At 42.8% G+C, this 60948-nt stretch overlaps 1 protein-coding gene across 2 annotated transcripts; it reads left to right on the top strand.

Moving 5' to 3' along the window:
* The first annotated feature begins 22530 nt into the window (after nucleotides 1-22530).
* Nucleotides 22531-59451, top strand: ank1a (ankyrin 1, erythrocytic a). Of its 2 annotated transcripts, XM_034540828.1 has the most exons (43): nucleotides 22531-22731; nucleotides 29428-29529; nucleotides 31866-31964; nucleotides 32689-32787; nucleotides 33078-33176; nucleotides 33367-33552; nucleotides 33768-33866; nucleotides 33952-34050; nucleotides 34155-34253; nucleotides 34550-34747; nucleotides 34837-34935; nucleotides 35151-35249; nucleotides 35368-35466; nucleotides 35789-35986; nucleotides 36106-36204; nucleotides 36313-36411; nucleotides 36512-36709; nucleotides 36837-36935; nucleotides 37953-38051; nucleotides 38811-38909; nucleotides 38998-39090; nucleotides 39216-39288; nucleotides 39456-39476; nucleotides 41436-41556; nucleotides 41735-41813; nucleotides 42985-43100; nucleotides 43181-43405; nucleotides 43497-43651; nucleotides 43936-44147; nucleotides 46145-46349; nucleotides 46583-46679; nucleotides 46823-47051; nucleotides 47138-47266; nucleotides 47398-47517; nucleotides 47616-47700; nucleotides 47854-47928; nucleotides 48232-48363; nucleotides 48553-48714; nucleotides 54337-54982; nucleotides 55229-55577; nucleotides 57578-57661; nucleotides 57968-58120; nucleotides 59365-59451. In XM_034540828.1, the coding sequence occupies exons 1-43, from the start codon at nucleotides 22705-22707 to the stop codon at nucleotides 59434-59436; spliced, it is 5928 nt and encodes a 1975-aa protein (XP_034396719.1). In that variant the 5' UTR covers nucleotides 22531-22704; the 3' UTR covers nucleotides 59437-59451. The 2 variants fall into 2 exon arrangements, with proteins under 2 accessions (XP_034396719.1, XP_034396720.1); XM_034540829.1 differs by lacking the exons at nucleotides 22531-22731; nucleotides 29428-29529; nucleotides 31866-31964; ... (36 more) ...; nucleotides 55229-55577; nucleotides 59365-59451 and adding an exon at nucleotides 55584-56800 and having other exon boundaries at nucleotides 57968-58708.
* Nucleotides 59452-60948: the final 1497 nt, after the last annotated feature.

Here is a 60948-nt window from a genome sequence, read left to right on the forward strand (position 1 = left end):
TTTTTAGTCCTTGAACTGACCTCCAGCCTCCCCATGTGTGCTTCTTTATATGTGCTCAGCTTTGACAACCCTCTTGAGCCCCTCTCACCCATCAAACACCAACTCAAGTGCTCCCTTCCTGTTTCGGAGGGCTTTGCTGAGGGTCGGGGACTTCTCCGCGGTTGGTGTGGGTCTCATTTAGAGGGGGGAACACGTGCTTTGTGAGAACAAAAGTGTGTTTTGCTCAGGCCACAGGTGTGCAGCGTTGGGGAGTTCCTATTGTAGTTGCCTCCTCTTGCTCAAGTACCGCGCAAGCAAAGTTAATATAGATGTTGATTGTGAGGTTTTTCCTCAACTCGCAGTCTGTGCTGTACCACAAAGGGCAGAACTGCAAATAAATAGCCCCCAAATAAATAGGGGTCCCAAGGGTTTGTTGAACGCATTCAACCTTCCTTTTAAAGTCCACCTGATCTTAGCTGGCATGTTTTACCTCAAGGACATGCTCATGTGTGTTGACCAGATATCCATGAACGGAGAAACACACATGGACACTACAGAGATAAAAGAATCGAGATGTCGGAACAAGACAGTCTTCACAAACATGTTTCCCCTCAGACCTTCCAGACGGTTGCTCTGACAACATAAAAAGGATGCTCGACACTTATGTGAACTTCTTCAAGCGAGCACTGCCTGCCAATAGTTTTTTTGTGAGATCATGTTTTCAACATTAGGTTGATTAGCCTACTTTTAGAGCCCATTCACATCTTGAGCCCACACCGTGCATCATGTCTGCATATTCCAAAAGGATTCAAACTTTGGATCTATTTTCCTTACGTGATTGTATACACCCAACAAATCATACATTAATCATCATTAGACTATTCACACCTGCATTATTTGATAGTGGAAGACAATTTTTACAATCCACTTTGCTTATTTTCTGAGCCGTAGTTCTTAATTCTTATGTTTAGAGCTGAAACAATAAATTGATTAGTGTAATTGTTGTATAAATAGGGATGTTAATATTTAACTATTAACCAAAACCAAAAATAAAACTGAAAGGAGAATAGCTGTTCGACCTTAAAGGTCAGTCCACCTTAAGTGAGCCTTAGCCAGAAGTGTCCCTAATTTGAGGGCTAACCCCCTTCACTTTAATCAGAAGCTTGGGTCTTAAGGAGTTGTAGTATTTATTCACCGACAAGCTGTACACTCATTGCACTGCTACATTCACATAAGCAGAACATGGGAATGAATAACAATATAATAATGTCTGATTGAGTTAGTTAGTTAGTTAGTTAGTTAGTTGTTCTCCACGGCTTATTTGGGGCTTGCAGTTGTGAGCTTTGTCTTCTTCACTCACTTTGACTACATGTGCCGTCACTTCGGCTGTGACGTTACTGTCTGTGCCACCGTGTGCTGATGTGAAATTATCATGCAGCGTCGGCACAAATGTAAATGTGACTCTGAAATATGAGACTGACTGGCAGCTGAAAAACTGGCCAATCCATCTATAGTCTCTATCGTTGTGTTTAGTAACTACTGCAGAGATTCTCCTCTTTTGTTCTTCTCTGCGTTGTTTCATCATTTCATCCTTCATTTCATCTTTTTGCTATATTACATCTGTTGTTAGTTGTGGTTCTGTATCAGTGGGCCTATTCTGCCAAGATAACAGTTCTCCATTGGGATGTGCCTTCCTGTTCTCCCTTCATCTCTTTCTCTCCACTCTGTGGTGGGTGCCACTCACCAGTACTTCCCACCAAGCTAGCAGAGAGAGAAGAAGAAGAGCGGGAGGAGGAAGGGACGCAAGATAGAACTATCTGAGAGGAGAGACGGAGGACAGGAATTAAAAAAGGGTTTGAGGAGGATATGACGATGTTGGTGGCGATGGGGAGGCGAGTAAAGCTCCATGAAAGCGGCTTGGGCTGTCCACCATCTCAATGAGCCCCACACTGCTGATAAGGACGATGAAAGGAATAATGATGACAGTGGGGGTGCCAATAGGGTGCTATTTTTAGATGCATTCAGCTAGCCTGCTCTGTATAACTGTGTACTCTGAGAGCGAGTGAACCTTTCTTTACATGGACGTCTTTGTGCATGTGCAGGCATGTGCAGAGCTGCATTAATGCAAGGGTGTTTGCAAAGGTATGTCCAAGGGTGTGTGTGTGTGTGTGTGCGTGTGTGTGTGTGTGTGTGTGTGTGTGTGTGTGTGTGTGAGTGACTGTCTTTGCTCCTGTCCTAGTGTGCACATGGGTGCAGCTTTAAGCCACGTGCCGTTAATGCTGACTACAGAATCGGGGAAGAGCTGCAGTGCACTCTTCATGAACACACTGAAATTGGCTTTTCAACAGCGGCGTTAGCGATCAAAGTGCACGTGTGCTGTGCGTGTCAATACTGCGGATAGATGGAAGTTTAAAAGGACTGCAGGGCTGTGTGTAAAAGAATGGAGAAAGATAAGAGATAAATGTACATAGTCCTATGTTTTGAGACAAATAGAAGAGAGCTATATGTAGTACAGTATGACCTGTTTCCTGTTGTGATTTAACCAATTATGCATTTGTAATTGTTATACCTGAGTAATCATGAACATCATTTATCAACCAGAAATGCCAAACCACGTCGTTCCAGCTTTTAAATTGTGTTACTTGCTACATTTCTCAGAGTAAGGATACTGTTATACATGTTGTTGCTCTGAGCTGTTAAAATAATATAATCATTGGTTGCAGAGGCATTATGTTTTTGGGTGTTCCATCTGTTGTCTTTCCTATGAGTGCCATATCTCAGGAAAACCTGGAGGGAATTTCTTTAAATTTGGTACAAATGGGTTACATCCAAAGTCTCTTAATTGTACCCTTCAAGTGTTTCCCGCACTTGAAGGGTACCCACGTCTTTTCCTCTTCATGCATCACTGGTGGGAGGGACTAAGACGCAAGAAAAACCAAACAAGGAGAGAGGGAAAGAGGAAATGCGTTTTAAGAGAAAAACGTCCTTTTGTAGCATCCTAAAGCAAAAGCAGCTGATCACATCTGGATGAGCTGTCAGTCGGCTTTAACAGCTGTAAAGAGACTTTTGACCGAGTTTGTGTCTGCAAACATGCAATGGACTAATAAGATACAGTCATCATCACTGCCAGTAGAGACTTTCTCTCTGTCGCCTGTTACCTGTTACCTCAACTACATTGAGTATTTATACTTTATGTTACTTATAAGCACAGGAACGATTTCTACCGGCGGAATGCGGTCGTCTTATTGTCTTTTTTATTAATGAATTGCGTCTGTAGTTTTAAAATTCTGATTATTAAATAACCCATAATGTTATTATTGTTGCTCCTGAATACTGAAATTAATTTATTAGGCTCAATGTTTCGGCGGAAACTGAGATGAACAGCCTCATGTGACTGAAAGGACGATAAAAGATGTAAACAGTGTTTCCTCTCTCCAGCTCTATGACTTAAATTGTATCCATAATAAAAGTTATTGAGTGAAATAACAGATCATGAAAAGACTATTCTTCTCAAACTAAATCTAAAACTTGAGTTTAATCCCTGATCTGTCTTCACTCTGGTATGATACTCCAGTGATGTTGAGAACAATCAGATCGGCTGCAGCGTCCAATCAAATAACTGTTGAACAATGAGGGGGCGCTCCTCGCTCCTCGCTCCTCAGAGCAGAAACAAGAGCTTTGGGACGGCAGCAGAACAACGAATAACAGCCCTGGGGTGTGCCCCTCAACTCAAGCATTTTCTGATGAGATTGTGTTGGTCAAAGGTCAAGACATGGACGCAAACTGCAACTTGACATAATTCTAGTTTGGCCTTTGAAACTCAAACTTATTTGTCAAGGCTGACACAGCTGTCGCGTTGTTCTGTTAAAGTAGAAATGAATAGCTCGAGGAATGGCTCAGATGGTCATATTGACATCCTCCTTTCACTCATCTCACGCTTCACTGTAAGCATCACACATAGAAACCTTTCCCACCAGCAGCAGGACTCAAGCCCCACTGAAACCTGGGCTGGCCTCGAGGAGGAGATGGGATGAGAGAGAGAGAAAGGTGGATGAGGGAGGAACTACCTTTTCTTTTGCCAGCTAAATGACACACATCAGGCATAGTACCACTTCTTGACCCTATCTGTGTCTATTTCATCAAGACTTCTGTGGTACAAGGCAGATTGCTCCCATCTTTTGTCCTCCACTATTACAATATTCTTTCTGCGAACATCAATGGGTCGACACTGTGCTCTCTTTTAGCGTAGCTTTCCTTAAATCCTATTTTGTGATTAAAAGTATTCTGTAGCTGAGCTAATGATGCCAGCGGTCGTAGTTTATGAGAGTCCCTTAGATGAATATACTCGATTATCTTGTAAATGAATCAAAAAGAAGACGGCGACAATGTTAATGCTGTCAACCTTCACACAAAGCTTGTAGGTGTTGCATCAAAGCTCTACAAATGTAATTTCCTCTCCTTATCACAGTTTGCTGTTTTTTGGCGGGGCTTTCAGGACTAGAAAGACAAATCCATTTTTCTGTGGGATTTGGCAGGCTTAATACTTTGTCTCTGACCCTCACAGCTGGTTGGCTGCAGTTTTTGTCCCGTTCCCCCCTGAGAATATTACCTTCAGATTCAATTTCCCCACTGTGAATCTAATCAAGGATACTTGCAATAAAGCTTTCTCTAAAGAGCAATGCAGCAGCCATCGACGAGATTTTATTGCCTGTCCACATTATGGCACGGCAGTGAGTACAGTCTTGGGACCGCTCCTTGGAAATGTCAGAGGCTTTGGATGAGAGGCCCCTTCAGGTACATGTAAAGTGAATATAATGCTTGACAATGTTTGAAAAACTTAAAATATGAATTTCCTTTCATAAAAGGCTGTGTTTGTGTGTCTGTCTGTGTGTGTTGTTTTGCATAATAAACCTCCATTAAATGATTTTGTTGGGCAACGGAAACATTCTGTAAACACAACGTATCACTTCATAAAGTTGATATAGCTGACCTGTGAACCAATAGTTTTTGTTATTTACATAACTATTACATGCAAAGCCACATTAGCATTATTTTGGAGTTGTGTTTATGTCCACCTGATGAATGTAGGTCCAATATTCCCTCTCCTTCTGGTCTCCAGTCTTTAGAGTAAAAGAGCTGGCTGCTGCAGATGGACACAAGGTTGACTTTGAGGGCCGTGAAAGCGAAACAATGAGTTATTAGAAGCTAGCTAGCTGGTGGTAATTACAGACGCTGGTATTGTCTTCACCTTGTCAGTCTGTGTATGTTGAGGCCACAAAGCAGATTTGAAGTGTTTATATTTCTATCTATGGACAGATTTTGTCACCATCAACTGTGGATAATGCAGTCACACAATTGTGTTGTTAAGGTCAATGGAGGCCAAGTTTGAAGATGAATGTGGTCGGACCAATGGCGCCAGAAGTAGTGAAGGGGTCACTTTAGTTATATGTGGGTTTGTCTTACAGGTAACACATTGCACATAGTCATTAGATCTATTGCGAGTATTAAAATATTGATAAGAGCGGCTCTCATGTATTGATTTTGTGTTTGTTGACCTGTCTTTGCCTTGAACAAATGTACAATTATGGATGCACAGATGTTATTTTATAAATAACGGACACAAATTAAATTGAGATATGTGTTAAAGTGATGTAAAAATGATATATAATAATAAGTAATTGTATAGGTAAGGATATGTTTTTTAACCTTTGCATTATTGGCAGTAGATGCATTTAGTATTTGAGAACTGAGAATGTTTTATTACAGGCTAAACATGAAGCAACTAGACGCTGTATATTGTGTGTCTGTGACCTCAGGCTTTTCAGTGACAAAAAAATTACTTCCATCACTTCTGAATGTTTAATCAAATTGGCGTTCAGTTTGAGATGTGATGCTCTGTGTGGCTAGACTGCACACTGCATGCTGATTATCGGTGGACAGTAATACATGCTGTCCAGTATTATGATAGCCGTGGCCTGGTTTAAAGACCTAGATGTATTGTCCACGCTGAGGTCTGCGGCGCAGCAGCTGTTCCCGTTGGTTTAGTCTTGGCATGGCTCTTTGGCTACACTTATTAAAGCATGTAGCGTTCATGCTACAGGGGCGTTGCCCAAGTGGTTGGTGGCTCTGTCGAAGTGTCGATGCGAGAATGGGTAATCCACCGGCTGCTCCGCTGTGCTTGTGCACGTCTCTGGGCCCCATACAAAAGAGCAGACCTGAAAAGCACCATAATGAGGCACAAGCTGAAAGAAAAGGCATGTCTCTTTTCATTTTTCTGGGCGAAAAGAAAAGAGAAACATAAAAGAATAGAGGACAAGAAAGAAAGATGAAAATAAGCCTCACAAATCCAGGTTTTTGGCTGCGCTGTCTCTTTGAGTTTATCTTTTTTCATGCATGTGTTTTATTATGCTAATGAAATGTTGGATGAAAATAGTCTGGGATGGAAGAGCAACGGTTTTCAATGGAAACATATGGAAAATAAGAGGGAGGGACAGGGGGTACCGCAAATTGTCATTGATAAAACCCATAAAGAAATTCACATGGCTTCTCTCTCCCTCCATTTCTGTCTTCTCTTTCTTTTCATCTCTTGTTTCTTTGCAAAGCTTCAGTACAAACGTCCCAGAGTTCACACAAAACATGAACACCTTGTTCTCTCTCCGTCGTGTCATAGTTCACCTTCAGAGTTCCAACTACAGTAAACGCACAAATAATCCTTTGTGGCTTTTTTCTCTTTTATCTGATTCATCCTAAAAGATTACTAACCGCGGTTTTGCTGCAGTCATGTAAATGTTTACATTTAGTACATTGGTGTCAGTAGGCGCACGTACCCACGCTGCCAAAAGGCCTTTTAGTAGAAACAGACCCCTCCATTTGCCGCCTCGACAATCACAGATAAGTATTCTGAGGAAGACAAAAAAAGGTACAAACAGAGCTGAAGATCAGAAGAGGTTGTACTTTCCCTCCACTACAGAGAACATCAAAGCACTATGTCTTTGTTATGTGACGTTAATCTTTCTGCTTTCATGACCTCTGACCTCCACAGAATCAGGGCAGAGAGTGTGGAAATCTGACAAGGTGGACCAAATAACAGAAACACCTTATTATACTGCATCATACAATGTAATGCAGTAGGCCTGACACAATTTATTTTGAAGTCTTTTATTTAAATTCAGATGCAGTATAGCATCTACTATTCTGTATATTGTGACTGCTATTCTACTTCACTAATGCAATTGTTTGTGTTGGTCAAATGTCTTCTTGATTCTTTCATTTGGGACATACGTTTGACTAATTTGTGTAGCTCTCTATGAAGTTACGGCCCAGTTAAAACTATCTTAGAAAGAAAGCACACTGTGTGTCACCTTTTAAAAGTAGCCAGACAGTGAACGTTGTTGAAAGTGTTTGTAAGATATAGGCCAACAGATAATTAGCAACATAAGGATTCATTTGGAGTCACGCTTGTATCCATGTGGCAAATCAGGGTATAGAGCTAGTGTAAAGTTTAGATATATATATATATATATATATATATATATATATATATATATATATATATATATATATATATATGTAAATGTGTGTATATGTACAGATTATAACTGCTCGACAAACTACAGCTGAAGCATGTCCATCAAGATGAATCAACACATGCCTCTGAGGCGTCTTTACTGCTTGAGTATTGCAGGGCCTCCCATTGTCCACAGATGGAGGCCGAGTGGACACAGTAAAGGAGGAAGAGCGTGACTCTGCACATGCTCACACACAAGCTGCACTGAACAGGTAGAGAATGACGCAAGCCCAGATGGAGAGTTAGACAGAGATAGAAAATCATAGCGTAGAGGTGATAGGTGGAGGTGACTGCAGCATCCTTCCTTTTCATCCCACCTGGCGTGTTCCACCTGTGCTTCTTGAGAAACCAACTCTTCTCTGCTGATGGAGATCAGGCTGGTTGCTGCCAGCTCTCTGCTTTGCATTATTTATCAGGATCTGACTTATTGCCCAGTCTTAGGTTTGAGTGAGTTCTAGGTGAAATACTTTATAGTGCTATGCTGCAATGTTAGGTGAGGTATAGCATAGTATCTTATTGGCACTAATACTGAAGCCCTAGTGCAATGTATTCTATATTAATCTCTCGTAGTTTGGACTTTAATGCACTTTTCTAAGCATCTGTTTATCTAATGGAAACCACATTAATGTAGCTTATGTGTAATGTGTGCTTCAATCAGCCTTGTAGTTCACATTAGGGTCCTATCCTCTGATGAGTTCAGTTAAGTCGTGTTGAAATAAGAACGGGATTCTGAGAAGAGCTCTTTACTGTCCAGCACCTCAGTCATGCTGCTGTCTTGTTATAACTCGACTTGATGTTTTTCTTTTCTTCGAAGATGAATAATTTAGTAGGGGTCCATTTACTTTAGATACTGTGTCAGCCTTTCAGAAGGAACTAGCCAGGCATTGGCCTAGTTTGACTCATGGCATTAGAGCTTTGATTACTCAATGTTTCTCCTGCACTTGAGGGTAATGGACGGAAAGGTGGACGGTCAAGAAAGAAGCTGATGCACTGCGGTGCTAAAACAATCTGATGGACTGATGAATAGGTGTATTTGAAGAAGGTGCTTGGTTCTTAATGCTACAGTTATTTGTATATCACGGCTCCTTTGTACCGTATTGTTCTCACAGAGGAGGTGTGAGTTATTGAAGCAGTGCAGGTCCATTGAGCAGGAGAGAGTTGCATCCCCCTGTGCAGGGCTGATTGTAATGAAAGCTCTGTGCTAACTGCTTAGCAGTTTGTTGGTTTGTTTTTTTTACCCCGCAGCTCAAATAGTTATACACGTATACTTATATTTAACCTTAGAAAGACTTCTACTACCTTCATGCTGATTTTGTTAATGCCTTTTTTCTACAATCCCGCCTGTGGTCTTACAACCTGGCACCCCCGCAAGATGTGGGTTCAAATAGATTAAGTCAAAAGGTGCAAAAATGTAGATACTTTTTCAAATGATGATGATGGTTGCACTACAAGCAGATTGTTAAGCAAGCTTGCACATGTCTCTGTCTCTGGGTAATTGGGTGATGAGTTTCTATCTTTATTTTGTATTTTACTGTTTTATCTGTGCATATTTATTGTGTGACCATTTAAATCAGATGAACTGATCTGAGGTGGACTGTAATTGTCTCTGGTGAGCATGTGTAGGGTTGTGAAATTATGGAGAGCAGATTGTATCAACAACTTCATGTGTCTTTTGGTGTGACTGATGAAGAAAAAGAAAATAGGTTATATATATATATATATTGATAGTGTTTGATGCCTCCAAAAAGTGGGTTACCTGTTGTGTGTGTGTGTGTGTGTGTGTGTGTATATATATATATATATATATATATATATATATATATATATATATATATATATATATATATATATATATATATATATATATATACTGTATATGATGTATTTTTATTCCAGTCCATTACTCTACTAATTGTTTCTCAAACTCTGGTCCGTTTCTCTGCGGAGGTTATCTGTGTCAACATACAGCAAATGATGCTTGTGGCAACACAAGGGAAGTCTTCTGTTATGTCCTATTTCATCACTGCCCCCTTCTCAGTGGATTACTCTAATCATTGTTCCACTCCTCTTTCTCACACTCCTCTTTCTTTAATATGAGCCTTCCTCGGACTTGCACTCATTTCTCTTTCGACTCCCGTCCTCAGTTTTATCCTCGGCTCTGCCTCTGCAGCCGGTACTGGCAAAGATAAGTATGTGGAGAGGTAGCATCCTCCAGAGTGGCCCTGCCCTTTTTCTTTTCTGCCGCACAGGGCTCATATTGGTTGTCTTATGCTTGTCTTAGAGTGTGATGTAAAGTATACTCAAATACCAAGAGGCTGCTAGTTAGTTGTCCAGAGACTACGAGTGTTATCCCTTTATCCCTCTAATCTACAGCGTAACGGTTTGATTTCCCTCTGCGTGTCTGTTCGCTGCCCTGAGGCTCCAAGAGGCTCAGCAGCAAATGGCCTGTTACTCTTATCAGCACCTCTCTCCCCCTCTGCCTCACTCTTTCTCCCCCTCCTCCTCCTCCTCCTCCTCCTCTTCCTCCTCCACCCCTTCACTCCTCTCCCTGTCATCAGTAGCCGTCTGCTACTTAATCCAATTATTCTTTTAAGCTGACACGCTCTGTAACTCGCCACAAACTCCACGGATGACACCGCTGTTCATCACGTACACACACACACACACACACACACTCTCTCTCTCTCTCTCACTCTCACTCTCACTCTCACACACACACAGACACACTCTCTCCCCTTTACATGCATGTTCCTGAGCATTTGATACTGCAAATATTTCTCATTAGTGAAAGTCATACAAAGTGCCTAATTATGCTTAAAAAGTTAAACAAACTCAAATTAACATAGTACTTTCTGGTTGTACATTGTAGTTGCCCCCTTCTGCTTGTTTTGTCTATTTCCAGGTGTCCCCACAGGGCAATTTGGCCTCTGCTGTCACCCTCTGATTCACTGTACCCTTGAGGTGACTGCTTCTGTTTCTGTGCGTTGTCCTCCACTTCCCTGGTATGGGTTTAGCAGCTTATGCATCTGTCTTCACATATATACCTGACACAGAAGGTCCTCTGTGTGAGGGTGTGTGTGTGTGTGTGTGTGTGTGTGAAGGTGTGTGTGAGGGTGTGTGTGTGCGTATGCGTGTGTGCGTTCGTGTGTGCATGCATGCTCATTTCTCTCATGGTGTTCTGTGTTGAAGAGGACATCTACAGTTTTCCCCTTTGGTCAACAGTTGTGTGCAAAATGTTATTTTGCAGTGTCATGCTAAGACGGCCTGCATCACTGCATCTTAAAAACTCGGATACCGTAAAATTGCTGGCGTAACGTAAATAGTAAATGTACAGTATGACAGGATAATTAATTCCCTGCTTTCTGTGAATTCACCCCGGTGTAAATCTTGACATGTAATTCTGCCGCAAAGGGGCAGTGAGTGTCACAAATGGAGCTGCGCTCGGTTGTTTTTGGTGCTGACACGACAACAGTCAAGAGTAACAGATGGGGTTTGTTGTGTGTGTGTGTGTGTGTGTGTGTGTGTGTGTGTGTGTGTGTGTGTGTCTGTGTGTCTGTGTGTGTGTGTGTGTGTGTCTGTGTGTCTGTGTGTCTGTGTGTCTGTGTGTCTGTGTGTCTGTGTGTCTGTGTGTCTGTGTGTGTGTGTGTGTGTGTGTGTGTGTGTGTGTGTGTGTGTCAGGGTGACCGGGACTAGAGTGGCTACAGTATGTGTTTGATCTGAATCTCAACCGGGGGAGCGTGGACATGACTGATCTGCAAGCTTCCCTCGGTCTGTTTGTCTGTCAGGAGGAAGACATTTGGGAGATTATCTCTTTCGCTGAGAGGAGCAGACAGTCTTTGTGCTTTTTTGGGGGAAAGGAACAGGTGCTATTTTGTTGAGTTTTTTATGAATGACTGTTAGAACCATAAGAGCTGTTTTTTCACACTATCTGGCAGTTAGCATACATATTGTGAAGAAAGTTTGTTTGCTATAAAAGAATGCTGAAGTATAATAGTGTGTACACCTTTTCTCTATGCATCTCAGCCAGAGGACAGACTTGGCTTTACTGTATGTTTTTCTCTGTCTGTGTTGTTGTGTTAAAGATATTTGATGTGGTGTTGTTTTGTACTGCACAAGTGGTTGCACATTGATGTGAATTCTGGGTAAGTACACTACACTGTGTGTCCAGGTGCCACCTGCACAAGCGTGATTGTAAAGGAATCCCGACCCCCTGCAATGTGTAGGTTGCAGCTGATCCATCTGTGAACCACAAACCATCAACACCCGATCCTGCTCCATTGCCATCAGTGTGGCGTTGGCCAGCTCTCATCATTGTATGTGTGATATCCTCTTGTCGTGCCATATCGTGCTTTCATACTCATACCATCCTAACCTGACCTGTTTCCCACGGGGAGAGTTTTGTTGGGGAGGGCGGATTTGGGCGAGCAAGCTGGGATGGGATAGGGTGGGACGGGGTGGTTCCTCTTCCTGCTCTCTTCCTCCAATCCCTCCACCTTGTTTTCTACCTGTGTCTCAATATAATGTTCACCTGTTCCTCTTTGAATCCTTTTCATTTTCTTGCCATTGTTTTCTGTCCGCTCTGCTCCTCTCCTCTCCCCCACCTCTTCCTTCCTTCCTCCTCTTCTGTCTCTCCGTCTCTCTGCTGCTCACTGTTGAGATTAACTGGGCTCTGTCTTTATGTCGTATGTCCTTTTAGGCCCACGCCGTGCATCGCTGGCTAATCGATCAGGACAGTAGTGTGAGCTCTGAGATGCCGGATGGCCAAGGAGTATGGCACTTTGATGATGAAGTAAATATCTGCAACACGTATATCTGGCTTTTCCTATTTCTATATATCTATATGTGTATATATATTTATATATATATTCTGTATTTATGACCATCTTGTACCTGTCACTTAAAGTTTGTGTCACTGTTGTTGCTCTGCTGCTGTTGTTGTTGTTTTTATCTTTATCTCTCGTTTTTGTTGTGTGTTGCTTATGGTATTGTAGTTCTGGTTCCTTTGACTTTCTAGTGTTGCTGACTGTTGTGCTGTGAGCTGATTTAGTCAGGTGTCGTGGGATCAGGCTGGAGCTTTTCTTTGTTCCCGTCCTTGCTTGACGTATTGTACTAACTTGCTGATTTTTATTTTTTTAATTTGGTTGTTATTCTTTTCTTTTAGTCTCACATATTGATATGTAACATTAGTGTGTATATGTCTCTATATTCACATCTATATCGGTGTCTGTGATTTATCTGAAGTTAATGTCCTCAAGCAGCATATTACATGGCAAGAGTCCACGGGCAAAATATAGATTTGACTCATTTCCTATCGACTGGACACAAGTTTTTATCACATCTACGTATGCTTCTACACAACATACGACACACAACACAGGTTCACGGTAGTGATAATAGAAAACAGTCCGAAGTATTTTTCCTGTGGGTTCTTCTGATTTATAGAATATGCTTGTGTCATTTGTACCACTGTATTTGTGTTTAGGATTAAATCAAAACACATGCTGCGTGTTGGTGTGTGTGTGTGTGTGTGTGTGTGTGTGTGTGTGTGTGTGTGTGTGTGTGTGTGTGTGTGTGTGTGTGTGTGTGTGTGTGTGTGTGTGTGTGTGCGAGCGAGAGAGGGAATTAGAGGAAATGTGTGAGGGATTTGTGTCTGTTTTGGGGACGACCTCGTTATTCTTATCAGCGTGTTGGTGTGCATGCTTTATATCCGTCTGTGCATGGCTTCAGACTGTGTAGTAGTAGTATTTACTTTTGATGTCCGCCTGTGTTGTGCTTGTGCTTCAGTCTGTGTTTGTGTGTTGTCCGTTGTGGTGTCTCTGCTGTAGACGTTGTGGTTGTGCCTGTCTTCGCCGGTTCCTGTGATCCTATGTCAGTGTTGTGTTTGTGTATTGTGGCTGTGCCTGTGTTATGTCAGGTGGTATCTGTTTTAAACAGTCAGGGACGCGTTTGCCAAAGGTTTTATTGCACCGATTTACTAGATAATCTCGAGTCCATTTCCACTCTCTGGAGGAGAGATCATCTTAAGTGCAATAAGGCTGCTGGGAAACTTGTTCCAGACGACCCTTGCCCATGATGATTTCCCCCTCAAATCCTACCTCATGTCAAATTCCCAAACCTACTCTCAAGATCTCCATATTGATCCGAAACGCTCTGGAGCATTATTGGCTTGACCTTCAACCTCAATGAAGCTGTTTTAAGCTGACAAAGTGAAACATTTGGACATATAGGAAGGAAAAACATTGGGTGAACACATTTAACAGAACAAAGCTAACACATAGTTTCCCATTGGCCTTTGGCCCGACCCACAACAATATGGAGTACAGTCTTTCCCTCGGTGATGCTCATGAATGCGTGTGCATTGGCCAATTGTTCTTTCCCTTTTTTCTTTTGAATTTTCTTTCACCTTGAGTGTGAATGAGAGAAAAGAATATATTTCTTTTTGTTTGTCTTTATCTGTCAGTTAGGATTATTTACACCATCCTGTTGGGAGTACAGACCCAATGCAGTTGAGACTATACACCCAGTTTAAGGTTCTGCAGGTTTAGAAACAACACCAACCTGGTAAGCAAGTGGGACTCACTGGTGGATTGAGTGAGGAAAGGGAATACATGTTACAGTGCAGACAGAGTATGTTGATTGCTGGGTGGGAGCAGAGACATCGAACATCATGCATGTCCCAGAGTACAGAGACTGAGAAAAAGAGTGGTGCAGTGATACAACGTCCTGAAGAGCACCCTCACTGGCCCTGAGCCAACACAGCAGTGGAAAACAACAGCAGCATAATCTGCTTCCTAAACTAGTGTTTACTAGAGAGTGATACAGTGCGCCTATACTGCCCCAGCCCTGCATCTTAAATTAGTAAAACAACTTTGAAATGTGTATTGTTGTAGCTCCAATAATCTGTTCAATCTATTAGCACATTGTAGGCAGAAAATGTGTCAAAATTGGCATGGCGACAGACACAAATATTTAAACCTGATTATCTGAATGGGGCGCCGTCCTGGAGCCTGGAATGGTAACTGTGATGGATGTTTAAAATGGACATTCATTTTCAAATAACACGTAACATGTTTACATCCTGATTGTCTGACCACTCGTGTTTGCTATCCCGCTGGACCTAGTTTTAGCAAAGTTGCTGCCTTAATGGGAAAAACAGTCTGATCATAAGTGATAGAAAATGTCCGAAGCAAGGAAATAAAAGCTTTTCTTTTAAAGTCTACTCCAGCTACATTTTTATTATTCTCAGCTGTCGCAGCGTGCTAAGTCAAAAGGCATTTAAAATAATGCAGTCAGCAGCTTGGGGAAATAAAACTCCCAGCAACGCTCAGACTGGTCTCACAAAACCACAAGTCTTTCCCTGAGGGCTGATTCAATTTGCACCAAAATCTAACGCCTCATAAAATGCCCTGTCCCACCCCAACCCCTCCTGTAAGACAGAATTGTGAGATGTCAAAGGTCTGTGTAAAGGCCGCGTCCCTTTTGCCACCAGTAATAGTTAGTGGGACTGGAGAAAATCCCTTATCATCCCACAGCTCTAATTACCCCTCGGTGAGTCCTTAGAGACAGATGCTCGGGGAGCCAAGCCGCATTCGTCACAGTGCGGCTGCATGGCAGCCTCAATATGAAAAAAAAGCAGACGGTCACACTCTACACTGTCACATAAATTCTCCTCCGTCTCAGTTTCCCTTCTCCAGCTGCTCCCCAGCCCACTGTAGATGCAGACTACATTAGGAAGCCCATTCATGTCCAGCCACCAGCAGTTGGCTGTAATTTGTTTCGGCTAGGGGGGCAGAGTTTAATTTACATGTGAAAGGCAGAGGCGTATTCAAACAGTGTAACTCATTTTTGTCCCAGGGTTATTGATACAAGCCTCACATAATTCAGATTAAAGGTAGCGGGGGCTTTACTGCTATTGTGCAAAACTGCCGAGGTCGTGTAATAATGTCTCAGTTGGCCAGATACCAACTTTAGGAGGAAGACAGGAGAGCAGGATTCTCCTTGTCTTGCTGACCCATTAAGAACTGATCTTTTCTGGCTTTTTGCAACAGTGAGATGCCTCATGGGAATAATCTGACCTACACAAAATGTTTTCAATGAAGCCATCCAAATAACTATAACCTAAATGGCTTTATAAATGCAGACCACAGCTACTGAACGAGTTCACTATAATAAAAGTGGAAATTTCAAACTTTCAACATGTTCTTCAGCAGCTGTAACTGAACACTATTACACGTAACTGCGAACCAGCACATTTCACAACTCTGTACAAGACGTTTTACACTAGTACGAGTATCAATGGGGCCATAGCAGGACTAACATGAAATAAGAAATGTGATACTTTTGCCATACTGTGTTATGAAATGTGGATATTACAGGTCAAACTTAGTATAGTGAACTTCCGCCTCAATGATGAACACAAAGTTTCAGGCGAGCCGTGACTAAACCTTTTCACTTTTCAAAACCTTTTTACCTGTGACCCTTCCTAAACGTTTTCAAATCTATTTGATTATCATTAATTCAACTTATATGCCTTCAATTCAAATTGTTTGGCACCTCTTTTTTAAAAAGTTATTCCTTTGGTTGACCTTTTCAACAGCCCCATTGTGTTTTCTTTTTCTATTAAATTCAAATTGTGGGCCCCTTAGTTATCATCAGTTTGAGTTTTTTTGTGTGTCAAAAAAAGAGCGAGAGAGAGAATCTGAGCACCAATTAATGTGCATGCATGCGTGCATGAGCATGTGTTTTAGGTGAATGCGCATGGTAAAGGTTGAAGTATACTCGTCCTGGTCAGAAAGTCTGAAAACTGTATAAAACTCCTTTGCGATGGACACTCTTTCATGCCGAGAGAGAGTAAAATGTGGAGAGCTCCAAGTCATCCACAGATGAAGACCTGGTTAGCTGTCTGAGTTAACTATAGCCACCACAGATATCTGCTCAATGTTTGACATTTCCGATCTAAACCTGTTCCGCTTGTTTTTCAACCAGAACTTTGCTGTAAACATCTGTGCTTCTGGTAGGTGTACCATAGTCATTTTCATGTGTTAATGTGATTATTGGCAACACCTATAGGGGGCTACAGATTTGCTTTGGCAATTAAACCATGCTTTTACTTTATATGCAGGTTTTCTCCGACATTTAAGCACAAATTTAATGTAGCATTATAGTTTTATTTTCATGCAGCCCACAGTTAAAACCCCATCAAAAGGTGTGTGTTGGTCAATACCAGCGGTCTGTGATGTTATTGTTATCATGTACTGTGGATTAACTGGAAATCTCATACTGTATTAGAGTGCAGCCAACCATAACAATAGTTCAGAGTACACTTCTTAAAGAAATCAGTGAGATTTGAAGTCTCAGGTTGGGGAATCAAAAGGATTCTGTTTCAGAGTATAAGACGATGACACAATTATCAGCAAAATGATTATGCATTTGAATCAATGTATGGTAATAATGACATTTATAGTGGTATACATGCTTTAGTCCCACCTCAACCTGAACCCCTTATTAGGCAGACCAAATACTGAACATCAATTCCTCAGCCCCCGTTAGGGTTGCATACCAATCTCTTCTTCAAACCTCTGACTCATAATCTAAAAAACAGCTTTTCACACCTACTTAAAAAAAGACACAACGTGGCTTCCTCACATGTTGCTCAGTTTGAGTATACTGCTGCTTGAACTGTATGCCTGCATATGGAAGGTTGCTGTGAGCTGCATATGTGTGTGTTGAATGGGAGTGAGCGTGTGTGTTATGCATCTGCATGTACTGCACTGTGGATGAACGCGTGTGTCGACATGAGCGGACATGAGTGTGTGTGGTGATCTGTATTTGAGTGTGTGTTTGAATCCGTGTGTGTGAAGCAGCATTAAAGTAAGTAGGCAGGCAGTGAGGTAATTGACTTCAGTTTTATAATCTCTCTTTTCACTGCCCTTGCAGTGACTGATGAGAGCATCCTCCTTATTTGCTTATATTTTAATGTGTATTAACACGTCAATCTCAGATGCACTCGGTATCTGGCACGTGAGGCAGCAGATTTGAAATCTTTGAGTGGAAAGCAGCATAAAAAAAATATTTATTGTAAAGCTGACTATACATTGAAGACTGTACAGGTCCTGTCTCTGCTGCAGACGGCCACTGAGCCTCTAAAGTGTGGATAGCATGATGATTGAAGGTGTGTGTGTGTGGGGGGGGGGGGTGGGTGGGGGGGGAGGGGGTCTCACTCAGTCTCACTCAGCAATGCTGCGCAGATGAAGATGCCATCAAGACTGTACAAACATCCACTGAGGCACAAGTCAAGTGAAGCACCCCAGGCACATTTATTTAGCAGCACAGTTGCCACTGTGCCAGAGATGTGTCACTCTTTCCATTCATCTCTTCTTTCATCTTTTCATTGCGGGCCTGTTTCCTCACCACTCCACGAGGTCAGAGATGAGGCTGGTGCTGAAGCCTAAACAATCGTTTGCTTCTGTCTCGGTATAAATGGTAACGACAGACTGGAGGCTAACATAGAGGCAGATTTAAAATTGAGTGCACTTCCAACAATATAATGCAGGGACACCCACAATATTTGTAAAGAAAGATACTATCAAATCTAATATTTTTTTATTAGCCTGGCTGCGTCTCAACATTATGACGATTGAGCCGTCCACTCTGTCGGCACGTTTGCGGTAGTTTGTACTGTAAGAGCTGTTTGCACTGTTAGCCACGAGCCACATCGTCATGTTAAGAGCTGTTAAATATGGCAATAAATACGCTCCCACCTTTTGACCTTTTAACCTTTTTTATTTATTTTATTTAAGTACAGTTTGCACAGTGTAGTTGAAAAACATCTCTCAATCAATTGTTGCATTTTAGATGTTTTAAATAAAGTTTTATTTTAACCCAGAATTCTATAAAAGGTGTTGTTTATGTTTGTTATTGATACTATTGTTTACTGTTTTAAACTTTCATTTACTGGTAGTAATATGATGTTTGACAAGTTGATTTTTCAACTGTAAAATTCACGAATGTAATTGAATGGATCTTTATCAAAATGTGACGTTTAAAAGGAATATTGACTGATGAATCTGTTTTTTTAATTTATATATATACATAAGAAAATCAACATCAGTTTGGCTCGAATCTACATTGCAGATGTAATATTTATTACTCTATTTTTCACCTTTTTAAAACCAACCACCAAAAGGTGTTTTTGCTCATTTCTTTAATTAAAGGGGTTTCTTTCTATTCTCCCAATGTGGCTCAGGTGTTATGATCTACTCAACAGTTCAAGTGTATAAGTTTTCTCTTGCTCAATAAGTCAATGTAAAGGAAATGTTGAATTTAATTAAGGAGTGCCAACTTTCCTGTTTCTGTGCTGGAAAATGTTTGCAATGAAGCTTAATGAAATGTGTGTCCACTGCAGCTGTGTTTGTGGTGTCTTATGAACCCATGAGGGTTGAGAACATTATGTGCATGACACGGAAATAATCTAAATATCTATCTCGCTACCGATATCACTTTGACCATCATCACATATTGATTTCATCAGTCTGAGGATGGTCAGGGAATCAATGACATGCAAGAATGCTCCCCGTCTCCCTCAGAGGACGGAGTACAGCTATATTCTCATTGGACTGTTCATAGAATCGCATAATGTCCCAATTTAACAAAGTCATGTTGACAGTAGCAGCTGAAGTCCTCGTGGAGTTTGAATCTCGTAGTTTCAGGGCAGTACATTAGGTCTGAATAGAGTTTGAAAACGTGGGCCTCATCAGCGCTGCATCTGTTAACCAAACAGATTGAATTATGGTCTGGCTGCTCACATCCTGCCTGACTCTAGCCCGGTTATGACTGATGGTCAGCGCCTTTATTTTTAAAGTATGGAGTCTGTGTTCTCTGCGAGTGCTCAGATACTGCACACACTGAAGAGAGGGAGACACGGAGAGTTGTGAGGACAGATTCTGCCCACAGTGATGCTCTTTCTCTCTCATCCTGCACATCTTCACTCTGTATTCACTCTCCACTTATGAAGATGAATGGCATCCTGACATATTGCCGCTGACATTCTTCTCTGTTGCCTTCATCTTTTCTGCTCTCCTCCCTCATCCGAGTATTTCTAACTCCCTGTTTTTGTCTTCAACAGGTCAGTCTTACTTTGTCGCATGTGCAGGTGTCTTTATGTACTGAGTATATGATAATATGTATCCATGGGAGTGAGCCGCTGAATGTCCAATGACATGGGATGGGTAATCTGTCTGCAGAGGGAAGGCAGTTTTAACACCCACTCTGTCAGTTCAGAGGCCAGGCCAGCTTAATGTAGCTTGTGAGGAGGAGCTGAAGCACAGGATGAGGAGTTGAAAGTGTGTGAGTGTGAGTGTGTGTTAGCGTTAGTGTTTGTGTGTCTGTGCATTTATGTATGTGTGAGTGCTGAGTTCTGTGCCAGGGCTGCAGTATTCAGCCCGACCCAGCCCATACCCTCTGTGAAGTGGCTGCAGGCCAACGCTGCAGAGCATCATGCTGCCACTAGAGGGTCGTTATGCCAAAATGAAATAGTACAATCTCACATATTGTAAAAGCATACAGTATATATATATATATATATATATATATATATATATATATATATATATATATATATATATATTATATTATTATTATTTTTAAAGCTATAAATATAAATACAGAACATTGAGTGTTTTTCTCTCCCCAAACGTACCTGCCTCTATTCATTTGGAGGTCCTTGTACAGCAGGGTGAAATGCACATGATATGTCCCCTCCAGCTTATATTTATCTCCACTGAACAGCAACAGCGGTAACGTCAGTTGTGCAAGCTAGCCACCGCTAGCGGTTTCTTACTTCAGTGGTACCACACTTGAAGGCGTGCCATCATCCTGGCTAACACACCAAGATATCTTAACAACAAATCACTATGTTTTTGGAGTACTTGCTCCCTCAATAGTCTCCTCTTTTTCAATAAAGGTAATCTCAGTCGTTTAGAAATGCTGCAGTTTTTCCATTTGTTTTTGGTTTTTTAAGATGGCCTACATTTTACAACTCTTGCAAAAGTGCCACCGTAAGCACCCAAAGTTCACATATTCGGACGGGTCGAAAAAAGACAGCTGACACACCATCAGCATTTATTTTGATTTCTCGCCTGCCTTTGCAACTCTCGTTGCTGTTCTCCGAGACATCAGGACACGGGCAATAAACCACCACAAGCAGCACGCGTGGACAGCTGTATCCCTTTATCCTCCCACACAGGGTGCAGAGGGCACGTCTGTCCCAAACTTAAATCAACCCTGTTACAAGAAAAAGAGTATGGCCTATGCTTTATTATCACCTGCAACCTCACTGAGCCCAAAGACCAGAAATAAAATAACAGATCTCACAACTTAAAGATCTCCTCCAGACATTATTTATAACTGCTTTGAATCATGTGTGTCTTTTCCTGTTTGGGTTTTACCACAAAGTTAATTTCCCTTGTTAAACATTCTTAAAAACATTTACTCCTTCGACCTGTTTTTATTAACGTTTAACTTCTGAACACAAGATAACGCATACTTCACTGGAAAGTCCATTCTCAGTGCATTGGAGGCTTCAAGTTTCCCACTTCTGTAACATGTATGTTGGACCATGATTGGCTGCCCTTTGAGTGGATCAAAATCATGCTCATACATACATGTGTTAAACTCCGATTCAAGGTGAGCACTTTGCCCATTCTGCAGATGAATATGAAAACAGCCCTCTGGTGTCAAACTGCACGAACATCATTCTGCACACTGAAGCTCAAACATCCAAGTCAAGTAACAATAAGCCAAACACATTTTGATTGGAGGGTGATTTGAACTTTAAAGAGGTCTTATCAATCAGGACCTGATAAGTTATCTTTATCTCCTCCTCAGATGAGTTGAGTTACGCTTTGCAGGCTGAGCCAAAGGTGGTCGATGTCAGAGGGGAAGCGATGTAGTCCCTTTCGTCAAAGACCACGGGATAATTTGTCATTTCTTCATGGACATTATATTCCTTAGTCCCCCGCCCAACATTCTTTGGTTGGCAGCGGAGCTCTCATCACTGTCCAAACTCAATACTGTGGACAGGAGAGACGTCCCACGTGATGTTTTTGCACAGGTCACGGTCCAGTGGCGCTGAGAAGTGCGTAGCCTTTTTTCTACATTGTCCCCTCCTTCCCCTCTCCTACAAGCATTTATCTCTCTGCATGGTTTTTGGCAGCGATGTGCTTTTCCCAGCATTTAGCCAGGAGAGGGAGAGAGGTAGAGAAAAGGAGGCCTTTTCAACCACGGAATGACAGACGCTTTATTAAAAGAGGCAGGGCCTTTTGAGAGGCTGGCCCCTCCGTGCTCCCCCCACCCCATGTGTCTGGCCCATTGTCACGGGGCGGTGGCAGCAACCCCCCCGCCAGGCGCTTTGTCACTGTAAGTCACCTCACAGGCTGAAACAGTCCCACTTTGAGAAATCACACCCATTCTCCACAGCAACTCTACGCGTTTCTTGTATTGCCTGGTCCGTGAAAAAATTATTGTCTGGCTGTCACTAAACATACAGGAGACACAGAGATGGGCGTGACGTGTGGGGAAGAAGGGAGAATGGAGGGATACAGTTGGGGTGATTTGGAGTGTTTGTGGTGCAACAAAACCTGAAAGGTGGAGTGGATGGACGAGGTGGAGAGCAGAACATAGAGTGTGATGGAGGACATAAGAAGGCTGAGAAAAAGATGGAGACGGAAGAGGGGGAAAGAAGTGAAAGGAGGTAGAGAGTAAAGCTTGTGAAATGGGAAAGAAATCGCTAAAATGAGCCAGGATGTAGTCAGGAAATGGTGAGAGTGTGGGGCACCCATTTGTTTTTGGCTGTGTGTGAAATGTGTGTCTTTAGATACAGGCAGCATTCCTCCAGAGATAAACCCCTGGGCCCCCCCCCGCCCCGTCCCCTCAACCCCCACCCTCCACAATCTCTCCACCCACCATGCTTACTCAAGTGTGTGGGTCTGGGCGTGTGCGTACGTATGTGTGTGTGTGTGTGTGTGTGTGTGTCCGTGTTTACCGTGGACGGGGGTCTGCGTGCCCCGTATCGCAGCACTCGCAGGGGGCAACAGAAAAGACAGCTGTGTGTTTGAGAGAAACAGAAAACGTAAGAAAGAGAGAGTGGAGGGCCAACAGGCATGCCAGTCAAGACCGTCACTTTTGGAGTGAGTACAACCTCCTCTTCTTCTAACTTCGGCTCTTTTCCTGTCACTCTCTCGCTCCCTTCATATTATCTCTTTCCACCTGTACACTTGTCTACGACTCTAATTGTGTCGCTGTCTTTTTTAACAATGTTCCCGTCTCTTAGAAAATTCCTCTGTTGCACTTTCTCAGATGTAGTGCACCTGCCATGCGTTATCCTTTCACATCAGAAAGTGATGGGCCAATACTTTTGTGACTGGCTTTGTTCCAATTTTTAGAATCCATTTATGTCCTATTTATTTTGCCTCTAACACATGAATATTAATATTGATCTGTATGCTCTTTGTCCATTTTGCTCAAGCTCTTTTTTTATTCAGCACATGCCTCTCTCTGTGTTTGCTAAGTGCCATTCCTGTTCTCTCCGTCCCGCCACACAAACTTGTTTGGGAGACTTCTCCCTGGCTCTGCTTTCGAGGCTTGTTCTTGTTTTCAAACCTGAATATGCCCTTGGCTTTAATAGTGACAAAGGAATATGAGAGGCAGAAAGAGATGCAGGTCACGGAGAAGTAAATATTGATCCTGCTTGAAAAGAAAGTGATCCATCGCTTGTGATATACAGACTAACTTGCTGTAATCAAAGCTCTAAAGAAGTTATGCAGCGTTAAAACACATTTCAAGTCATTGCTCACGACCACAAACATAACCTGTCCTGATCAAACTCATTCGACTTAGCCTCCCCAAGAAACAGGGGCGGGAGCTTGATCGCCTGGGAGTTCCTTTGAGGGTTGTGATGCATGTGCCTCCAAGATTAGTGTAAATGCGTATATGTGTGGGTGTGTATCGTGTTCTGTTTTTCCTCCCTAATCTTGTTTTTGACTTAATTCGTTCCTCTGCTCGATGTTCAGATTGTATGAAGTCAACCAGGATTAGCTGTGGTAAGTAAACTAGAGGTCAGTGAACTGAATAGCAGGTCAATTAATGAGATTCTTTCAGTGTGGCTTCACCGAAGACTATAGACTGTTTAATCCAGAGAGCCAGCCGAGGTAATGGCAACACATGGCGCACGCTCACAAGGCCCTACTGCCTGGATGTGGACGAGTGCTAATTTTGTGTCAATCACAGATTACCTGGGGAAATAGAGGAGATGATGCAATTTATAGAAAAGGCGTAGTGTGTTTATATGTTATCTGCCTGAGGATGATCGGCAGTCAATTTGTCAATGCTCTCAGTAGTGGTTGTTTTTTCACTTTTGTAACTTTTGTGCAACTGAAAATACCAGTGAGAAGTAGTGGAGGAACTATCCCTTACCAAAGTAAAAGTAGAAATACAGCAGTTTTAAAATACTCTATCACAAGTTAAAGTTCTGCATTGAAAACAATCTGTAAAAGTACAGAAGTATCACACTTTAAGTATCAAAAGCAACAGTACCTATCATGCAGAATGACCCCTCTCATGGTGTTATATACTGTAGGTCGATATGTATTATAATGTAATTACTATTACTGATGCTTTAACATGAAAACAGCATTTTTAATGGTGTAGCTTGTCAATGTGGTGCAAGTGTTACTGCTTTCATGTACTGTTGGATAATTTAATCTATTACAAAACATATTTTATAAAATTATCCCATTGTTGTTGTTAAGATGTTTTCTAGTCACTCCAGTTTTCCAATACATAAGTGGAGAAAGGAAGTACAATATTTCACTAAAAAATGTAGGGTGATGTATTATACATTAGAAACACTTCAGTAAGAGTACATGTACTTTGCCTAAGTGCAGTATGTGAATAAATGTACTTGGTTACCTCCCCCACTGCAAGAAACTGGAAACACCTCTGAGCATCATCCAATTTACAGTGCAGAGGAGATGGAGATTGAATTTTAATGTTTACTTTTACAGTGCTAGATATGCCCAGATCAGTCCATGTTCTTTCTACTCCTCCAGACAGTTATATTTTGTATAATTACTGCGCAGTAAAACAGGACGTTTACCATATCGCGATCCTCTCCTCCATAGGTTCCAGACCCTATCTCCTGCCTATGGCTTTCATCCCCTTTGTCACCGCCACAAAAGATCACATTAACCATGACAATCTCATCTACAGGCGCAGAGGCTGCAGCAGGGCCAGATATAAAGAGACAATCAATGAGTGCGGGGACAAACAGTGGGATATAGAAAGGGGGAGGCTGGGAGTGTGAGAAAGTAAATAGTAAAAATGGAACAAGACGCTTTGCCACATACTGAGAATAGAAGCAGACAGACAGGTTTACATATAGACAGACAGTGTGGAGTGGGGGAATGTAACAGCTTCATCCCAGTGACCCGCTCGCTTGCTTCCGGTAAATGTGTCCATAGCTGAACGGTCCCACCGGTCTCACTTACTACGTCTCTGTAGTCGGAGACATCCTGCTGCCTGAGAGATGAAGGCAGAGATGGAGGCCTGAAAAAAAAAGAAGAAAACAGGACAGAGAGAAGAAAATCAATTTCTAGAACAAAAGCAAGTCAGCAGAAAAAAGGGTGATGAAATGATGTTTAAGCACTCTGCAGTAATTTCCATATTCGATGTTCAGTGTTCCTCAAAGCTGTAGAGAAATCGTCCGATCGTTAGTTTAAATACGTCGAGATATTGAGTTAAGCAAGGGGGAAAAATAGCAGACGTTAGCCAGAGTTTGGTGTGCTCGCGCAATTTATGTTGTTTAAAGTTCAGGAATAAGTGAAGCAGACATTCTGAACATATATAGGCACCTTGTTTTCACTTTTCTGCTGGCTGTATAAATAGCTTTGGTGGCACTTAAAATATTTATGATTTGCACCTGGTGCTGATTCTGCAAATGCATGTTAGTGTGTGTGTGTGTGTGTGATTGATAGAGAGAGGCACTGTGTCTGTGTATTGTGACTTTAATCTTAATTTTAATAGCAATTCTGAGATTCTCTTAAAATCACCCTGGATCTTTAGAGATTATCCCGTTGACAGCCAGTGGAAGAGCTCCAGGGTTTGTCTCTGGGTGGCATTAGCAAAATAATCTCGGCTGTTCAGATGTAGACACACCTGTCCAGCCTGTTAGAAACATGACATACGGATGGCTCAAAATATCATTAAAGGGATTAGAAAGAAAAACTATATACATTTTCTTTTCTCCTTTTTTATGAAACAATCTGAGAAGGATGTTTTTAAAATGTTAGTCAACGTACTCATATCCCAAATCCATATTAAGGCCCTCACCGTGATGAAGATATAGAAGAAGATATAGCTTTATTTTAAGGGGTCACAAGTAATTAAAAAAAGGTCCCAGGCAAGCCTGCTTGATCTATACAATAGTAATAGTAGTTGTAATCAAGTATGTCAACATCTACATAAAGCAATAATTGCTTGCGCTAGGAATGGTGGGTCATAGCAGTAGCTATTGAGTAGACTGCTACTGTGATTCAAGTGTATTATTACAGTATATGTGAATGCAAAGGGAGAAAAGGGGAAACAGTTTCCACAAAGATGTTCTTCAGATGAGAGATATCATCCCAAACAGACATTTTCAAGCCCGAGAACAGCAAGTTCTCTTTGCAATTACATCACAAACACAGAGTCTTTCTACTCTCCCATTCATTACTTCTTCCCCTCACACACACATACACACACACACACACACACACACACACACATTCAATCTGATTCCATTCAGAACTGTCACAAACAAACACACAATCGATCTCTTGTGAAAATGACGAGTTTTCAGGTCTAGTCGTCCGCTTGGTGGATGTTGATCTCAGACACGCCTCCTCGGGCAAACACACGCATACGTATACATTGAGGCTTCAAACACTGCAGTCCACCAGTAAGGGGCTGATGATGTCATTCTGTCTGCTGCAGCACCAGCAGAGGAGGCAAGCGAGGAGGAGGGGGAGGGAGAGAGAAATGTAGCGAAAGGGATAGAAGGCAACAGGACAGAAGAGCTGAGCTAAAGACGGGGAGAGTTCAGGGCAGAGGATTTACTGTGACGAGATAGGGGAATCATTTCACTTGGTAATTTGCACAACAGTGTGTTTATATTGCTAATGTTACCCAGGAAGCTTCTGAGCGGGTTATTGTTTGTTTCTTTTGCTCCAAATGGTTTGATTAATGTGACCCCTCCTGTTTTGTCCACTCTCCATGGGAATAATCAGAGAGGGACACATTCATCCAAATCGTCCAGCAAGACGCAGCAGAAGAATTACCACAGGACATATTTAGGCTGTGTGTGTGTGTGTGTGTTTCCCCTGGTATACCTGTTTATGTCTGAGTTAGTGATTGGGTGTGGTTCCCCTACATCCTTATCTCACCACACCACACACTCACTTCTTGACGTAAGCAGATGCACACAGAAACATGCGGGACTGACCACCAGGAGAGAAAAACATCTAGCTTGAGTCTGTAGAGATTCTAGTGTGAGTCACTGTAGTCTTGTAAACTCCAGCAGGCTCTTTCTAGGGGGCAGTGAGTCTGGGGGGTGGGGCAATCCAGCAGAGGGGCCTCAGTCAGGGTCACCATGGTTCTCCCAAGCAACCATTTGCTGTGGGAGCATGTATATTGTGCTTGTCTTTGAATCAGCTGTGTTTGCTCCTACTTTGATGAAAAGATGTTTCTTGGGACACCATGGCAGTCTGCAAACAATCTGCACGCCACTATATTGTGTATAGTTGCTGTGTGGGCCATACATACCTATAAAAATGGTCTTCCTATGATAAGTTAAAAAATGTTTTCCTATAGATACACTACCTCTAAGTTTCAATGATACATTATTATACTTACTATGCATTGATGAATGAGATTCAAACAATATTTTTGTGTCACCCTTTCTAAACATAATTGCAATTAGCCTTACATATAAACTGCAAAGCATACAAATCTTTGATTCCCAAACACTCACACACACAGACACATGTGCTGTGTGTGTGTGTGTGTGTGTGTGTGTGTGTGTGTGTGTGTGTGTGTGGCAGGTGTACTGGGGTCAGTATGTTGCTCTGCAGCAGTCTAGCAGGAGGAGGTTTGTGGGTTTTCTTCAAAGTGAGAGTGAACAAGAGTCTGATGGCAGTCAGAGAGTAAGAAGAGGGAGACCATGGCCTACCAAGCTGGCTTGACACTTGTGAGTAAATACAACTGAGACACTGAACAGACCAAACCAGACACAGTACTCTGGAGACTTTTTTATGTTGAGTGTTTACTGAATCTTCATATTGAAGCAATTGTCTAAATATCATATGGTAGATTTTCTAATCCTAGAGTGTTGCTCTACACAGTGTGTCCTTTTGTGTCTCATGTTGTGTGTGTGGGAATGTCTCATCAGCGTTTTGTTGGTCAGCATGTGACTCAGAGACTTTGTACTGAGAATGCCTCTCAATTGTCTGTGAGCAAAAGATAAAAACAAAAACATCTTTTGGAGAGAATGACAATGACTCAGAGGCAAGTGAAGCCCAGTATGTATCCCTTTACACACAGGATGCTGCATAAGTTCATCTGATAAGTAGAACCTTTGCCATTTCATGCATGTCCTCGCTCTGCCAGATAAAACAATAATTACTGTTATTGTTTTCCTTCTTCAATCAGCTGGACTTTCCTTTCAAAATGTTCTGTTCTGCCTTCATCCGCCTTCTTCTTTCAAAGTGACCTCTCTTTGCACAGCGCTGTGCCATTGGTGTCATGCTGAGGTCGTGTTGTGTCATTTGTTGCTATGCCTCAACTTCAGGCATGTAGGTCCTTTCTCTTTTCTTACTAATGCTCACTCCATCTTTGTCAAAACTCCTTCTTTGGTGTGTGCGATGGCAGCATGTTGTGGTTTTCTTTTGGATCAGAAAGTGTGGCTCATACATACATGTATTCCCTGCATTTGGGTAAAAACAGGCACTGAGTTATTGGACAGCTGAAGATTGTAATGTTGAGATGCCGGTCAGATAGAGAGAGGGGCTGATGAAGGAAGGGGACGGGCAAGGGGAGAGAGGAGATTATGTAAATGAAATGAAAAGAGTGCAGGGTTTGCCGCAGTCGAGCTTCTCCCTGTGGTTCTCCCTCGGTCGCTGGCGCTTCTCCTCTCCCTCGCTCTCCCCCTGTGCCGCATGAGTGATCCTGTGTCAGCAGCACCCCTGCCCGCCTGGGAGGGGCACGCAGCCCTCAAACACAAATACAATACAGACAAAAACCCTCGGCGTGCCATGTGCCGGCCCGTGAGCCGGGACTCGCCAAACTCCCTCTCTCTCTCTCTCTTTCGCTCCCCTGCTCTCCTTTCTCCATTCACCGTGTGTCTCTTTCTCTCTCTCTCTCTCTTTCATTCACACACACATGAACTCAGAATCCTCACAAAGAGCCAGCAGAGCACAACAGGCGCTCCAGTAGCTGTTCCCACTTTTCACCTGAGAACAGAAGACAGTTTTAGGCGTCGTGTTTGGCCCCGGTGGTTTGTGTCCTCCACTGCTTCACCCTCGACATACACATTGCACGGTGCGCATGCCGATTGTCAAACTGCACTGTTCAAAATCTCAAGGGCGAAGTGACATCAAAGAAAGATGGAGGCATGGAGGTTTCAGTCCTTCACATGTGAATGAAATATTAACCAAAGTTTGTCTCCCTCTCCATTTCCCCTTTCTACTCCTCTACTTTATGTGTTTCTCACTTTCTCTTATACCCCTTACCCCCTACACCCACCTCTCCCCCCCCCCCCCCCCCCCCTTTTCCTCTCTCCGTTGCGCTTGCAGGCAGATGCTGGCAACAGTTTTCTCCGAGCGGCCCGTTCTGGCAATCTGGACAAAGCCCTGGACCATATAAAAAATGGCATCGACATTAATACAGCCAATCAGGTGAGAGAGTTGCACATTGCGCAGATTTAATTGGTTCAAGTATTTGTCTGCCACCGATGGACGACAATCGCATCCTGCCAGGATTTAGTCTTCCTTGACTGCTTTCTAACTATAAAAACAAATTCAGGAGGTGGGTGGATAGCACACCTCTCATTTAAAAAAGAAAAACAGTGTTTTTGAATGAAAATAGGCAGTTCAATTCAGATAATGACAATTACACAATTTTATGATTGTGAGTAATTTTTCATTTAAAAAATGAATATGTGTACTTCAGTATTTAGACATTTATCCTTCAGTTTGCACAAAAGTCCAAGTTATATGACAGATATATAGTTTCATTTGTGATCTAATTCATACAGGTTTTGCATTATGTTCTTCTCAAATATTGTCCATGTATACCACCATATTGTGTATTATTATTTCTGTATAGGTGTGTGCAGTGTGCATGATGTGTCTGACTTGATCACTGTTATGTGCCTGTGCACTACTGTATGTGCATGCTCAGGTGGGCTGTTAATCGGGGCTGAAGGTGGCAGGTGGAGTTCACAGGGTCTCCAGGGAAGGTGATAAATGGGGCGGGGGCTTCTCCTTCACCTTGTCTCCTCCATCTTGCCTCCTTTATTCTGACGGTTGTTCCCAGAGTGTCCAGGAGCGTTAGAGGATCTAGGACTGCTAACCCTCAGGATACTGTAACTTGGCCAACATAGTGTGTTTGTGTGAGAAATATTCCTCATTAATCTGACACAGTCACAGCTTCCCCTCCATTCACTTATGCTGTCCTCAACATTTTGTAATTACAGCTGGTAATGCTCCTGTCAGGATTTCTATGAGGCCTATTTTAAGGCCCCCTTACAATCCTCACATAACAACATGTAAAGCGGCCTCATGGCAAACTCCTTCACTATGATAGAGGGAGAACCGCAGGGATTACAAATATAATGACATGCAAATTTACAGAACGTTTTTGACCTGCAAGATTAATTCTCCTGAATTACACAATTGCATTTTTTGTGATATTTTGTCATGTAAAATTGTAAATGTGTTCACTGTTTACTGTCCACTGTGTTGAAGTTAAAGTGATAATCTACAACAGTCTTGCTTCACTTGAGTTAGGAGGCACCTTTGCTTATGTGTTGCTCTACAGTTGTGCACATAAAGCCCCTATATGTAGCATTTGTATGTAATTACAGCATGTTTATTATTTATTTTTATTTTTTTTTGAAAAAAGTTAACATTTCGTGTGAAAATGGGTGCAGTGTCACTGTCTTTTTTATGCTACCATCAGATCTCTGCAAATGTTACTCATAGTGGCTTTAATGTGTTCGGGCTCAATGTAGTAATAATGTAGACACCTAATGAAGGCTACAGACCCTTATATTTATTCCCAGTCTTTTATTTATTATTAACACATGCCTCAGGTGGATCTACTCCATTGTAAGACAGGGTCACTGTGTTTACCTTCAAAGTGTATACAATGATACAGAGTGACATGAGTTCTTTTTAAAGAGTTGTAGATTTTCACTTAAACCCCGGTGTCGTTGTTCTGGCTGTGTGACTGTTCGTCCTGATGCTGTATGTACAGTCTGATGGGAGTCTGGCCAGGTGGAGGCTTGACTGGGACAGCTGTGTTTCCCTGTCTGAGTGGATACTTCTCACCAGCACACTGCCTCACTCCTGCTCTCCCCGTCTTGTGTTTTCCCTCCTCTGCTATCCCTCTCAACCTAACAACTTCTCCTCTCTCCTCTCTCCTTCTCTGTTTGTATGCTGTTTTCTAACTCTCCTCCCGTTTTTTTTCTGGCTTTTTGCCTTCCTCCCTCCCCGCCCTTTCTCCTCTGTCTGCAGTAGAGTGATGGTGTGCTGTGGTCTCCCCACTCAGAGGAATAATATCAGTGGTGTGTGAAAGGTCCAACCTCACATGTCCTGTGCGGCTGAAGGAAGGCTGTGTGAGGTCAGACCTATCCCACACGGCTCGTATTCTTCCCAGCCACGAGACCAGCGGCCTGCCATCCCCCTCCCGTCCTCCTCCTCCTCTCACCATCATTAATCAAATGAAAATGTTCACACCCTGATTTTCATCCCTGTAGACATTGTTTTCGCTAATGACCCTTTTGATTCTGAGAGTACTGCATGCGTGGTGTCCAGTGTAAGTATTTGCTTGCTTTGGTTTGTGAGTGCTTCAGTCTCTGTGAGAAAAAAACAACAACAGTTGTTTCAGTTGGCATGGCCTACGCGTGTTTGTGTGTATATCTGTGGTTATATATTACATTAGGAAATATCTGTGTTTATAGTTAGTTTAGGACCCTTCAGTATGAGGTCTACTTTGCTCTCTCACTCAGAATGGGCTCAACGGGCTGCACCTGGCCTCGAAAGAAGGCCATGTTAAAATGGTGCTGGAGCTGCTCCACAATGGCATCGTACTGGAGACCACCACAAAGGTAAAATGCCCTGTGAAAAAGTCCCATCTTTTTATATGCTCTGAAATCACTTGCATGTGTAGAAAGTCACCCGACCACGTGTAGGGTTTTTCACGCGCACATGTTCAGAAATAGTCCTGCAAAATGTGCCCAGTAAAACCATAATGTGTCGCTTTGTGTACGGATTAAATAAATGCGATATGACGTAGAGTAGTGAGTTTTAGAGGTGCCGGTAGTTAGATATTTGTATGCCTTTGGACTGAGCCAGGATAGCTGTTTTTCTCCCCTATACAGCCTTTATGCTAAACTAAGGTAACTGTCTGCTGGATGTAGCTTCATATTGAGTTCACAGACGTGAGAGTGGTAGCCTATGAATGTTTTTATTTTTTCTGAGGCTGCGTATCAAAACTCAACACAAAATGTGCGTTGAAAGTTGCCATTTAATTCTCATTAAAATATGTGCTTTACTTTTCTCTGATTTAAATCTAAACCTTCGTGTTGCAACAAAAACTAGCTCATGCTATCAAAAAATTCCAACCCGATTTGTTAACATGTGAACTTACGCTTGTCTGACGGGTCAAACACATGTTAATAGGGAACAATTCAGATCGTCAGAATCCACAACATGACAACATAACATCTCGAGAAAAAAAAAACATGCACACACATGTGGAATTTCACCTATAATCATTGTTCGTGCTCGTTATGACTGCGCTCGTGTTCTCATGTATCTGTGTTTAAACAGAAAGGGAACACAGCCCTGCACATTGCAGCCCTGGCAGGGCAGGAGCAGGTGGTCGCAGAGCTGGTCAACTACGGGGCCAATGTCAACGCTCAGTCCCAGGTGAGACTCAGTGCTGCGTCTCCTCAGGACTTATTATGTCAACTTTACTGTGACACCATTGTAGTAACTATTGCAATTCCATCTGTTAACAAGTGTCTCTGTCCCTATATATCTGTATTTCGGTGTACATGCTTGCACGTGCATCTGACTGTGACCGTCTTCCTGTGCTTGTGTCTCCTGCGCTGCTGCTGCTGCTGCTGCTGTGTGTGTGTGTGTGTGTGTGCGTGTTTGTGTGTGTGTGTGTTTGTGTGTGTGTGTGTGTGTGTCTATTCTGCATCTTTCGGAGACAGAAGGGTTTCACTCCACTCTACATGGCTGCACAAGAAAACCATCTAGAGGTTGTGAAGTTTCTTCTGGAGAACGGAGCCAATCAGAGCACTCCAACTGAGGTACTAAAGACTCAGGAACGAAAAAGACATTTTCAAAGAGTAATCTCCCAAATTACTCACTCCCATCCTTGCTGATCCAGACAGCGCCGTGTTTGCATTCCCTTTCGTTGTCATAAGCCTCTCGCTTTAACCTCTCTCCTTTTCTCTCCACTAGTCAACCATTTTTCTAACTCTCTCCCGTGTGCTGCAGGATGGATTCACTCCTCTTGCCGTGGCTCTTCAACAGGGACATGAGAATGTCGTAGCCCTGCTCATCAACTATGGCACTAAGGGAAAGGTCCGCCTCCCTGCGCTGCACATTGCAGCACGCAACGACGATACACGCACAGCCGCAGTGCTTCTGCAGAATGACCCCAATGCTGATGTACTCAGCAAGGTGTGTGTGTGTGCATGTGTGTGTGTGTGTGTGTGTGTGTGTGTGTGTGTGTGTGTGTGTTTGTGCGCATGCGTGCGTGCGTGCGTGCGTGACTGCAGATATGATTACACACATGTGCAGTACATGTACAATCTGTTTAGTGTCCTCAGTGTTTGTGGTTCTAAAATGCAACGGTAATGAGGGTGACATGTACTTACCCTGACGTATCCCTGCAGACTGGATTCACACCCCTCCACATTGCTGCACACTATGAAAACTTGAATGTGGCTCAACTGCTGCTCAATAGAGGAGCCAATGTCAACTTCACCCCAAAGGTAGGGAATAATTGATGTTGGAAGGTTAATCGCTGTCTGATGTCCTTGTATGTGCCCATCTAAGTGCGGCTGTTTGTCTCTGCAGAACGGCATCACTCCTCTGCACATTGCAGCCAGACGGGGGAATGTGATCATGGTACGACTCCTGCTGGACAGAGGGGCTCAGATTGATGCCAAGACCAAGGTGCAGCAGACATCCATCCTGCGATTTCATAAAATCTTTGATTCCTTTCCTGATTCTAATTTGATGCATCATTAACTAAATCATTAACAATCATCTCTCTCCAGGATGAGCTGACTCCTCTGCACTGCGCAGCCAGAAATGGTCATGTCAGGATTATAGAGATCCTGCTGGACCATGGAGCCCCCATCCAGGCAAAGACCAAGGTAATCCACATGGATAGAAGCAGATCCGTCACTCCTTAGAAATGAACTGAACACCATCTGGTTTGGTAATGAATGCAAATCACTGAGTTTGTTTTGTACTATTTGTTTTGTACTCTAAAATTAAATAAGTAAATGAAAGTGTGAGTGTGTGATCTACCAGCCCAACACAGCCATAGATCCCTCTTGCTGCTGCTTCTGGCTTCCATTGTTTGTTTTCACTACAAAACAAGTTGCTTCCTGTTTTACAAGGGATGAGAGTATCAACACGTTTTCTTTTATTCTTTTTTTTTTTGCAGAACGGCCTGTCACCAATCCACATGTCAGCACAGGGTGACCACATGGACTGTGTCAAGCAGCTTCTGCAGTACAATGCAGAGATAGATGATATCACACAGGACCACCTTACCCCTCTGCATGTGGCAGCACACTGTGGCCACCAACGCATGGCCAAAGTACTGCTGGACAAAGGGGCCAAACCCAACTCTCGGGCATTGGTCAGTGGCAAGCACACAGTCAATCGATCAATGTTTCTTTTAATCTTTGTAGTGATGATAATCATTCCTTTTTATTTTTATTTTTACAGAATGGCTTTACTCCTTTGCATATTGCTTGTAAAAAGAACCACATGCGTGTGATGGATCTCCTGCTTAAACACTCTGCATCAATAGAGGCTGTGACTGAGGTGAGCGAATTGGCAGGAGGGGTTGACAATAACAGCTCACCGCTCATTATATGGGATTGTTTTATTTTTCAATGTAACCTTTATTCATCCAGGATGATTGCATTGAGAGTTTGAATCGCTTTTACAAGGCGGTCCGAGTCAAAATTGCAGCGTAAAAGTCTCAAAATGATTGGCATACAAAACCATTTGTAATATTCTTCTCCTCTTCTGAATAGTCCGGCCTGACGCCTTTGCATGTGGCATCGTTTATGGGTCGTCTCAACATTGTGAAGATCCTGCTGCAGAAAGGAGCTTCCCCCAGCGCCTCTAATGTGGTGAGTTTCCTCGTGAAATCTGAAGATCAGAGCAGATTACAACTCACCTCTGCATTGATGATGTTGTTGTAATACTAATGAATCTGAGTGGGCGGTTTGTCCTCCTCTGCATGAGTAGAAGGTGGAGACTCCTCTTCATATGGCGTCTCGGGCAGGACACAATGAGGTGGCAGAGTTTTTACTAAAGAACGCAGCCCCTGTGGACGCTAAAGCTAAGGTAGAGATTTCACTCATAGCACAATCCACATAGTGTGGACTCATGCATTACAATTGCTCATATGATTTAAATACTCTTAAATTGATACATAATAAGCATTCATTTAGAAAGTTGGTTCAGCAACTAATTCCCGGCAGAGCGTTCACATGCTAATTCCCCTCCTACACACCACAGCTTCCTTTTACAGTTAATGTAACACATTGAGATCAAAGTGGAGACGCTGAGAAATAAAAACAGTATGATTAAGACACTAGAGAAGGCATTTTACTGCTGAAATGTGCAGCACCTGATATTTTATAATTCCTCGCCCCTCGTTGGCCAGGATGACCAAACACCTCTGCATTGTGCCTCTCGGATGGGCCACAAGGAGCTAGTGAAGCTGCTGCTGGAGCACAAAGCCAACCCCAACTCCACCACCACAGCAGGCCACACACCCCTACACATCGCTGCTCGGGAAGGTCACGCACAAACCGTACGCATCCTCCTGGACATGGAGGCTCAGCAGACCAAGATGACGAAGGTAAAACCTGCCTGCCTACGCTTCCTTGCGAAACGTTTGGCTGCCTTGAAACAGTCAACACTAATAACCGTGTTACGCAACCTAATATTGTGTCCACTTCTTCCGTGGTGCCTCTGTAGAAAGGCTTCACTCCGCTCCATGTAGCCTCCAAGTACGGCAAGGTGGATGTAGCAGAGCTTTTGTTGGAGAGAGGAGCCAATTCTAATGCTGCTGGGAAGGTAAGAGAAACATAAACGGCGTGGCTGTATGGAAGAAAGAGTCAAAAGATGAATAAAGAATTGTTTCATCTTCCACTGTCTGAGAAACGTTTGATTCTGTTTTTGCAGAATGGTCTGACTCCATTGCATGTTGCTGTACATCACAACAACCTAGACGTTGTTAACTTGCTGGTTAGCAAGGGCGGGTCTCCGCATAGTGCCGCCAGGGTAAGAGATACACACAAGTCTACACACAATTCATGCTGAATGGCCCAGTATCAGGCATATACTCATATTTTTCTAACCACAAGTCATGTCTGTGCTCCAGAATGGCTACACCGCCCTCCACATAGCATCCAAGCAGAACCAGGTGGAGGTGGCTAACAGCCTGCTGCAGTACGGAGCTTCAGCCAATGCTGAGTCACTGCAGGGAGTCACACCTCTCCACCTGGCCTCGCAGGAAGGAAGGCCCGACATGGTCTCCCTGCTCATCTCCAAACAGGCCAACGTCAACCTTGGAAACAAGGCAAGAAACACAGTGATGATTAAAGGATGACTGACATGGGGCAGGACGTTCATCTTAAAAAATGATGTAACTTGGGCTTGATTTGTCCTGTGTTTGACTGTTTTCTTCTGAATCTGGTTGCCTCCAGAGTGGATTAACCCCACTCCATCTGGTGGGACAGGAAGGACATGTCGGCATCGCAGATATCTTGGTAAAGCAAGGGGCTTCAGTCTACGCTGCCACGCGGGTAAGACCTATCCAGTCTCATGGCAAACTGTTGCATGGTTATCAAAGCCTTACCCGTGTAGAAGCTATGTGTGCCATCTACTTTGAGCCGGGGCTGATAGTGTCTAAGTGCTCCAGCATAAATAGTTGGATGTTATCGTAGCAGAGGGTTACGTCACCATCAGTACGTGGTCGACCTTTGAGGGGTTCAGACCCCTTAGACCTCGAGGGCTTAGAGCTCAACAATAGCATTTTGACATGGAGTTGTGTGTGCAGAACATTGTTATTAGGGTTTCATTTATCTGTAGAATAAATAATACTGGTCAGTACTACAGCACCACAAACCAAAGCTTAACTCCTCTTTGACACAGCCTCGACAAGAATAGAGCAGTTTAGGCGTTACATGGGTGGCAGCATTCGTTGTGGCCGGTGGTCGAAGAAGTACTCGGATATAGAGTACCAGGTAGCTTGTGAATTTTAACGAGGGATCAATAAAGTCTTATCTTTATCCACAATAATACATCATAATGTATTTGTGGATTATATGTTGTATTATTTTTTCTGAATCTGCAAAGTAACTAGTAAATAAAAATTCCAATATTTCCCTCTGACACGTATTGGAGTCGCAAAAAACAAAATCACTCAAGTAAAGTTCAGGTACCTTAACATCTTACTTAAGTGCAGTATTTGAGTAAATGCACGTTGTCGTTTTCCACCATTGGTCGTGGCGCTTATATCCTGGAATTTATCATTTTATCAAGGTGTTATTATTGAAATAATTGTTATCGTTCCTATCCTGTGCACAAGACATAATTGCATCCTCTCGTTAATTCCTAAATTGCAGACTGAAGGCAGTGATACAAATCAAAAATGATTCGACTGCGTCGGTTTGAACCATTACTTAATGTCATATTCATGAACCATTCAACCCGTAATAAGATACAATCTGCATAATGTATTCCAATTAAAAGGTAATTAAGCCACTAAAGTTATGCGTCTGGATCTGTGCTGAAGCATTTTTACTTTTTCTCTCCATCAGATGGGTTACACACCGCTCCATGTGGCGTGTCACTATGGCAACATCAAGATGGTTAAATTCCTTGTGCAGCAACAGGCTGATGTCAACAGCAAAACAAGGGTGAGTGCCTCCCTCTGGTTCTGGAGACAACTACAATTAGTCTGTTCATGAGTCACACAGTTACACTGTGTCTCCTGTCTCTGATTCATTTATCAGGAAATACAATTACAGCACATTACACAGTTAAAAGGGATCTCCTCTGCAAAAGCCCTTAGTAATGATTTATTGGAGTCAGAGAATTTAACCTGACTAAAGTGTAATGTGAGATGCAGTATTTCTATTCCTATTATGAAGTATGCACAAATGTGTTTAAAGTTGACTGAGTACGGTTAGATGGAGAGTAGCAAGTTATCTTCATTATTGATTAATCAGCAGATTGTTTTCTTGATGTAGTTTTAAGTCTGTAAAAATTTCAGAAAATAGTCAAACATTTCCATCACAAGTTCCCAGAGCTGACATATTCAAATAGCTTGTGTTGTCCAAAACCTTAAAATATTCAGTTCATTGTCATTGAAGACTGAGAAAACCAGCAAATAGGCATCTGAGAAGCTGGAACCAGTGGATATAAGCTTGTATGGACTTAAATGGTTAACCTATTGTATAAATTGTTCAAATAATAATTGTAATTATTTCAGATGACAATTGTCCCTTGTATTGACATAATAATAAACGTCATAATATGCAGTTGGCTTGTTGTGATGCTCGCTCTCCCAGCTTTACTAATTCAGGAATGATTCAGATAAAACATGTTTTTTTTAGATATATCTTCGATGGAACTAGTACTTTCAAAATGAAGAATACATGCAATATCTCTTCCAGCTTGGCTACACTCCTCTGCACCAGGCGGCCCAGCAGGGACACACAGACATCGTGACACTGCTGCTGAAGCACGGAGCTCAGCCCAACGAGACGACAACGGTGAGCATGAACTCGCCTTGTCTCCTTCAAAATGATTGACAAAGTTTTGTTCTGAGATCTGATCAAGCTGCTCCTCTCTGTCTGCTAGAATGGTACTTCAGCTCTGTCCATTGCGAAGAGGTTGGGCTATATCTCTGTGATTGACGTCCTCAAGCTCGTCACCGAGGAGACGGTTTCCATGGTGAGAAGTTTAGAAAAGCTCCTCTGCCTTCTGGATACAACTTGCTAGCATGCTAATCACGTGGAAATAAGAAGTTCTAACTCACTGTTGTATCTGTAATTGTGTTTCCACTTCCGTCTGTGCAGACGACCACTGAGAAGCATCGCATGAGTTTCCCAGAAACAGTGGATGAAATACTGGACGTGTCTGAGGATGAAGGTAGAGAAGGGAATTGTTATTAATCACATAAAACAGTGGGAAACAATGTTTGATCGACGATGTTGATGTTATCTAAACTCTACTTCCTGTCCATGAGGCTGATTTTATGATATTTTAACTCGTCACATAAATATTCATTTCTTCCAACTCCTTTTGCCCTTTTTTAGGAATTGCACAACTAACATTAGGTATGAATGTCTCTTTCTTTCTTTGTGCGGCATTCATAGGTCGTTGTCCTAAAGTGTGTGGCTCCATTTCAAGCACACTCTCTCAATCTTTACTTCTCTGCCTCTCTCTCTCTCTTGTTCCCTCTGTAGTGGTGCTCACTGTGATGGTGGCTCTGGTTTCTCATTGGCATGCACCCATAGCACCCCTGTCTGTGACCTGTATGTGTCCCTTCAGTAACATTCTCATTCTCTAACTCCCTAGGTTGTTTTTTTCCCCCTCCATGTTATGTTGGCAGTTACAGTTGTAGCCTACACATCACCCCCATGGGTATCGGAACCATTATTCCTTATATCAAAACAAGGATATCTTTAATAAAATATTTGAAATCTTTTCTGTGAGCGTTAACAGTTAATAATTGAGCTCTCATCGCTTTGAAATGTGCGTGTCCTCATTTGTGCATTTAAATCTGTCTCCATTTTGGTGTACTGCATCATTTTTGTTTTCCTGCTGTGGCTCCTGTATTTATTAGTAGGGAGGTTTAAAACATTTCCCAAAGAATTATCATGTGACTATTTCTATCTGAAAGGAGTTGCTTGTAGTGATAAACCCACAGATCAGTATCACCTGATTCCACAGTTACCTTCAGCTCAGAGGCTTATTGAGGCTTTTAGCTAATTGTTGTGGTTTTGGTTCACTCTCATCGCTCTCATAGCGTTTCTAACAGGCAGCTGTTTCAGATAAAGACCAAATAAAGAGCTGAAAACAGAGTGAATATAGGGCTCGTTCATCAGAACGGAGACATGACAATGATATCATTGCTCTGTATCTTCTGGTTGTGGAACTGTTAGTCAACAAGTTCAACATCTCATCTGTGAGTGATATGTATTGCAGGTTTAATTTAATGCCTGACGTTTACAGCATTATGTGTTGTTATTTTTATTCCCCCAATAATTCAACTGAGATATTGTCACCTTTGCTCTAAAAATAGAAAGAAGCCGAGACGCCGTCTTCAAGACGAAATCTCATTTCAGAAATGGTGAAATGATTTTGGCAGGTTATCTGATGCACCGTACTCGCCCGTAACACCACATGACGTGGCACAACATGCAAGAATACCCACGTAGAGTATTCAGGACACGAGCTGACTCATATGAACCTGTGAGACAGTCAAACATTGTGTAATGACACCCTACCACATCACTTTGGCTCTCAACCGCTGACAGACAAATTAATCCACACGGGAGACTCAGTTCTGGTGAATTCTTGAACATGACTGTGTGTTTTGGGGGGTAAGTAACCCACCTCTGCTCACGTGAAGATATCCTGTTCTTTTAAAGGAGAACAGCTTGTACTTTGACCATTGTGTGTTTTGCAAAGGGCTGATGCTGTTCTGATTGTCTCTGTGTTTGCATTTGAGAACAAATGACACATTGCTCTCTGAGACAATATCTAAATCTTCCAGTTCAAGCTGTTTATTCACTAGACATGTTGGGAATGAGATGATGCCGATGCGGGCTCTCCCCAAAAAAAGTGCACTGTGCTTATATCTATAATGCTGTTGTCTCCAACTGAGAGTTCAAGGGGCTTTGAAAAATACATTTGTGTTTGTTGTCCTTGTAGTAATGTTTTAGTGCTTCTTAATGAAAGCTGCGTGTGACTTCAGCTGTTTACAGTGACCTGCTGAATTGAATCTGTCTTCATACCCGATTTCTAAGTGTTACTGGCGTGAGTTCAAGGGGCTGCATTACATTTGTTGCCAGCCATTACCGGTAGGAAGATAAATGTACAGAGCATCGCCACCATCGTCTCATCTCACCAGTCTGACGCCTGAATCACAGAGACTTCTCCTAACGTCGAGCCCTTCTAACCGCTGGTTAACAATCTTGTTCTCTTCTTTCTCTCTTTCTCTCTTTCTCTTGTGCTGTTTCACCAACCTGACCACGGTCTGTTCGCTCTCTTTGCCATGTTGTTCTCTGAAGGAGAGGAGCTCCTGGGGACCGAAGGGGCCAGGTACATGAAGATGGATGACATGAAAGACCATGATGACGATTTCCTCTCCCCCAAGAAATCCCTGGAGTACGAGAGAGGGCTGGGCACAGCGTAAGGGGGGCTGGGCGGGGAAACAGCAGAGAGCCAAGCTGGTAGTCACAAGCTAATAGGTGGATGGGTAGAGGGGGATGCACCATAGACACCCACTAAACACCAGGGATGAGCACTTGGGAGGAGATGTAAAGAAATGTCTTCATCTGACTTGTGTTTTTCACTTTTTGTACGACAGGAATTACTCGCCAGCCATTCCCAGGATCCCCAGAGTCTCTCCGGAGACCGTTATCCTGAAAGAACACGAGATGGATCAGGTATTGTTACTTTACAGAGCAGCATGAATAAGATACTGAAGGGGTACGCCAGCAATTAAAGAGATAGTTTGGGTGTTTTGAAGTTGGGTCGTAAGAGGTTTTTATCCGTAGTCAGTGTATTACATTGGGCAGCGGTCGGCTTGACCCCAGTGTGGAGAAACTGACGGGAGTACCGACACAAGAGCAGAGCGATGTACTGCTGTGGACATGGGCAGCATCAAAATGTATTATAGACACCTAAAAAGAAAGGCTCATTGAAATAATATCAGTTTAAGTAGATGCTATATTTGGAATATGTTCAGCGCTTCATCTTGCCGTCAGACAGCTCTTTCCTTTGGTGAACTCCAGATTCAATTTGTAACAATAGTGTAAATAAGTTACACATTCAGTTCAGTTCTACGTCATAAAATATTCTAAATATAGCGTGCACTTCAACTGATATCAAAGAAAACCCAGGGTCCTTCATTTCCTATATTGCAACTTCATACTGTCTCTCATCAGGCCTTCCTTAACGAGTATGAGCTTACATATTTCAAACTGGACCAGTTTGTGATGCATGATTTCTGCTATAAATGTGTAGTCTCGAAGCCCACGCTGAAATGAGTCAAGTGATATCACTTGAATGAATTGGTGGAGGGCCCCTTTTGCTCAAGGTCCCCTTACTATCATTTATCAAAGTCATTTCTCAGTTTACTGCATCTCAAAGTCTTCCTCAGCAAAATAGCAGCCTCCATCTGCCGTGGAAGTCTGTGAGATTCAGTTGAAAGCTCAGGAAACTTCGAGTTAAGGGTTACGTTTTTTAGTCAAAATGCTATTTTCAAACTTTCATACTCAATGAATTAGATTAAATCACGATGAAGGGTTGTGTATCATGGACACGGTTTTGATTAAAACTTCAAAATGATGCAGTTATTGTAGGTCCACCCTTTCTGTTACATGATAATGTAAATGAGAATCCGTGCTCAAAGGTCTTTTGAAGGTTAACGTTCCTTCTCCATATCTACTTGAAAAGTAGCACTTGAAAAATGAGCACATGAGCATAAGCCGTCACCATAGCCCTCTCGATATCATCTCCATTTAACAGTCGATGGTGTAAGTAATACATAAACATTTTGCTAAACTGAGTTATTTTGCGAATGTCATGAACAGTTTGTCTTTTGGTCTGTTGTAGCAGCACACTCCACTTCCACTGCCCAAAGAATACGATGAGGACTCATTGATCCCCAGCAGCCCAGCGACTGAGACGTCAGACAATGTCAGCCCAGTTGCCAGTCCCATTCACACAGGGTCAGCAAAACATTTGATTTCACTGAATCGAGATTTAATATCTGATCCGACAACTAAAGACATCATTTGTCGAATTAAAGGTTCCTGGTCAGTTTCATGGTAGATGCTCGGGGCGGCTCAATGCGAGGCAGCAGGCATAACGGTTTGCGTGTCATCATACCTCCACGGACCTGTGCGGCTCCCACCCGCATCACTTGCCGCCTGGTGAAGCCGCAGAAGCTGACCAGCCCCCCTCCGCTGGTGGAGGGAGAGGGGCTGGCCAGCAGAATCATCTCCCTGGGGCCAGCCGGGATGCAGTTCCTGGGGTGAGGAAGCAACTGAAACTGGAAATAGTCAAGATTGTTATTACATATTTGTAATTTGTTCATGTTTAATTCCATGTGTGTTGTGTGACAGGCCGGTGATCGTGGAGATCCCCCACTTTGCTGCTCTGGGTCGTGGCGACCGGGAGCTTGTGGTGCTGAGGAGCGAAAATGGCTCAGTCTGGAAAGAGCATCGCAATCGCTACGGAGACGAGGTGTTGGAAACAATCCTCAACGGGATGGATGAGGGTGAGAGTTTACATGGTTTATCTCTGCCAGACATTCATACATTTCTCCGAGGCTTAATTATGAATCCAACTGCTTTTCTTGGCAAGACCCACCCTGCGTAGCTGGTTGAGGCAGAGACGATTGGTTATGGTTAGGCCTAAAGTAGGTGGGATAGCCCATTGGTCCGGACCTGAACAAATCAGGTTACCAGTGCCTCATTTAGCATGAACAGCAGTGGGATTCATAGTAACGCGTCACTGGGTGGTATCACTTCCTGAGAGTTCAAACCCCTCTTATCTCCTCAGAATTAGAAAGTCAAGAGGAGCTCGTGAAGAAGCGAATTCGTCGCATCATCTCCACCGACTTCCCTCTTTACTTTGCTGTTGTATCACGAGTCCAGCAAGAGAGCGACCTGATTGGACCAGAAGGGGGTTTGCTGTCAAGTAAACTGGTGCCATTGGTCCAGGCCACGTTTCCTGAGACGGCAGTCACCAAACGAGTCCGCCTGGGGCTGCAGGTGAGATGGGACGATGAGGAGAAGGAAGGAGAAGAAAGACAGAATCGTTAATGCCTGTGTTGCCTGAAAAAAAGCATGTTCTCTGTACTTTGATTGATCTTGGAATGACCCGATCATATCAGCACTTGTGCCAAGTTTTCTTGATTTATTTTTCTTTTGTCTGTTTATTTAGGTTTTTCACATTTTTATTTCACTTAGTGCACGCACATGACACCTTTATACAACTGTGGACCGCTCATTTAGTGCTAATATGTTATTGTTTGTTTTATCTATGTCTTTATCAATAATGTATTTATATCACTGGCAAAGGCCTGTATTTACTATATTACCTAATTCAATTGGTCTTTAAGTACACTAAGTCGAACACTACTTAATGGGAATTTTTCTGCATTCTTGCACAATAACCAGGAAAGACTGTTTGTCAGTGGTTTTGGTATCATGGGCATCTGGAAAATGTGCTAATCTTCTTTTTAGATGAACTGGAGTGTTGTCTTGTATACAAAGGGTGACAGTTGAGCACCTGATCTTCAAACCTTTTAACCTTAATCACTCTAAGTTTGTTTAAGCTTTTAACCCCCTTTTGTATGTACGACTACACTTTTCAGATCTTGATGTTTTATCAAACATTCACACCAAAGACAAGATAAACTTTTTAGCTTACTTAACCAGGCTCAATCCAGCTTTCATAAGCATCCATTTATGATTTAGCCCTCACGTCTACTGTCCTGCCTGAACATCCTGTTTCAAAATGAAACATCAAATTAAGGAACTAATGATACCGTTTCATTGGACTGTTAACTGTAAGATCAAAATCAGAACATTTGGGAGTGGTCTTTTTTGATATGGTTAAATTGCAGATTACTATACAAAGATTACAACGATCCAATCCATTGAATTTGTTTTGACCACAATGCTACAAATCTCAGTTTCCAAATGTTGCAAACATTTATTAAGGTCTCGAAACAAAAAGTATAATAAATGACATCTTTTCTTCCTTCATAATTATTTGCAGTGGTTATGTTTGTTATATAAATATGCACCATTTTCTCAGAATTGCTGATTTGACATTACAATGCACCATTTGCATGTGATTTCATTTTGACAGGTTAAATATACACATCTGTTTTCCAGTGTATAGATTGTATTCTAGTTCAAGACTGTGATTGCATTAATCTCCTATTAACAAAATAAAAATTATAATTGTAAATCCTTAATGAATGTGTAGGTCAGCAATTTATGAATCTTGATTATCAGATGGAAACGTGTAATTCCAATGTCCGAATATGTTTCAGTTAACCAAAATGAAAGGTAGATACATGAATGGACCTTGTGCTGCGTGTTTTGGTTCAGCAGCTGTTCTTCAGACGCATGAATGAATTTATGATAAGCTAAATATGTCTTGTAAACTAACATGCTACCACACATCCCGTAACCTCTAAGGTGAAAGTAGTAAATGTAACTGAATGTACGTAAAATAGGATATGGATATAACTTTTTATTAACATATTTTTAGGAACATATCTATTTACCTCAAATGTTGCTGTAGTAACCATGTCATGAATGGCCTTGTGAAAAACCACAGTGCCTTTTTCTTTTTGTAATAATGATTGTAAAAGCTTCATGTTAACACACATTGTTATATTTTACAATAAAGTTATTAAGTCCTACCAAGTTGTGCTGCAATTGTCTTTTCAAATGTGTTATTTAAACCATTAACTATTTTATTCACTATGGACTTCTCTCTCCCTTTCTCTTCACTTTTAATTTTTCCCTGTTTGGTTGTCCTTTCTTTTACCCTTTTTTCCTCATCCAATGCCCCATCATCCATCTTCCATTGTCTCATTCTACCTGCAATCCTGCAATCTTTTTCATATCTCCATTGCCTGTTCATATGTTTCTCTCATTTGTCTAATTATCCTTTTTTTCTACCATATCATCACACCTGTGTCCGTGTTATGTACCCTCTCTCTTTCTCCATCATTTACTGTCAACCTCAGGCTCAGCCAGTTCCAGATGAGCTGGTTGCAAAGCTGCTGGGTAACCAGGCAAACTTTAGCCCCGTGGTCACTGTGGAGCCTCGGCGGCGCAAGTTTCACCGGCCCATCGGCCTGCGTATGCCTCTGCCTCCGTCCTGGAGAGACAGCCCCCGAGACTCTGGGGAGGGCGACACTACCAGTCTGCGTCTGCTTTGCTCTGTCATAGGTACTGCATGCCGCTACTGGGAGTTGTGTGGGTTTTGAGTAAGTGTGTGTGTGCGTTTGTGTCGACTGGAGCAGTATTTTCTATGGCGAGGATGAAAGATGCCAGTGCCGTAGCTGGATGTAAAACGGATTCGTTCTTATATTGTACAAACTCTATCACCGTGAGACTTCTTTATGATCTCTCCTCAAGCCAGATTAACCAGTTTACCCTTTCTCATTTTGTATTATTTCCAGGCGGCACAGCCCCAGCCCAATGGGAAGACATTACTGGCACCACTAAGCTTGTGTATGCTAAAGACTCTGCCAGTTTCACAACCAATGTTTCAGCACGGTAAGCTCACTTGGCAACACGTAGATATCCACCATCATACTATAAAGGGTATTGTAAGTCGTTACCATGTAACATGATTATATTATAGCAAGCAACTGATTTATGTTCAATACTGTGAGTACATGTCATGGTTTCCCTCTCAGATTCTGGCTCGCAGACTGTCCTCGTACAGCTGAGGCCGTCTCCTTTGCCAACCTGCTCTACAGAGAGCTGTCAGCTGTACCCTACATGGCCAAGTTTGTGGTGTTTGCAAAGATGAATGAGCTGCGTGAGGGCCGCTTGCGCTGCTACTGCATGACTGACGATAAGATGGATAAAACCCTGGAACAGCATGAGAATTTCACAGAAGTGGCTCGCAGCAGAGACATAGAGGTCAGTTCGAGACAAGGGCAGTGCATCACACTGACGTAGTAACATTCTACTGTAGAGTAGGCTAATGCCTGTGTCTTGTCTTGCAGGTGATGGAGGGAATGCCGCTTCACCTAGAGTGTTCAGGGAACCTGGTCCCCGTGAGGAAGGCCACCCAGCAGCCTCGCTGCTTCAGCTTCCAGGCCTTCAGAGATAACCGACTTCCTGTCTCTGTTAAGGTATGGTTTTACTCTTACAGATGTTCCTTTAGTTGTATGTTCTTTGTCACACACTTGTTACTGCAGCAGCTCTGTCTCCACGCTACATATGCATGTGTCTTCATTGCTGTCCTTGTGTCCGTGTGTTTAAGGTGAGAGACAGTAGTAAAGACCACACTGGATTTCTGTCTTTCCTGCGCAAGTCCACCAAATATGAGGACAGCCAACATGTGCTCTGTAACCTCAACATCACCATGCCTCCATGTATAAAGGTATAGCCCTCGAAGCTCCAAGACACATACAGTGTATTTAGCTATAGCCATTTACCCTGATATGGCAGACTTAAGTGTTGTTTGCTTGTCACTGGCAGACTGTTGGGAGTGAAGACCGCAGAAGAACTCTGACCCCGCTGGCTTTAAGAGAAAGATACAGTGCCCTAAATGAACCTGCTCTGGGTATGAGGCTCTCACTCTCCCACTTGTAAAGCATTGGATTTGCTTACTTTCTTGTGATCCATATACAGAATCAATAAGCATTACAATACAGGGATAAGCCTTAAATGTAACAGGACCAGATGTTAAATATCAGTTTTGTTCTGGTTTGTGCAGCATCAATGAGTGCCATGGAGAGGACGGAGCTGAAGATGGCTGTGATTGCAGAACAGTTGGGACTGAGCTGGGCTGGTGAGTGAACAAGAGTATTCTGAATCTGTTTTTATTTGTTGTAAACCATCCATGTTTACCTTATGTCAGACAAGCTTGCTTAGCTCTCTGCTGATTAAGGTCTAACATGGCAACCAGCCAATGAAACTAATTATTTCCTGTTTTCCTGCCAAGAGCCATAGCTGTTCTGCCACTTTGGGACCGAGCAACTGTGAAGCAGAGTGCCATTTCAAGACTGTGTCCACTATAATAGCATGAAACAGGTGAAATTATGTGAATATTTCCTTCAGTTCCGTGATCTTCACCTTCTCAATTTCTACACAGAGTTGGCACGTGAGCTTCAGCTCAGCGTGGATGACATCAATAAGATCCGTGTGGAGAATCCTAACTCGCTGCTGGAGCAGAGCTCTGCGCTGCTCAACCTGTGGGCCACCCGCGAGGGCAAGAGGGCCAAGAGTAAGTATATGAGATCTGAGATTGCTGTGGATTTCTCTCCTCCCCTCATGTCTTTATTTACGTCTCTGCAACCCAATTAAAGTCAGATTGTTGTTGTAATGGTTTTGCTGTTTGTCTTGGGAACCCCCATCCCCTCCTTCTCTTTTTTCTTGTCTGCTTGTGTGTCTCCTTCACACGTCTTCTCTGCAGTGGAGAGCTTGTACGCAGCTCTGAAAAGTATTGACCGTATGGACATAGTCAACATGTTGGAGGGCCAGCCGCCTCAGCCGCCTCAGCCTGCCAGACAAGGCTCCCGCGATTTCACCCGCCGTCGACAAGAGAGAGACAACCTCTCCCCTGGTATGACCAATGGTAAGTTCCCTCCCCAAACTCCCACAATGCAGCCCCTTTCCCATGTCCCTTTTGTCTTGACCCTGAGCCATCTTAACAATAAACATTCCTACTAGCTCCGTAAAGTCTGCTGCAGGCAAAGTGAGGTGTGTTTCCCTCTGAATTATTTCTGTTGTTCCCATATCTTTATGGTTTATTCCGGCGTGATGCTGTTGTGTATGAAAGCGGCCACAAATGTCAAACTTTTGCAGGATATACCCAGGTAACATGCAGAGGGACTCAGGACACTCCTACTGTGCAACAACTTGTGTAGTGCTCTTGGTTATACGTTCATTTCTCTGTGTATTCATTCAATGTAATGGGAAGTAAAGTGAAGTATACAAAAAAGTATGATTTAAATGAGTTTTCAAGCCTCCCAGTACTGAATAACCTTTGAGAAAAACACTCCACATAGATATGAGTAAAGTATCCCATCATTAAAAGGAATTATTTTATTAGTTATTATTGTTGTCATTGTTTTTATTTGGTGTACTCATGTCAAATAATTAGATTAGTTAGTATTTGACTATATTAAGAGTTTTCCGCGCATTAAAAATTTAGAGCGATATTTTGTTTATAAAACAACATATCGTCATACATGATCAGTCCTCGTAGATCATACTATAAGTATAACCTAGCTTAACTGACTTCCTTACTTATTGTCAGTCCTCGGTCTTTTCCTCCTTTTCCTCATGGTTTCCTTCACACATGCATACCCTACATCTTATTGACTCCATTTTCACCTCTGGACTGGTGAGCTCCCCATCTTACTGGACTGGCTTCTCCTCTCTGCATCCAGTGCAGACGATGAGTCAGTCTGACAGGTGACAGATCCTACTCTGTGAAAACTGGAGCAATACTCAGAGATGTAACGATGCATAGAGATACGACCATGAGGGCCAAAGGGTGAAAAGGGAGATGTTCAGATCACAGCTGCAGTGAATCTGATAACCATATATCTGTCTTGTCTGTCTATCTGTCTGGCTACCTGCCTCCCAAAGGCCGTTCCTGCTTTGACGTTCTGCATAAAAACGTGGCGGCACTTTGAATACCTGAATATTGTGTCTTCTGCTAATCTCACAATGATCACAGCGACGGGTTTCCAAAGGGTTATGGTTTTCTTTCCAGATTAAATACGTTCTAAAGGCACAGTGACCAAGTGGTGGACCAGAACTGACTTTTTAGGCAGTAAATAAAATTATTAAATAAACAAAATGGTCAGTTGAATTGAAACTAACCATCAGGCCTCAGCTTTAAAATAAAGTGTGGTAGACAGTGAAGGAAAAAATGCATACATTTATTTTTCAATTTCCTTGTGCATTAGATTTATTTATTAATTCCAATTAGTTAATTTTTTTTCACAGATTCATTTATAAATCTAGTTCGACATTTTCGGAAATATGCAAAATTGCTGTTTTGCTGAAGACGATCGATACCACTGTCATGTCTGTAAAGTAAATATGAAGCTACTGCTCTTGCAAGCAGCTGGTTAGCTTAGCTTAGCATTAAGACTGGAAACACAGAAGCAGCTTGCCTGTATCTGTCCAGGAGTGTCAGATGGTTTTCTGGCAAGTAGCCACTGTGTTAATGTGTGTACTTAAGAGGTGCTGGTATGTGGTTGTTGTAACTTTGGATGGAGCCAGGCTAGCTGTTTCCAGTCTTTATGCTAAGCTAAGCTAAATGGCTGCTAGCAGTAGCTTCATATTTACTGTACAAACATGAGAGTTGCTTCTCATCTAACCCTCTGCAACAAAAGCAAATTAGTGTATATCCCAACATGTAGAACTGCTCCTTTAAGTCAGGTTCAGTCCTCCATAAACTAATTATCATTATTATTGAAATAGTCTTTAACAGAACAAGTTGGCAGAATAGAGTTGAGGAATCAGTTATACTGCAGGCTTCATTCTATCCCTCTCTGTCTTTACCTGTCTTTACCTGTCTTCCCCTCTTTTGGTCAGAACAATGTCTGTAGAGTTTTACTTATGCGTGTTCCTTCATAGTGCTAGTGCACCTCTATTGTAGGTCAGCACATTTCCAAGGTTGGCTCAGATCATTTCCAGGTTAGGAAATATATAAATACAGTAGATAATGATAGATAGAACTTCTTGTTTTAGATATTTGTAAGAGGAAAATTAAATTCTCTCTGCCTGTGGCTGCATGGGGGGTAGTTTGAGTCTCTTTAGGGCTAATGTTGAATGTCCTTTTGGGAGCCCTGTTTTCATTCCCTGTGAATCTGTCCCTCTCTCTGTGTTTCTCTGGACATGTCATCTGCAGCCTAGCCGTCCTACTCTTCCTCCTTCTCACTCCTCTCCGAACTCTGACCTCATGCCAACTTCATGTTGACCTCTGACCCACATCTTTATCTTTTATCTTTTTTATTTTTTTTTTGCGACTAGTCGTGCATTTTCTCTTTTTTTTGTGCTCTTGAAAACCCCACCTTTTTAAGTGTCCGCTCTGTGACCGATACCCCTCACACAGACTATGTTCTCAGCACCCACTGGGAGGGGGGAGGTGACCCTCGCTCTCTCTCTCTCTCGCTGTTTCTGTCTGTGACCATCACCCTATTTTATATTCCTCTTCCTCTCTTGCTGCTCTTCTTTTCTCTTTTTCCCATCCCTTCTTTCCCTGCCCTCCTGCCTGTCTGCATGTTGCATGAGGCTGACTATCATCGCTCATCTCCCCCTGTGTTTGCATGGAGACACTGGGATGAGGGGCAGGAGTAGCACTGGCTAGTTGGAGATGACGACTCAAACGCTGCATCGGCCCTTAAAGCTGCTTAACCAACAGACGCGTTCTTGCATGGCGTGCATGCTGAGAATGGACCTACAGTCTGTCTCTTCCTCCTCTGTGATCTGTCCCAAGGGGGTAAAAAAGGCCACAAACCTTTTTTTGTGAACTGTGACTTGCGTCGGCTCTGTTCATGTATGAATGTTGTGGTTCTTTTGTATGTCACTGATTCTATGTAGACTGTGTCCATCTGATGGCTTATTTAATGTAAATATATATTTTAATGTCTTTGTGAGTGTTGTACGAGGGTCAATTTTATATTGTCCCTCCCCTAATTGTAATTCCTCTTATTGTTTAATGTATGTATAAGTGTATTAGCGTGAGCGTCTTTATGTGTGTTTTAAGTTGTATATTGTAAGTGTTTTGTGTCCTCCATATACATTTGAACAGTGTATCAGTGTTTAAGAGTATGGACAAAATTAGTATATTTCCTTTATGTGTATTTTTATGTGAGCTTCGCTGCTTTGTTTTTCTGTATGTGTGTCTCTTCCAATCAGCGGGGTACAGACAATCATTCTTCATATTTCACTTCCACATTCCTTTTATGTTTTTATTTTCTCTTTCTTTTACCATCATAGCCTTATCCTTTAACACAAAGAGAGAGGGCTGATACATACTTTTAGTATATCATTTATGGCAAACAAAAAACTGTCATGGTGTAGTTTGTGTGGTGACACAAAATAACTGACTCATAAAACAATAAGCGTGAGTTCAGGTCTTGCTATTGTACATTTCATAAACACACAGACTTCCACCATATTTACAAATCACACCTGCACCTCATTTACTTGCAAGAGAAATGTGTGCAATTAGTTACTTCAAAACAGACTTTGTCTTCTTCATTATATAAAGAATAGGCTTTTTTGAAGAAATAAGTTGATTTCAGTTCAATTAAGACCTTGTTGTTATTAGATTTGAATGCTATTATTCAAGCTATAAATGTTTTTGCTGCAGCTTATAGTACTCTGATTTAAAGCAGCATTTAAAGTGAAGTCAAAGAACAATCAAGCATTTGTGAATGGGGACCCTAAATTCTAAAGGAACCGTACCCCATATTTTCAGTTGTTCAGGAATGAGGAGTTGAAACTTATAATCAATTCTTAACTCGGTAGGACAATACGATATTTCATCAACAATGGATATCAAATACTTCTTCAGACTCTTTTAACTTCATAAGACAAAGCAAATATATATATTTATGATTGCTATTTTATATAGACAACCGACAGCAGCTGAGAGAAACAGCAGAAAGTAGGACCAGAGGTCCTTCTGGCCGCTTGGTGTCACAAATATATCCTGCACTCTCAGCAGTACTCAACAGCAGCACTGCCAACCATGAATCAAGTTACATCCTGCAGCTCTGCACAGCTTCCTCATCACTATACAGGATACACACACACACACACACACACACACACACACACACACACACAGACACAGTCTCTCTCTCTCTCTCTCTCATGCAGAAGGTGAACCGCCTCCTCTTCTTGCTCTTATCTACATACTGTATGCCCTGCCCTGCATTACATCTCCTATTTCATCCTCTGGAGAATGTTCTTTCTGCTAACACACGCTGTAGAGTGACAGTCATAGAGCCATTCACACTTTGTTTTTCCCACATTGCCATTCATTGGAGGTTTTGCATAAACCACTCACTCAATATCCATTGTAGTTGTTTATTTATAGAGTAAATAATTCTGTATGATCAAGATGGATACAAGGCACATTATATGTACAGTAAAAGTGCATTCTTTGCAATGTTTCTTTTTGTGCAATATGAAGTAATTATTTCAATTAAAAAAACATTCCTGCTGCCATGACATTGTGCTCTATCATGCAAGGTCTGCCTTTCCACTAATATATTGTTACAAAGGGTTTTCAAGACAGTTGAAGGAGTGACCTGAGTCCACAGCACATTAACATTGTGCAGTTTTACTCATTTATATAAAAATACTCATTTAAATCGATGTTGTAGACAGCAACCATGTGACTTTCACAACAGAAGGAAACACCAAGTCTACTGTGTATGTGTTTGCATAAATATCAGCAGTACTATATGTTTATATAGCTTATATTGACTGCATTATAATAAGTATATGTGTCAATGAGAGAGCAAGCAGCTGTGTGCAATGAGCTGATGTGTGTGTGTGTGTGCGCACTTGTGTGTGAGGAGAGAATGAGATTGCCTGCGTGCATGCTATCCAGCCTGACAACAATATTAACCTGCCTGTTTTTTGAGTGGGATTGAATGCATGCATATCTGAGTGTGAGTGTTTGCGTGTGATGGTATTAGACGGAGAGAGAGAGAGTGTGTTTATGGCATGTGTATGTGTGACAAAGTGTGTCCCCCTGCTGGACAGGTGTGTGTCCCGGCCCCAGGTTGGGGGGCAGAGGCAGTAATTCCTGTCCGTCTCCCTGCAGGTGGCAGCCAGCAGAGCAGCATCAGTCACTGCTGAGTCCAAACCAAAGTGTCAGTCTCTCAGTCCGTCCGGCTGTGTCTGCTGCTGCTGCCGCTGCTGCTCTTACAGTCAGCGCTGATCGAGCTTGACAAACCCTCTTCTTAAAGCTGCCCTTGCTCTCTTGTCTTAAGCTCCTTGCACCTTTATTCTAGCTCCTATTGTCTTGGTCCTCCCCTCTCTCCTTCCCCACTTTTCCCCCATTTGTCCCTTCAGCCTCCTCTACTCCCCTCCTCCCCCTAGATGCCCAGCTCCTGGGCAGGGGCACTTACCCCCTCCCTGGGTCCCGGTGCTGTGGGGGTGAGGCGGGGAGTGAGGCGGGGGGCCGGGTGTCAGTGTGCCTCTCTCTGTCTCGCTCCAGGTTATGGGCTCGCGCAGGAAGAGCTTCTCTCACCGGCCTCCATGCAGTACAGCCTGCCCTCCCCGCTGGGCGCTGAGCCTTATTGGCAGGAAGTCTCCAGTCTGGACTGTGCACCCATTGCCACCACAGAAGAAGACACCCTCATGGAGATGTCTGATGTGCAGGTGTGGCCCTCAGGCAACAGTCCATCCCTGGTACCTGTGGAGGACTCCTCGCTTGAGTGCAGCAATGCTGACGATTCAGAAGGTCTTCTGGGACTGCCATATGGAAGTCTAGGTCGGCCGGCTAGTCAGGCCAGCGCAGCCAGCGGAGGGGGTGGGGTGCTGACTGGCTCCATTGAGCTTCCCGAAGACGATTCAGAGATGGGCGTTGACTCACTCAGCACCGCCACGCCAGCCTCGCTTGGAGGCACCATCGCTGGGATCAATCTTAACGGGCTGAACAATTGTCAGGGGTCATGTGCAAGTTCGGAGGTATCAGCAGTCGCCAGTACGACTGGTAGAGATGGAGCTGGAGGAAGAGGAAGAGGAGGAGGAGGGACGGGCTCAGAGGAAGGGCTTTCTCTTGTTGCAGGACAGCAAAGGGTGTATGCTCGGCTGAGTGAGTCACCTGGTCTGAGCTGTGTTGCAGACCGGAATGGAGACAGGTGAGCCAGACCTCTGTCTTCTTCCCCTCAGGTGACAAAGTCGCAATCACAGCAACAAAACAATAGATTTGTTCTAACATCTCCTTAATCTTTATTGCATGTCAGTGGATGTCACTGGTGAACTGGAGTAGTGTTTCTTAGGATGGAAGTGACCCCTAAGGGGAATGATGAGTTGTTTTACTTTCCTTGGAGTAAGCATGTACAATACGTGTACCACCTCCGTTTTGATCTGTTCTCTTCTTCCAGGTCAGGTAAAGGTGGAAACGGAGGGGGTGGAGGCTCTTTCCTTTCCTACCTGCAGGAGCAGACAGGCCCAGGGTGGATCCCTGCTACTGACCCTACACAGGCCTGGGTGGGCAGTCAGCCTAAACCCAGGCAGGCCTTGGACACCATGATATCATCCGTATGTAACGCTGTGGATGTAGACCAGTCCCGCGTGTCCCAGGAGGCCCTGCTTCAGCCTGTGAGGGACATGGGGCACTCAGAGATCTTACGGGGGCACTTCAGAGGAACCCAGCCATTTGAGAAGGGTTTGGGCTTCCCGCACAGGGTACCAGACCTGAGGGCCTGGGACGACGTGCGTCTGAAGGGCCAGGTGAGTGTGTTGCTCCTCCCATGCAAAATAAGAGGAATTTTTGTCCTTTATGACAGGAATCAGTTGTACAAATATTACACTTTGTATAAGTGAAACATGTTGCGTAGGCTTTAACTGTTGTGATTATTCATGTTAGATCCTAGAAACATGCAGCAAACATTCACACACACAAACACACACACACACACACACACACACACACACACACACAGAGTCTAGGGCCCAAGATGGGCACAAAGAGTCCGGCCAGATATAGCAAGCATTCTCACTGTCCCGCTCATGTTACTTGACCCCCCACCCCAATCCTTTCTACGTATTCAATTTCTGGCACCACACCACTACATCGCACTGGAAAGGACAATCTCAGCCATAAAACTGTAAGGGAGCAGAAATATACCGTTGCTTTCAGGGTCTTTTTGAGCTTGATTTGTTTGTATGTGGTTCACAAAGTTTGGCTCAGTCACACTTTAGCTTATAGCATTCGGTTGCGGTGTGTTGCAGTGCTGCATGATTGTGACTTCATAGAGATGGAAGGTTTCTACTAGGTTGTGTGAATGTGAAAACAGTTTGTATTTAAAATCATTGAAGAAAGTCAGGGGACAGGATTCTTAGTGGTCTTACCACAGAGTCAGACTGGTATTTAAAGTCCACAGATCACATGGTCAGAAAGAGAGAGAGAGGTGAGAGAGAGAGGTGGGAATAGAAGCCTCCCAAGGTTGCTTTTGCTTGGAATTGATGTCATTGAGAGGGTGACTTGAGCTGTCAGTGAGAAGGAGAAGGAATAGAGACCTGAGGAAAGGGCCCACTGCCCCGGCTAAAGGAGGCCGGACATGAACTGAAAGACAAAGAAACAAACAGCAACTGAACCAGTGACAGAAGGCCGCAGGGTGCAGCTGTTGCCTTTTTTTCCGTCAGCTGAGAGACGCGCGCTGCATTGGAAACAGGAACCACTGAAGGCCGAGGGAGTATATTGTCGTGTGGTGCTGTGTTGATTTGCTGGGGTGATGTGGGCCCTGGTGACAGAACTCCTCTTCAGCTTCGTGCTGCTGGCTTTCCTGGTCATCAGCTGTCAGAATGTCCTCCACATAGCGAGCGGCTCCGTGCGGTCCGTGCTCACCTACATACACGTTCAGCTGGATCGCGAACTCGGTGAGGTCGAAGGAGTGGCTGATGAAGAGGAGAACGTCACCACCAGGGTGGTCCGCCGCAGAGTCATCCTGAAGGTATAGGCAGAGGGACGGAGGACAGTCGAGCAGACATTTGAAGACGGGGTTAACAGGCAGGAAAGAGACGGAGAGAATACTGTTTGGTTAAAGGGTGAAGGAAGCAATATGTTTGGAGGGATAGTGGAGAGGTTTGTGTTGGTAAATGATCTGTCATGGTTGTGTGACAATGTGTATGACAATGACAAACACATATTTGAATAAATACAGTTAAAATGTATTCATATTACAATAATTTGATTTAGTTAGATTTACCTTCAAATTGCTCTGCAAATGTGGCTACATTTCTCTCCTGCTGATATATATGGTTGTAAATAGATTGTCTTGGGCTCAACAAGTTGGACTCCAGTTCTATTAAAAATGAGTCCATAAGGCTTAAGACTCAATAGCACGTGTGTTGACAAGTTTTATTCAGGTCTACACAGGCTGGACTGGCCCTTGTCCTCACTTCTCCGGCTTATAAATAGCTCACGTTGCAAATTATTAGGGGCTATAACAGCATTGTCATGGCCTTCATCACCTGTAATTATAAATGTCGCTAAGGAACTCGTAAGTTCCCAACTGTTGGATTCATATATACTTCCGCAAACAACACTGTAACCCCCTCACACATGTTCATCTGCTTCTCTGTCTTTCCAATAAGTGGACGTGTTTATGGCGTGCAAGTAATTACACTGCAGTGACAGCTCTTTGAACATGCATCAGGGCCATCATTTACTCTTGAGTTTGCTTAACTTGTTTAACTTTAGGGGATCTTATCTTGTTTTCTGTCCACAGGGCGATGAAGTTGAAGATCTTCCTGGGGAGCATGTAAGCGAGGAACAGTTTACTGATGAACATGGAAACATCGTCACAAAAAAGGTCAGCCACTGTAAACTGTTTTTAAACGTTATTCTTAAACTGGGGTACAGTGATTGTTTTCACTTATGACCGTGTTGTAATACTGATCTTGCATCTTTACACAGAATAATTACTACACTAATAATCATTCTGAAGTTATTAACATAAGACATTACGCTAAGGATACACTGAATATCCCCAAAAAGTATATTTTATTTATATTATTTTAGATTTCACCAACTCTGTCTTTTCACTGCCTTATTCCCACTTTCTGCCTCCATCCATTACTCTCTCCCACCCTCCTTTGTACATGTGTGTACGTAATAGATTGTGCGTAAGGTTGTGCGCAGAGGGAAGGGTTCAGGTGAGGAGGGTGTTCAGGAGGTGAGCCTGGAGGGTTCCCTGCAGGATGCCAACGAGCTGGAGGTTGACGCTGAGCAGTTCATGAGCTACGCCATCCTGGGCCGGGACAGCAGCAAGGTGGGCTTCTGATCTGCAGACAGCTGACCATCTGATCAGGGCCTGTTTGAATAAAGTCCACGTAGCAGCTAGTTTATAGTCAACAGGAGACTCTATGCTGCAGTGAGCTTGAACGTGTCCTCTCATCGTGGTTTTTCCCTGCAGTCCTTGAGTAGCTAAACCTGCAGCAGCTTCAGTACGACCGGATGAGTGTGCCCTCATTATCTTAGAAGCAATAGCCCTGTTTTATTGTGTCAGTCCTAAGTCACAAGTGAAGACTGAGTGCAACGTTTTATTGGTTAATTGGTTGATTGCTAACGACCTTCTGTTACATTGATCTCCAATATTCTGCATGTAAGAGGGACGAATGAGTCCACTTTGCTCTGGTGATGTTATTGCTCACAGTTCATCGGCCTATTCAGAGTCTAGTAATTTGAGTCATCACTAAGCCGCACCTACACTTATCATCGTTTGTTTCTTGCATATTACTGACTGAATGAATTGATTGTGGCTCCTTGTGTGTGGCTATATTTCCATTCTGTCCCCATCAGTTATCTGAAGGGCTGACTCTTGTCTTTTCTGTCTTCATTAAAGTTGATAGTCATTCAACTAAGACTGTGTTCTGTATCACTCAAACCTGCAAGACTCTGACTCAGAGCTGGGTCAAATAATATTTACTATCTTTTACCTTTTGTTTACTGTAACAGCAGGACGTAGCAGAGGGTTGAGGTTCAATATGTTGAGACATTTCAGAATATTAGGGTTTACGTTTGTGTATTGTCTTATGTGGTCAAATCCCATCCATCTGAATATCAAGAAATCCAAAATATATTTGCAAATATTATTTGACCTCGGTGTACTCTGAATCCCAAAGACTGTCAATGCTTCTGATGCCCTCTTATCTTCAACTGTCTTTTCAACTGCCATCCATCTTTTCTGTCTTTGCGTAACTGTTTATGCATACTTTCTTTCTCCCCCTCCCCTCCCCCCATTTCCTCTTCCTTCACTTATTTTTTTTTCTCACATTTCATCTCATATCTGTTGTTTTCCCTGTTTTTCTGTCCTTTCTTTCTTCGTGGCACTATTTCCTTCCCCTGTTGATCCATTTCTGTTTCCATTCCTCATCTTTTTCTTCCATCCCCATCTACCTTTTATTTCACTCTCCCTTACTAATGTTCCCTCAACCTCTTGTTCGGCTCCTGTTTTCCCACCTCTTCTCAATCCTCGCACCTGTTCTGCTGCCAACCCCTTCCCCCCTGATGTAGCCCGATACTGTGGATGTGAAGAAAGGTGCTCAGATAGTGAAATGTGCCAGTCTGCGGAGAGTTAAGCAGTGAGGCAGACTGAGTGCTGCGTCCCTGCAGGTACGGGACTGACCCACAGCGCCTCGTCTGACCTGTGGGCTAGACCATTTAATCCAGTGTCTCTGGATTAAATGCATCTGAATGTACCTTTAATTCAATACTAATGACATGCAATGTGATGCTGGCACAGAAAAAAAGAAACTTCAGTTTAACAAATTATAAGAATGATGTCATTCAGTAAAACAATTCAATAAAAGTCTTACAAAAATGGGTTACATTCAATGACAATAATGTTTTAAGTGTGTCAGAGTTTCAGTCAGCATTAATGCAGAGGTGATACCAATCAATTTATTTTCACATATCTATTTCTTCCAGTGTTACAATCTGAACAATAGAAATTGCTCGCCTTCTGCAAAATGCTTTGCCATGTTAACTTCAGATGTATGGAGTTATATTTGTGAATAATTGCAAACATGCAACTAAATGCATTGGGCACCGAATACATTTTTTTTTCTTAAATTAAATCAATCTTTGCGTAATATCAATTTTTCTACAATATGTAAATGATGTACTTACAAAAAGATTGTTTCTGTGCACTAAATATAATGCCATACTGATGGACAACGCTAGTTTAATGCAAATCGATCATTATTGTGTTGCTTTAAATTGAGTCAGGTCAATTTATTTATTCATGCATGTTGTGACTAGCTGGAAAAAGGGTTGGCACAGTGTGCACTCAAAACAACCAACTAAAAAAGATATTGTAAAGTGACGGCTCTCAAGGTCAAAGCTGTAAGGCCAGTTGTCCTGGGTATTGCTATCTGGAGCCACTGCGGTGTGTGTGGGTGTATGCGTGTGTGCATGTGTGACCTGCCCTTTCTAACGTAAAGGCCATGACATTCCTGAGATTCCTGATATTCCAAGCGACTCACTCCTGAATTTTAAACCACTTTTGCCAACCATTTTTGCTTGAATGCTTCTGCAGAATTAACTCGCTGTTTTAGTGTTGCAAAGACTGATCAGAGGGATTTAGGTGATATATGAGCTTTAATTGTAGGGAAAGATGGCAAATGATCATATTTGCATTGACTTACTGCCGCTTGCATGTCACCTGCTCTGTAGATTGCTGATGAGTCGTGGCTAAATCAGCATGTTTCCGTCTCTCCGCAGAGTTCTCCACAGGATTCAACCCCTTCACCGAAAACATCCTACGTGGACACATGACCAGCAGCAGCTGACAGGAGGAAGAACACAGGCAGACAGACATAAATGAACGGCAACGCCATGACAACCATAGAGGCTATGCCTACTATCAGCACGCACCGGAAGAGAAGGATACGGATTTACTTGTAGTTTTTATTACCTTTTTTTTTTTTAAGAAACCGTGGAAAAAAGAATATCTACTACTACTACGCTAGAAGCATGATTTCATATAAAACTAAAACACAAACAAACAAAAAACTAGCAACCAAAACGTGCTTCCTGTTATGTGTATCAGCATGAGTGACTGCTGCCGCATGGCCTGTCTTTAACTATGAAAACTGA

The sequence above is a fragment of the Cyclopterus lumpus genome, chromosome 9 (genome assembly GCF_009769545.1).
Source record: "Cyclopterus lumpus isolate fCycLum1 chromosome 9, fCycLum1.pri, whole genome shotgun sequence".
Classification (NCBI taxonomy): Eukaryota; Metazoa; Chordata; class Actinopteri; order Perciformes; family Cyclopteridae; genus Cyclopterus; species Cyclopterus lumpus.

Excerpts from the sequence above, each read along its gene's own strand:
- ank1a (XM_034540828.1), top strand. The coding sequence starts at position 22,705 with ATGCCAGTCAAGACCGTCACTTTTGGA. Across the intron at positions 44,148-46,144 it reads GAGTCCGCCTGGGGCTGCAG|GCTCAGCCAGTTCCAGATGA; the intron begins GTGAGATGGGAC and ends TGTCAACCTCAG. Across the intron at positions 58,121-59,364 it reads TGGGCCGGGACAGCAGCAAG|CCCGATACTGTGGATGTGAA; the intron begins GTGGGCTTCTGA and ends CCCCTGATGTAG.